Consider the following 72,089-nt stretch of genomic DNA (forward strand, 5'->3'; position numbering starts at 1 on the left):
AGAGCCTGGTTCTCCTCCTCAGTGAATGCTGAGGCCCTCTCCAGAGTGCGTGCCATAGCAGTATCCAGGGGATGCAGAGACAGCAGCAGTGGTAGCAGGGATATGGTCCAGTAGCATGTAGGTCCTACACGGTTGCATTCTATGAATCTGGCCAATCCATGGAAATGTACGACTCGTACACATCTTCCACATCGTTCAAATCTTCACCTTCATAAAACCCTAGTAATTGCAACATTGTTGTAGGCATCCAACTGAATTTCCAGTGCACAATTCGTACAAGTTTTGAATCTGCATCCATCTCCATGACAGTCCAGAGCCAATGGGTGTGCCCGGCTCGGTCAACTGACTCTACAACGCGTAGTTTGAAAATACACATGCACCCGTCTCCATACGATTCAATGGCCAAGGCGTACGCCGGTCTCGGACCATGCCTGCCCGACGCGTATGCATGATAGTCACCCGCGTCGGACCTAATTGTAGTCAATGGCTAAGCGTATGCACGGCTCGGTCCTAAACTGTGCAATGCGTACACATAGTCACCCGCGTCAGACCTCATTGCAGTCAATGGCTAAGCATACGCACGGCTTGGTACTGAACTGTGCAATGCGTACGCATTGTCACCCGTGTAGGGCCTCATTGGTGTGACTATTTGATGACTTCAACACACAATTACTTGCCAGGGACTCAGGTGCACACCTACCACACTACAGCATTGGCCACACAGTGTCCCATGGCATGTAAGGCTGCATTCCCTGTGTGTTTGGGGGGCAACATTTGGTTTGTTGTGTGGCACTTTTGTGCAGCCACTCCCAGGCTGTACACGTGTTCATGGGGACAGAATCCTTTGTGTGTTCTGCACATTACCACTGTGATGTGCAACTGTACAGTTATGGGCATGAGTCATGGTCACAGTTTCATGTTGGGTATGTTTAGGACATGTCACATACACCGAGTCCTGGGGGTGATGGCATGTACATCACAGTGAGACCTGTAGCCACAACTCTGATGTACACCCACAGTCTATGTGCATGTTGTGTCTCAGATGTGACTAATCAAATGTAGCCAGTGGGGGACAGTCTCCACATCCATGTGGTTTGTGCATCAACATTGATGTTGTGTGTGTGTCTACGAGACGTACATGTAGGGCCTGCAGAGACAACAGTGGCGACTACCTGTGCGACTCACGGTTGCCTTGTGGCGTGTACATGATACGCCATGTCATGCCAGTGTCCATGTGGCAATACAGGGACGATGGGTATCTGTATGGCAAAGATCTGTGATGCCTGGGAGATATCAGGCCTCACTTGTCACTGTGGTGTGAGTTTGTAATGTCACAGCAGTACATAGGTAGGGTGACACAGCCAATGATTGGCCGTTGCACTACATGGGACTTATGTGGACATGTGGACTTGACATGTGAGGTGATGGCCATGTAGGTGACATATGTGTCCATGCCCAACAGCACACACCTCAGTACATTGGGTATTGTCATGATGTATCATGTGGTATTTTGCTCGGTCATAGCCACATGGGTGGATGAACCGACAATCTTTCTTCGTGCATCTCTGTTCTGCAATGCACCGGCTGTCCATAGACCGTTCCTAGACCTTGAAACCATGTAGGAACGTGACTGCATCCGACGGTACCGCTCACCAGGCCACTAATTGAGGAGTTGGCAGAGCACTTGATGCCACATCTGCTACCTGGCCGGACATACCCTACAGCACTGACCCCAGAGGTGAAGGTGATGGCAGCCCTGCACTTCTTTGCTACTGGTACCTTCCAGTACACTGTGGCTACTGCTGGTGGTATGTCGCAAACTATGTTTAGTCTTGTGCTACGCGATGTCTTGGAGGGGATGTTGCATTTCCTTGACCTGTACATCAAGTTTCATAGCCCAGGTTAACTCGCTGAAATAAAGGTTGCCTTTTATACACTGGGGAGGATGCCGAACGTCATCGGATCTATTGATGGTACACATGTGGCCCTGATACCACCACAGGCACATGAGCAGGCATACCGTAACAGGAAACATTTCCACTCCATCAGTGCTCTGGTGGTATGTCTTGCAGACATGTGTATCACACATGTGAGTGCACATTTCCCCGGTTCTGTGCACGATGCCTACATCATGAGGAGTAGTTGCATTGCAACGCTGATGTCACAGATGCCAGACCAGCGTGCCTGGCTTGTCGGTGTGTACTGACTGTTTACCATTGTTTGTGTTTGGCAATGTTGTATTCCACCCTCCTTCAAAACTCTGCTAATTGTTCAATTGTTTGTGTATAGGTGACTCCGGATACCCCAACATGCCGTGGTTGCTTTCACCCCTCAGGAACCCTGTGACACCAGCCGAGATGTGCTACAATGAGGCACATAGTCGGAGCAGGAGGGTGATTGAGCAGGCATTTGGTCTCCTGAAAAGCCGCTTCCGCTGCCTGGACAAGACCGGAGGGGCCCTCCCATATGAGCCTGCAAAGTTGTGCAAAATTATCCTTGTATGCTGCATGCTACACAACATGGCAGTGTGGAAGAAGTTGCCTCTCATCCAGGATGACGATTACCTACTTCCACCACGTGTGGCGGATCCAGGCCTGGGACACGATGCCAGTGATTATGATGATGAGGGTGACGTCCGCACACAGCTCATCAACAACTTCTTCACGTGAATGCGAGTTTACATGGTTGTTATGTCAATGTTTGGAGTTAGCCTGAAATGTGTTGTGGCTGCTCTGTTGCTGTTTGAGTGTGTCTGTGTGCCACTTGACTGGATGCGTGCAGTGATGTGTCCATTCAGGTGGTCTGTACTCCACAATAGTGTAGAACTGCTAACTTGTTTTCTGTGTAGGTTTCTTGTGACATGTTTTGTGCATGTGTATTGCATTTCTCTCCTGTTCTGCTATGCTTTTGACTGTGTCTTGTGTCTGTCCTTCCCAGGGCACTTTGCCTGTTGTTTGGTCAACACTGACCACCAACACCCAGAATCCAACACCAGTGTGGGAGTTGTCAAATCCCATCAAGTGATGTGCTACACACCCCTGGACTTCAATTCTCCGACACTTTGTGACCGTGTGTCCACTGTAACGTACAATTACCTTGCAACTATTGTGGAATAAACATGTTGCTGATGTGTAATGAACCTGTGCTATGCTTTGTTAGGTGCATTGTCTGTCTTCCCACATCTGACTGACATTTGCTTACCTCACCTGTGGACTTGTTACCACTGACTGTGGATAGGTGTTGTGTCTGTACATACCAATGTAATTCAGGTCAACATCATTGTGTGGGATGAGTTACATGGACATGGTGAGTATGTGTTGTGGTGCCATAGTGGTGTGTCTCCCTCACATGTGTCACATCACCATGACTCACATAACAGTGGTCACATTGTTGTAGTATTTGGCATGCACTGTGTTGTTTAGCAGATCAACATCTCCTTACATCACATTACAAGCTGGAATCACAACAGAGGCAAATATGGTGTACTGGTGAGTTTATTTACAAACATGTGTGAGGATAGTGCACAGGATGGTGGGTGCTGTACATTGGGTTTTGAATCCAAAGTTCACAGTAGAGTTGGAAGTGTTGGTAGCTGAAATGTCCAGAGTAAAGTCCACAGTCATCTGCTACAGTGGACCAACATGAACCCTCCATGTCATGTAGGCGAGTTGTGTCAGATACGACAAGGTGAACGGGTTGCGCACAAAGAACATTGTCCAGAACAGGTTTAGAGGCCCTGGGGGATGTGCAGGGACATCTGCGTCTCACTTGTCCTTCTTCGGACAACCCCTCTACTTCTTGGGGGGGGATCCTCAGGTGCAGGAGTCTGCGGTGCAAGGGACTCTCCGCCAGAGTCATCCTCCCTCCCTGTGGTACTGGCAGATGGTGTGGCAACAGATGTTGTGGCCACACAGGGAGGTGTGGACATGTTTGTGCTGATCTGGCGGAGGCATAGGAGTATGGCCCGATGCACCGCAGTAAGTGCATCCCACTTTGCCTCCATGCGGGCATGGTGGGCAGCCTGCTCCTGTTGAATGTCCTTGAGGATCCCCACTACCTGGCCAAATCCTCCGGTGCTATCCTGGTACGCATCTATGATGCGTGCCAGTTGGGGGTCATCATGCAGTCCAGACCCCTCTGCAAGGTGTGCCCTCATCCTCCCACCCCTCCCAGCACCCCTATCCACATGGGCAGGACCTGTGGCGGCACGCACAGGTGACACTGGGACCCCTTGGGTGTTGTTGCTGGTGGTGTTGTCTGTAGCTTCCTGGGGGTCCTGTGTCCCTGTGCTGTTGGTGTTCTGTGGCCTTGGTCTGTCCGTGTTGGCGGGGATGCCCTGTCTGTTTCCAGATGCTGGAGGTGTGGGTACAGGGGGTGCAGATGTTGGTGCTGCTGCATGATGACTCACACCGGAGGTGCCAGGTTGTTCGTCGTCATCCGAAGAGGACAGAGACGGATCCACACCAGAGAGCTGAGGGACCACCAGAGTCTGGGACAGGTACTCCTCTTCATTTGGTGCTGTGTCCCCAGCACCACCTGTGTTTGGAAGAGACACACAATGTAAGTTAGGTTTCTACAGGCATCAATGGTTCACATACATGACATTTTCTACTGTACGTCCGGATGCCTGCCTGTACACTGCTTTGTCCAGGGTTGTCACGGACAGGGATTGATATTGTTGTTGCACATAGTCCAGCCAAAATGAAATATTTCAATGTGCATGTCGAAGTGTGTGCATGCCCAGTTCATGTATAGATTTGTCTGTACATGACCATTACTACTCAAGGGCCATGACGTTCCTGACACAGGTGTGTCATCCCTGTACACATGTGAGCTTTAACAAGGACATACGTGCTATTCCACTGAGGATATGTTGTAAGATTGGGACACGTGTGGTAGCAGATTTTGCTAGTCTTTGCGTGCCACATTGGTGTATTGGTACGACATTGTCACAGTCCGGTATGCCTGTGATCTCTTTGGAGGAAGTGTTTTTTTGCAGTGTTCCTAGTTCCCATCTCATTTCATACAAGTGATGATGTCACCATTGTTAATGAGTCTGGTGCTGAGTTTTGTACGTGCATATGTGATTTGACTTGTAAATGTTCTCCATGGTGAACTGGATTGGGCAAGGTAGCACTCTGGCTTTTCAATGCTCATGACAGTGAGGGCCGGTGGTGTGTGTGTTGCAGTTTGGATGCTGTGAGTAGCATGTCTCCCCCAATGCAGTCCAGGTTAGACCTTGTGTGTGTGTCTACAGTGTCTATGTCAGTGAGTGGTGTGTTGTGTGAAGGATGCATATGTTTCAGCACGATGTAGGAGTGGAATGCAGCTCACAACAGCACTGAGTGTGAATGAGACCATGCTATGGTGTCGGCTATATTGGTGTGTCCATTCCATTCACTGTCAGATGTCCCCTGTCAATGATGTATAAGTGAGTTCCTGTGTGTTTTGTGCAATGTACCATATATGGCTCTCCACACTAGTCGTCTGCAAGACACACCTCCCCAGCCAGGCCAGAGGGCACCCATGGACACTGCATCCCCAGACAATGAGTTTGAACATATGATTGCAATGGCTGTGTGTGCGACCGTGTGCACCAACTTTGCGCACAAAGGACGATATCCAGAACAGGTGGTATGATGTGCGCAGAAGGGTCAAGAAACTCATCGAAAAAGATCACGCCTTGAGTCAGCGCACCGGCGGTGGCCCTCCTGCCAAACCAGTCTACTTCAGGACCTGTGAGGAGAAGGTGCAGGACATCCTACCACCAGAGAGCGTCCATGGCCTAACAGACATCCCAGAGACTGGTGAGTACACAAACAACATACCCAAGATTGTGTGGCAAGGGGGCAGTGATACCATGCACCCCAAGCAAAGCTACACTAACCAATAGATAATCAACCCAAGATGTGTATGCCAGTCACACATACACAATACCTGCCATCTCATAGTGACTGGGGACTGTGTCATGACATGCACCAACCTACAAATAAATAGAGCAAGCCAGTGGCACTAAGCCAAATACACCCAGCCAGACAGTTTGACACCACAAACACAGCACCTCACAGTGCAGCTGACTGTCAGGAAGGAATATTGGGGATGCAGGTGAAGTGAATGTATCCAAAAGGATGATGGTGTTTATAGTCACAGATAATGCTCCCCCTCCTGATTGGCCCATCAAGACCTCTCTGAAACATGCCCACATCACAGGGAGTGGAAAATGACTGACAAGATGGCTGACACTGGGTCCTACTGTGGGGAGCACAAGGCCTTGCTAGGGCATGTGCGCAAATCAGAAGCAGGACACCACTGACTGACATCCTGAAAGACAACTTGAACGCCCTACAATGGAAGCACGTGTCATGATGGGAAGGAGGACTGAAAGCCCCGACCATACTAATCAGCATGGGGAGACACCACCCCCAACACAAACTCCACACAACCTACCGGGTACAATGCATTGACACACACCTCATTGAAATATCAGCAAAAGATACCCCGTACTGGGTGCTGCTGTGTGAAGCACAGGGGCTCACTTGGGACTTGTAGCCAAACAAACACCAGGATTTCACAGTCAGCCATCTTGTCATTGCTGTCACACCCCCTCAGAGGGAAGCAGAGTCAAGAGGAAGGAAGGATGGGCATGCTGGGAAGGGGGGTGTAGCCAAGAGTATGATGGGACTCGCAGTCACAGACAACCTACACCCACCCACATGGCCCAGCAAGATCAACCTGAAACATGCTCGCCTCACAGGTAGTGGGAAGGGACCGACAAGATGTCTGACACTGGGCTCTGTTGTGGGAAGCACAAGGCCATGCTGGGACTGGTGGCCAAACAAACACAAGGATTTCAAAGTCAGCCATCTTGCCATTGCTGTCACACCCCCTCACAGGGAAGCAGAGTCAAGAGGGAGGAAGCATGGGCATGCTGGGAAGGGGGGTGTAGCCAAGAGTATGATGGGACTCACAGTCACAGACAACCTACACCCACCCACATGGCCCAGCATGATCAACCTGAAACATACTCGCCTCACAGGGAGTGGGAAGGGACCGACAAGATATCTGACACTGGGCTCTGTTGTGGGGAGCACAAGGCCATGCTGGCAAATGGCCAACAACAAGATCAAACTCTGTCTGTGACAAGCTGGGAAAAAGCAGTGTACAGGCAGGCATCAGTTTGAAAAGTAGAAAATGTAATGTTTGTGAACCAACGATGAATGTAGAAACATAAATCACATTGTGTGTCTCTTCCAAACACAGGTCGTGCTGGGCACCCAGTGCCAAATGACGAGGATACCCAGTCCCAGACTCTGTTGGACACTGAGCTCTCTGATCTGACTCTCTCACTGTCATCTTCGGATGACGACGACCAACCTGGCCCCTCCGGTGTGAGCCATCATGCAGCAGCAGCAACATCTGCCCCCCTGTACCCATGCCTCCAGCATCTGGACACTGACCGGGCACCCCTGCCAACACGGACAGACCAAGGACAATCAACACCCACAGCACAAGGACACAGGACCCCCCGGAAGCTACAGCCAACACTACCAGCAACACCACCCAAGGGGTCCCATGGTCACCTGTGCGTACCGCCGCTGGTCCTGCCCCTGTGGAGAGGGGTGCTGGGAGGGGTGGGAGGCACAGGGTACACCTTACAGAGGGGTCTGGACTGCATGATGACCCCCAACTGGCACGCATCATAGATGTGTACCAGGACAGCAACGGAGGATTTGGCCAGGTAGTGGAGATCCTCAAGGACATGCAACAGGAGCGGGTCGCCCACCATGCCTGCATGGAGGCAAAGTGGGATGCCCTTACTGCGGTACATCGAGACATACTCCAATGCCTCCGCCAGATCAACACCAACCTGTCCCATCCCCCCTGTGTACTCACAACATCTGTCGCAACACCATCTGCCAGCACCACAGGGAGGGAGGAGGACTCTGGCGGAGAGTCCCCTGCACCGCAGAGGCCTGCACATGAGGATCCCCCCCCGGAAGAAGAGGGGTCGCCCGAAGAAGGACATGTGAGAGGCGGATGTCCCAGCACATCCCCCAGGGCCTCTAAACTTGTTCTGTACAATGTTCTTTGTGTGTAACCCGTTCACCTTGTCCAATCGCACACAACTCGCCCACATGACATGGAGGGTTCATGTTGGGCCAATGTAGCAGACGTCTGTGGACTTTACTCTGGACATTTCACCTACCAGCACTTCCAACTCCAATGTGAACTTTGGATTCCGAAACCACTGTACAGCACCCACCATCCTGTGCACCTCACTCACACATGTTTGTAAATAAACTCACCAGTACACCATACTTACCTCTGTTGTGATTCAAACTTGTCATGTTCAGGGCGAAGTCGATCTGCTACACAACACAGTGCATGCCAAATACTGCAATAATGTGACCAACGTAAGGTCAGTCATGGGGATGTGACACATGTGAGGGAGACACACCACTATGGCAACACAAAACATACTCACATGGCCATGTTACTCATCACACACAATGATGTTGACCTGAAACACATTGGCATGCACAGACACAACACCAAGCACAGTCAGTGGTAACAAGTCCACAGGTGAGGTAAGCAGATGTCACTCAGATGTGGGAAGACAGACAACGCACATAACAAAGCGTAGCACAGGTTCATTACACATCAGCAACACGTTTATTCCACAATAGTTGCACGGTAATTCTACGTAACAGTGGACACATGCTCACAATGTGTTGGAGAATGGAAGTCCAGGGATGTGGGGTACATCAGTTGATGAGAATTGTCAACTTCCACACTGGTGTTGGCTTCTGGGTGTTGGGGGTCAGTGTTGACCACACAACAGCCAAAGGACCCTGGGAAGGACAGACAAGATACAGTCAAAAGCACAGACGAACAGGAGAGAAATGCAATATATATGCACAAAACATGTTGCAAAACACCTACACAAACACTAGGTACCAGTACTACCCTATTGTGGAGTACACACCCGCTGAATGGACACATCACAGCACCCTGGGAAGGACAGGCAAGATACAGTCAAAAGCACAGACGAACAGGAGAGAAATGCAATACACATGCACAAAACATGTTGCAAAACACCTACACAAACACTAGGTAGCAGTACTACCCAATTGTGGAGTACATACCCGCTGAATGGACACATCACAGCACGCATCCAGTCAAGTGGCACACAGACACACTCAGACAGCAACAGAGCTGGCTCAACACATTCCTGGCAGCGAAAGCGGCTTTTCAGGAGGCCCAATGTCCGCTCAATCACCCTCCTGCTCCGACCATGTGCCTCATTGTAGCGCAGCTCGGCTGGTGTCACAGGTTCCTGAGGGGTGTCAGCAACCACGGCATGTTGGGGTACCCGGAGTCACCTACACTCACAAAAATGAACAAGTAGATGAGTTTTGTAGGAGTGCAGAATACAACACTGACAAACACACACAATGAGAAACAGTCAGTACACACCGACAAGCCAGGCACGCTGAGCTGGCATCTGTGACATCAGCATTGCAATGTGACTACTCCTCATAATTTAGGCATCGTGCGCCGAACCAGGGAACCGTGCACACACATGTGTGATCAACATGTCAGCAAGACAGACCACCAGAGCATTGATCGAATGGTAGTGCTTCCTGTTACGGTATGCCTGCTCATGTGCCTGTGGTGGTATCAGTGCACCATGTGTCCCATCAATGGATCCAATGACGTTCGGCATCCTCCCCAGTGTATAAAAGGCATCCTTAATTTCAGGGAGTTCATCTTGGCTTGGGAACTTGATATACAGGTCGAGGAATTGCAACATCCCCTCCAAGACATCGCGTAGCACCCGACTAAACATCATTTGCGACATACCACCAGCAGTAGCCACAGTGTACTGGAAGGTACCAGTAGCAAAGAAGTGCAGGGCTGCCATCACCTTTACCTCTGGGGTCAGTGCTGTAGGGTATGTCTGGCCAGGTAGCAGATGTTGCGCCAACTGCTTCGCCAACTCCTCAATCAGTGACCTGGTAAAGCGGTACCATCTGATGCTGTCGCATTCCTGCATAGTTGCAAGGTCTGGGAACGGACGATGGACAGCTGGTGCCCTGCAGTACAGAGATGCACAAAGGAAGATTGTCAGTATATCCCCCCATGTGGCCATGACCACAATCACTATCACATGCTAGTTCATGACATTACACAATGTGCTGAGGTGTGTGCTGTTGGGCATGGACACATATGTCACCTACAAGACCACCACCTCACATCTCAATTCCACATGTCCACATGAGTGCCATGTAGTGCAATGGGCTAATCATCTGGCTGTGTCGCCCAACCTATGTGCTGCTGCAACGTTCAAAAAACCCACCCCAGTGACTAATGAGGACTCATGTCTCCCAGGCATCACAGATCTTTGCCATGCAGAAACCCAGGTTCCCTGTATTGCCACATCAATACAGCAATGGACATGGCGTAGCACGTACACACCACAAGGCAAGCGTAAGTCCCACAGGTAGTGGCCACTGTTTTTCATGCCAGCCCTACATGTACGTCTCTTAGACACACACCCCATCAAGGGTCGATACATATACCACATGGATGTGGAGACTCTCACCCATTGGTAACATGTGATCAGACACATCTGAGACCCAACATGCACACAGACTGTGGGTGCACATCAGTATTGGGTCCACAGGTCTCACTGTGACGTACATGTCATCACCCCCAGGACTCAGGGTGTATGTGACATGCCCCAAACATATCCAACCTGACACTGTAGCCTACACTCATGCCAATTACTGTCCAATTGCAAATCACAGTGCTAATGTGCACAACACACAAAGAACTCTCCCCCCATGTACAAGATAACAGCCTGAGAGTGGCTGCACAAAGTGCCAGACAAAAAAACTGCTGTGGCCCCCCTCAAACACCCAGGGAATGCAGCCTCACATGCCATGGGACACTGTGTGGCCAATGCTATAGTGTAGCAGGTGGTATGTGCAGGTGTCCATGGCCGGTATATGTGTGTTGCATGCATCTAATAGTCACACTAATGCGGTCCGACGCAGGTGACAATGCATACGCATTGCACGGGTCATGTCCGAGCCGTGCGTACGCCTTGTCATTGAATGCAATGAGGTCTGACATGGGTGACAATGTGTACGCATTTCACAAGTCATGTCCGAGCCGTGCGTACGCCTTGTCATTGAATGCAATGAGGTCCGACATGGGTGACAATGCATACGCATTGCACGGGTCTTGTCCGAGCCGTGCGTACGCCTTGTCATTGAATGCAATGAGGTTGACGTGGGTGACAATGCGTACGCATTACACGGGTCATGACCAAGCCATGTGTACGCCTTGTCATTGAACCCAATGAGATCCGAGGCGGGGGACAATGCGTACGCATTGCACGGGTCATGACCGAGCCGTGCGTACGCTTTGTCATTGAATCCAATAAGGTCCGACGCGGGTGACAATGCGTACACATTGCACGGGTCATGTCCAAGCCGTGCGTATGGCTTGTCATTGAATGCAATGAGGTCCGACGCGGGTGACAATGCGTACGCATTGGACGGGTCATGTCCGAGCCGTGCGTACGCCTTGTCATTGAATCCAATGAGGTCCGACGTGGGTGACAATGCGTACGAATTGCACAGGTCATGTCCAAGCCATGCGTATGCCTTGTCATTGAATCCAATGAGGTCCGACGCGGGTGACTATCACGCATACGCGTCGGACGGACATGGTCCGAGACAGGCGTACGCCTTGGCCATTGAATCGTATGGAGACGGGTGCATGTGTACATTCAAAGTACGCGTTGTACAGTCAGTTGAACGAGCCGGGCGCACCCATTGGCTCAGGACTGTCATGGAGACGGATGCGGATTCACAACTTGTTGTGCACTGGAAATTCAGTTGGATGCCTACAACAATGTTGCAATTTCAAGTGTTCCATGAAGGTGAAGATTTGAACGATGCGGAAGGCGTGCACGAGTCGTACTTTTGAATGGATTGGCCAGATTCATAGAATGCAACCGTGTTGGACCTATCACTTTGGACACATGGCACAGAGTCTGCCTCTGCAGCACAGATATAAGGCAGGCTGGACCCCAGGGATCTCACTTGCCTGCACTACATGCTACTGGACCACATCCCTGCTACCACTGCTGCTGTCTATGCATCCTTTGGCTCCTGTTATGGCACGTACACTGGAGAGGGCCCCAGCCTTCACTGAGGAGGAGAACCAGGCCCTGCTGGACGGGCTCCTTCCAGAGTACAGAAAGCTCTATGGGACACCAGGAGAGCAGGTGAGTGTGCTGTCCACTGCCTTCCTAATTATGCATGTTGTCTGACTAGCAGTACTAGCAGTGTGTACAGCAGTGGCAAGTATTCTCACTGACTACTTTCATCCCCCAAAGTGTGTAGGTACATGTACTGAATAGTTTTCCTGCTGCTAAAGTGAATTTTTGCCAGCGTAAACTATCCAGGCATTGTTAACCCCTTCGACGCTCATGACGGAACGGTTCCGTCATGAGCGTCGGTTGAGCTGTGCTCATGACGGAACCGTTCCGTCATGACCACGCCCGCGCAAGCAGCAGTCAGCACCGCGGGGGAATCAGCCCCGCATGGAAGGGGTTAACATGTCAGACATGCATGTGAGTTTTCATTCCCCAGGGTTGCACTACCTGTGTAATTAATTTCCCTTTGTGATGATGACATGTATATCTAATTGTGTGCTGCTCAAATCTGGGGCATGTGTGTTAATGTACTTTTCACTTTGTCCTCCTCACAGGTTGATGCCCACCAGAAGCAGGAGATCTGGCTGACCATCGCCCGGGCTGTTCGTTCTGTGGGGGTTTACAAGCGTCGCATCCGCAACTGCCAGAAGAGGTGGCAGGACCTTCGGGGCTGGACCTGGAGGATAGCTAGAGTCCAGCTGAAGCTTTCACCTCCACGCAGGAGGGGAGGACACCGGACCCTGACTCCCCACATGCTCCAGATACTGGCTGTGGTCTTCCCGGACCTGGATAGGCCAGACAGCAGCAGGAAGGGGGTAAGTCCATGCCTGATCTGTGTACTATGTCTGACATGCAAATAGCAGTCTTTTGTCCGGGTCATACTTCCACATTACGTCGGTCTTGTAGTCCCAAAATCAGGTACATCTGTGTGATGCACCCTCTTCATCTGTTCCACGGGTGTGGCCCCTACAGTCTTTTGCTTGTGTCACTAGGGCACTGTGTGCCTGCAATCAGCTATGTATCAGGTACCAGTCAGCATCAGTTCCCGTGACTCTGTTGTGTGTTTCATGGGGGGTCAATTGTTTACACAATGCCTGAGATCTGACATGTGAACTGTGTGTGCCCTTGAGATGTGTACCAATTGCTGGTCTGACTCGCAACATGTTTCTGGGGTATTATTCAATACAAATCCATGCAGCAGGGTACTCCAATTTTTGGGCATCAGGAGTAGGTATAGCAAGTATGCCACAATTGCTTAGCCACCTGACTACTGTCCGGGGCAAAACACTGGTTCACTTAGTCCTGCCCAGTCCTGCCCCCTCAAGGTCATTCAGAAACAATTTGTAATCCCACTCCTGTGTGTGATGTTGCAGGTTGTGACTTGTGACATGTGCCCTCAGGTGTGTGCCTCTGTGTCATTAGGGTGTGACTTGTTGCTACGTACAACTGGGGTGTCCATGATTCAGAGGGTCAGCGTGACATCTGCAATGTGACTGTGGGAGACTGTGGGAGACAAGACCTGTGTGACATATAGGTGTGTGATCATCTGACAGCGCACAATGGTATATGCAACTCTGTCCCTCATGCAGCTGGGTTATATGCATGGCAGACTGTGATGTGTTAATGTACATGCATTTGTGTTTTCTGAGACTCATATGTCTGATTTTCATGATGTGGGTTCTTCTGCGTCCTGGATATGTTGTTTGCATGGGATGGGCAAGTGCGCCGGTCATCTGCAGAGTCAGATTTTCCCCTGAGCTAGGATTGTGAGTCAGTGCATATTGTTGTTGTCTGGATGCCCTGCCCCTGTGACAGGAGACAGTGTTGACTGACTTTCAGGGCATACCAGTGCCATGGCAATGAACTTGCTATGAGTGAGCCTGCGTTGTGTTCAAGTGTGCACCATGCACCCCATTGTGGCCTTGCCCATCAGGACATGAGTACATTATAGTGTGAGTTGCTGGCATGCATCCCAAGCATGTGAAATGAGTCTCTGCCCATCCCTTCATCCGGACACCTGTGCTGAGTCAGTAGCAAGAGATGTGCTGTGGGTCTAGTGACATACTCCTACATGTTCACTTGCATGTACAACTAATGTGTGGGTGGTGCATGTTGGCACATTGGGGTATTAGCATCCAACATGCAACAGACATATGTGTGCAAGTCAAGGAGGGATATGTGTGCCATGGTTGATGTTGAAAATGACAATTGGCTTATTCTAAACAGTGTTGGCACTTTGAGCTGTGTTCAGCTGATGATGCCAGGGCTTGCTCTGTGATGTGATGTACTCACTGTGGTGTGTGCAGTCGGTGCAGGTGACTGATGTTGTTCTCTTACTTCCTATTCCTATCCAGATACATCCACGGCCACAGGAGGGCACAGCTCCATGGACCCGAGCCTTACAGGGACAGAAGGAGAGGAGTCAGGTGGACCCAGTGGCACAGAGGGCAATTTGAGCCACACAGAGGAGTCGTCAGCACCATCCCCCCCAGCTGAAGGCCACAGCAGCTCTGAGGATGACTCCCCTGTGGAGGCGAGTGTCAGCAGCCACCAAACCCCAGCTAGTGAGTCTGTCTCCGCCATCGCCACCACCACCACCACCACCACCCCCCTCCTATTGGCTCCCATCCCAGAGGTCCCGGTGGGCTCCCGTGTTCGTGAGCATGTCTCCTTTGTGCCAGGCACCACACCCCCTGCCCCTGTGTCCCCTGCTGCCCTGAGGGAGGAGTCTGTGGACTTACTTAGACAGAAGCATGTAGGGCAGACGTCGATGCTGAAGGTCCTCCATGCACACACAGGTCTGTTTACACAACTGGTGTCATTCATGGAGGGCATTTCCTCGGGCATATCTGCCCTACAGAGGACCAACCAGTCCATGGCCTCCTCCCTGACGGAAGCAGTGTCCCTCCTCCAACAGTCCCACACCCCTCCTACCCCTGCAGCACCCACAATTCCTAGCACACTACCTGTCCAAAGCACAGAAACCCCCAAACCAAGGGCTAGACGTGCACACAAGCAAGCGCAGGGGACTGATTCCACACTCACAGGGGCTGGTTTGCTGACACACACACAGTCATCCACAACCACTCCACAGTCCTCCGAGACCTCTCCCTCCCAGCCCCCTTCCCTTGCCTCACCTGCAACCCCATCCCCCCAGAAGCTCTTCTTCTGTGACCTTGGCCTCTTCCCCACTGACCCAGCAGATCCTGATTACAAGGGGAAGAGGAAGTCCCCACACGCAGAAGGGAGTGCCCCTCACACCCAGACACCCTCCCCAGGTGCAGTCAGACCGAGACGCCCACCCGCAAGTCCCCCCGGCGCAAGAAGAGCAAGACCCCCCTGCCAGCACGCAGCTCCAAGGCAAAGTCTCTGTCCTCCATCCCCCAGGCCACCACTCCAGAGGTTCCCCCGCCACTCCCTGCCCCGGGTTCCCCCACACACAGATACACCATCCCCAAAATGCTAAGGCCACCCCCCCTAGCACCTGCTCCTCCACACCAGGTCAGACACTTGGTGCCACTGATGTGGGGACCGTGTCCCCACCCCCTGCCCTGCAGACCTCACCTGCCCCCCATTCCGCTCCCATGGATGTAGGCACTGCTTTGGAGTCCACGCCCACCCTGTCTGACTTGGGCACTGCAGTGGTGAGCCGAACCACTCCATCTGACCTGCCCACTGGAGTTGTGCCGGCACCCACCCCATCTGACTTGTGCCCCACAGTTGTGACTGCACCCACTACTTCAGTCAGCTCCACTGCAGTTGCCAGTGACTCTCCTGCATCCACCACCCCTTCACTGCCTCTTTCTGCTGCGCCCTGATCCTGTCCCTGCGGTGCCTGGCCTGCCCCCATGTATGCCCCTCCGAGGGGATGACCCCGGTCCTTAGCAGTGCAGGCAAGCAAGGTGTGACAGTTGTCACTCTAGTTCACTCCTTGGCAATTTGACATGGACTGGCCATTGGCCTTTTGGTTGCACAGACGTTTCAAATTTCATATACTGAATTTGTCACTCTAGTTCACTGGCCATTGGCCTTTTGTTGGAACAGACGTTTCACTTTTCATATGCTGAATAAAGCTTTTTACTTTGTCCCTGTGAACTTGATTTAGCTGTGCATCATGTTGAGGTTGTTTTAGATGCCCTTGCACCTGTAATGCTTGGTTTACAATGTTGCATACTGATGTGTTGATGTGAGGTACTCCCTGTGGTCCATGAGATATGTATCCTATTCTGGTGGGTATCCATGTCATCCTTTGCAGCTACCTGGGTGTGTCTGGATCAACTATTTGTGTACATCTCTCTGTGAGCATTTAATTGCCATGGTCACATCTGTGGCTTGCACCCCTGCACATATGATGTGCTTCCCATTGTCCAAATTGTCACTTCCACATACTTCATGCTCATCACTACTGGCCCTACAGGTGTGGGCATCATTGTAATAGGAGAAACTGGGTCCTCTGTGCAACTTGATAGACATATGTTTGGGGTATGTGCAGCTGACTTAGGGGTGACTCATGTACCCAGGCTGTTGTGACCAGTGCCCTCATTGTGTTGTAACCGATGGCTGACTGACCAAGTGTTCTGCAGACATGAGTAGGACTTTCGGTGAATATGTTTGGCACAGCTGGGCTCCCACCGGAGTTGTGTCCCCTCAAGTTAGTGTGTTGTACAGTGACATGGCCTGGGCCCATGGTGTGTGTTGTATGTGCATGTGTGTGTGTCCACATCCCTGTTCATACACAGACAGTGTTCCCTTGATATGTTGCTGTTGTTGATGCTTACTGAGTGGTACTGGGTTAATCCCACTACTTTTCCAATGGGCTACCAGATGTGTGGGTGCATGACTCACTACTGTTAATTGGTATATCATCATTGTGATTTGTCAGTTCTGAGTGTTGATGATGTTGTCAGACACAGATGGGACACCGTGAGGGTTCCTCAAGGCACTTGTTTGTTCGCAATATCATGTAGTTGTCCCTAGGTGGTAGTTTTCAGTGATTGAGACATTTGTATGTGTGTGTGACTGCTCCCACTTGTCGGGTTCATGGCAGCGATGCTGGCAGGTGTCTGCATGGGTGCCTTGTGTTCCTCCTTGGCATCTGCATAGTGCTGGGACTGTGGCAGGGATTGTGAAGGTCACATGAGCTTTGAGGTCATGGCCATGTACCGCTTACTGTGCAGTGTGTCTGTCATTCCCCAGGGTTGTAAACAGTCCTTGTGTGATGTGTGTGTGCACCTTAGTTCCTGCCAACATTCCTGTGTTTTTCATGGGGGCATGTGCAATGTCACCTGTCCATGTGGGCTTCACAGATACACATTGTTGCAGTTCAGGTGTGTGGTGTTGAAGGTGGACAGATGTGAATGTTTGCATGGATGGTCCCCTAGCTCCCCTTTGTCCATGGATGAGGGGCCATGCTGAGTGATTTGTGTTTGTGTAAGTGTGACGTACGTTTGTGGCACAGGACACATGTCTGGGTTTCCCAGTTTGTACGACATCTGCCTTTGTCATCACAGTGGAGGTGTCATACATGCTTGTGTCACACCAATGTCTTGTCCCTGGGGATTGTGCTGTTGTGTGTCAGTCTCTTGCTGTGTTAGTTGGTGTCCATTCCAGCTAGTGTCACATGTGTCTGTTGTGCTTCCTCTCATCTCCCAACGCCTGATTGCCCACTGAGGATGTCCCAATGATGGTTTACTTTTGTATGGCACTGTGTCCACATCTGTGTCACTGTGGTTCAGCCCCTCTCATGTGTTGTGTAGTTGCCTGGGGATACTGTGACACACACACACACATGTTGTGTCCGATGTGCAGTGTGAGTTTGCCTGTTTTTGTTTGTGCATCTGCACTAGTGCATTGGTATTGCTGTTGTGGGCCTTTGTCTGGATGCTGTTTCTGTGATTTTGCATGCTGTCCCTGTGAGTCATTTCACATCTTTGTGCACATTCATCCTGGTTGTTGGGTGCCATTGCTGGCATGGAATGTGAGTTAGTGAGCTGACACCGACAGTCTACACATGTTGTTTTGATTAGTGTGTCTATTTTCGAGATGTGTGCATGCTTGGTGATGGTCACTTCTGCTGTTGTGTCATTGTACGCTGTGTGCATTGTCAGCCCCCATGTGTGGTGCTTGTCTGCACATGGCCGAGAGTGTTATGTTTTCACAGCACTGTTTGCCTCACTACATCTCTGTGTGTATGGGACACAACCACTAGTTTGCCCCAGAAGTGTTTGATGTGTTGGGATCAGGGATCATACATGCTGTTTGATATTTGCAGCTTTGATCATGATGACACTTACCTTTTGGTCACTGTGTTGAGGGGGGTTTGGTCCCCATCACCACAATGCTCCACATCTGCTGCATTTTGTGAGCCCCCACTTGACTTCTGTTCTACACAGTGAGGGGGTGTTCTTTTTACATTGCCACAGTGCTATGGTGATGCTTGCCTTGTGTATGTCACACTCATGTGTTGGTCACACATGTGCTGTTACTTACATTGTATGCTTGTAGCCATATTCACTGTTGTGGGCATTTGTCACAGACTACACACTGTTGTCATGTTGTCATGGGGGATGTATTTTGCGGACATACCTGATGTTTGCGTATGCTGGATGTGTTGCGCATCACCCATCCTATGGCTGGGGGTGGCAGGGGTGATGTGCAACAGGTCCCCTGTGAGTGGGGGTGGCAGAGGTGATGGGCAACAGGTCCCCTGTGAGTGGGGGTGGCAGTGGTGATGGGAAACATAAGCCCCGTGAGTGGGGGTGGCAGGGGTGATGGGCAACAGGTACACTATGGGTGTGGGTGGCAGGGGTGATGGGAAACATAAGCCCTGTGAGTGGGGGTGGCAAGGGTGATGGGCAACATGAGCCCTGTGAGTGGGGGTGGCAGGGGTGATGGGCAACAGGTCCCCTGTGAGTGGGGGTGGCAGTGGTGATGGGAAACATAAGCCCTGTGAGTGGGGGTGGCTGGGGTAATGGGCAACAGGTCCCCTGTGAGTGGGGGTGGCAGGGGTGATGGGCAACAGGTCCACTATGGGTGTGGGTGGCAGTGGTAATGGGAAACATAAGCCCTGCGAGTGGGGGTGGCAGGGGTGATGGGCAACATAAGCCCTGTGAGTGGGGGTGGCAGGGGTGATGGGCAACATGAGCCCTGTGAGTGGGGGTGGCAGGGGTGATGGGAAACATAAGCCCTGTGAGTGGGGGTGGCGGGGGTGATGGGCAACAGGTCCACTAAGTGTGTGTGTGTGGCAGGGGTGATGGGCAACATGAGCCCTGTGAGTGGGGGTGTCAGGGGTGATGGGCAACAGGTCCCCTGTGAGTGGGGGTGGCAGGGGTGATTGGCAACATAAGCCCTGTGAGTGGGGGTGGCAAGGGTGATGGGAAACAGGTCCACTATGGGTGGGGGTGGCAGGGGTGATGGGCAACATAATCCCTGTGAGTGGGGGTGGCAGGGGTAATGGGCAACAGGTCCCCTGTGAGTGGGGGCGGCAGGGGTGATGGGCAACAGGTCCACTATGGGTGTGGGTGGCAGGGGTAATGAGAATCATAAGCCCTGTGAGTGGGGGTGGCAGGGGTGATGGGCAACATATGCCCTGTGAGTGGGGGTGGCAGGGGTGATGGGCAACATAAGCCCTGTGAGTGGGGGTGGCAGGGGTGATGGGAAACATAAACCCTATGAGTGGGGGTGGCAGGGGTGATGGGCAACAGGTCCACTATGGGTGTGGGTGGCAGGGGTGATGGGCAACATAAGCCCTGTGAGTGGGGGTGGCTAGGGTGATGGGCAACAGGTCCCCTGTGAGTGGGGGTGTCAGGGATGATTGCCAACAGGCCCTCTATGAGTGGGGGTGTTAGTGGTGCTGGCCATGCAACCCCTATGGTGGGCTGTTGTTAGTGGCCAGGATATATATCCCCTGTGTGTGTGTGCCATTTTGTGGGTATGTGTCGTTTGTTTATGTGGTTGGTGTCTGACTTACCACCTGCTCCGTCGTCGTCGGTTCCTGAGCCGGTCATAGATGTAGAGTACTGGTATGACCTGCGCGATGGGATTCATGATGTGTTTGTTTCGTACACACTGCTTGTTACTCCGTTTCGTACCCGCTGAAAGCTGTTCCGTCTCGTAGCCGTGTATTGATTTGTGGCGAGAATCGTAGCTGCTATGCTTGTTTTCCGGATGCTGTGACGTGCCGTACATGACGACCCGTCTGGCGCGTAGGAAGTACGCATCATACTTGTCATGCCGGAAACTGCTATGAATACTGCTTCCGGGAGACACGGTTCCTCTTTGGGTGTTACGGCTCGGACGGAGAATGGGGCTTGATTCACAGCCTACGTGTCGGTCGTGTTTTTGCCAGTTATGCGCATCGTACTTACTCTACAGGACGGACCGGCTCCGGGTACGTGTCGGTCTCAGGGTAAGGATACGGACAGCTAAATGTAGCCTGAGTATTAAAATAACCAATAACAACCCTTTTTAAACACATTTAAAATATTTTAAACATATATTAAAATTACTTTAGTATTAAATATAATACCTTAATATTAAAATAATCAATTACAATTTTTTTAACACATTAAATATTGTAAACACATATAAACTTTATAAAACAATATACATAAAAATAATAACAGATTATTAATTAAAAATTAATACAACTACCAAACAAATACTAACCATCCTATATTTAACAATGCGTTGTAATAGTATGTGCTGTAATAGTATGAATTTTAATGGCTTGTGTTGTAATGGTAAATGCGTTGTAATGGCATGCAATGTAATGGTGTCTGCGTTGTAATGGTTGCGTTGTAAAGGCATTGCGTTGTAATACCTGCATTCTAATGGATGTCTCCCGGTGCATTCAGAGCGTTTGATCTATTCAGTCAAAGGGATCAGCACAGGGTTTTGAAAGGTGGTGCTAACAGTTTTAAATATCTCTCATATTTGTACCCATGTGATAGAGGAAAGATGTATGAGAGTATAGTGTATGGCCAAAAGAGAATCACTGTGGTTTTGGGGTGGCGAAATAGTTATCAATGGAGTTCCAGATAGATGTGTTGCATTTAATCCATGGGGAGTTTTGTAATTAGAGGTTATCTGCTCCTCTCAGAAAGGCTATCCAGTTTAGCCAAGGGCGGAAGGAGGTGGTGACTGTATTTTTCCAATTTGTTAGAATAGATTTGCAGGCAGCCGTAAGAAGAATATCAATTATTAGGCTGTCTAGAAATCCCTTGAGTAGTGTTAAGAAGATCACTCCAGAGGGACTCGCAGATAGAGTGAATAAAGCTAAACACTGAGTCCCAAAATGGGCCAACCGCCCTACAGTAAAAGAGATGGTGAGGGTGAACTCCTATGGGGCCATTACAGTTCCAGCAACTTGGAGTCACTCTTAGGGCGAATTTGTGGAGGCATGCCGGAGTCCAGAAGGTCCTGTGTAATAACCAGAATTTCATCTATGCAAGGGTGGGGGATATTTTAAATGAGACCACTGATCTCCAAATCTGATGCCAATATTGTGGCGTAATCGTTTTGTTAGGATCCCATTTAGTTTGGAGTTTATAGGATGTGGTGGAGGACTTTGGTTGTAAAAGATGTTAGAGCCTGGAGGTCTGGTGGCCGGATTTATTAAAGGATAGGATGATCCTGAAGAGGGAAGGGTCGTTGTTATAGAGCTTTAGTTTAGATAGAGAAACCTTAAGCTTCAAGAAATCGTAGAAATCTATGTTTTGCAGGTTGAAGCGCTTTTTCATTTCTCTAAAGGATAGCGGATTTTGGGAACTTCCTGGGTCTTTCAGGAAATGAATCCCCTTAGAAGCCCAGTGAGACCAGCGGGCTGGGGAGCCCTGGATTCAAATTTTAGTTGTTCCAAAGAGAAGTCGTATTTGAGTTAGAGATCGGGAATTCTTGGGGTTTATCTATCTTTAAGAGGGCCCTTTTTGTGTTGTAGAGGATGTATTTACCCGAGGACGGAGTTTTGGGGTTACTGGATAGGAGAGAGATCGGGTGGAATTCGCCTAGGATCTCTTTTTCTACCTCTAGCCACGTGGGAGAATAGTCCGGGGATTGAGTGAACCAAAGTGAGACCTGTCTTGCCAAGAAGGCTGTTTGATAATTCTTGAGGTCCACAAGATTAACACCGTCGAGGTGAACAGGGAGACATAATTTTTTTAACGAGATTCTAGGTTTTTTATTTTGCCAAAGAAATGTATTTAATAGTTTGTCAATCTTTTGTATAAATTCCTCTGATAAGGTCAAAGGAAGCATATTTGCAAGATAGTTGACTATTGGGGTGATCATCATCTTGATGGTCTCAACACGGCCCGCCACGTCAGGAATTTAGGGTTTCAGCCCTCAAGAAAAGATTCTACCATTCTTAAAGTAAGTTTCTCGTTATGTTTCAGGGATTCCAATATATCGGAGTTGAATTCTAAACCCAAATATTTTGCAAATTTCGGCTTCCAGGTGAGACCTGTGTTGGCGAACAAGGCCCAAGAGCAGAGACTATTCAGAGCAAGGATTTCAGATTTTTCTTTGTTAGGTTTGTAGTTAGAGACTTAGGCATATTCTTCAATGGTTTGGAGGAGGGCAGGGATAGACTTTGTAGCCAATTCATACATTATTCAGATATCGTCAGCATATGCTGCAACTTTCACATTGAGGTTGTTGAAAGCGATACCATGAATGAGGAGATTAGATTTGATCTTGTGTAGTAGGACTCGAGTTTTTGAATAAATAATGAGGGGGACAGAGGGCAGCCTTGCCTCGTTCCTCCTTGTAGATTAAATGCAGAGGAAAGTAAACCCACAGACCTTACTTTAGCTGATGGACCACTATACAGAGCCATGATCATTTAGGTGAAGGTATCTCCTAAATTAAATTTCTTAAGATTTTCACAGAGAAAAGTCCAAGAGACCCTATTGAATGCTTTTTCAGCATCGAGGGTAACTGCTATCGTTTCAGAGGGGGCCAATTTAGCTTTTTTAATAATATGGCAAAGGAGCCGGGTGTTATCACTGGAGAGTCTATGTTTCATGAAGCCCACTTGTGAATTCCTAATTAGTCGAGGAAGAAGAGGTTCCAGTCTCTCACAGAGAATTTTAGCGTAAAGCTTTGCATTCAGATTAATTAGGGAGATTGGTCTGTAATTTTTTCACTGGTGGTGCCGGATTTGGTACCAGAGTCTGCAAAATGTTTAAAAAGGGACAAGAGGGTTGGGTTAAGTACATGGGCAAAGGTTTTTAAAAGAATTGGTCGTGTAGCCATCTGGGCCAGGGGAGTTGTTAATTTATAGCAATCGATTTGCTAGGTCTACATCCTCCGGAGAAAAAAGGGAGCTTAGGCTAGCTTTTTCTTGGTCCGTGATGGACGGAAGTCTGATGTCTCTCAGATTATCTGCATAGGTGGCAGCGTTTTTCTCAGAGTCGTCTGTGTAAAGAGACAGGTAAAAATCTTTTAGTATTTCTAGTATTTTCTGGGGACTGGTGTGTGTGATGTTAGATTTATCCATGAGGGAATCAATTCTCTTGCGGTTTGGTTTATGCTTTAGGTAGGAGGCCAGAATTTTCTCAGCTCTGTTTACATCACACAAACTTAAGGCTTGGCTTGGATGGCTAGGTGAATTGTGGCGTAGCTGCGCTGCGCATGGCATCGTTGGCCGACAAACGGCAGACTTTACCCTGGATGATGGGGGCGGTCCTCCTAAACACCGGATTCGGAGATCGGAAGGCTATGGGCGCATCTTTAAACTGAAATTGCCCCGAAAGGATCCCTCATCACGTCTTTATTATGTGAAGTCTGCAGGCACCTCTCTGCAGGAATGCAATATGTTCTAAATTTGATGCTATGAAATCTTTTAACATTTGTTCTATGCTATGCATCATTGAAAACTGTTGCATTATCTTGCACGATATTCGTTAAATTGCCCCGAAATTGCAATAATGTACATGGTTGCAATTGCATGCACTCTATAGGAAATTATAAAATATAATTTTAATTCTCTTTTACCACACCTACTAACTCATACATTTTCATAAAAATTAGCACAATTTGCACAAATTAATTGCGAGCAGGAAAATATTCAGAAATTAATTGAACCTATATCATTAGCTGACGGCATGAGGCGTTTGCAGTTTACAATACCATTACCTTACCGCAAGCCATATAAATACGAGGTGTACTGACAAGTTTTAAAATCGGACTGTCAAGTATGGATTAAACATTGACCGTGGACAAGCACTCAAACACAGAGGTCAATCCAATAATTATATACAACTCTGTATCCTTGATCGAAAAACGTCTTCATTTCAAGAAAGCTTAGTGACTGAATAAATTACGGATTTCACTACCATTCTCATATGATAATTTATAATCTTAGATGTTATGACACTTTTATGTGAATGGTTTGGGAAAAAAATATTCTCCGATACACAGAGGAAGGTTCTAATATTGCTGAGCCTTCTTTGCCTGTGAAGGGCTTTTGATTCGTTAGGAAGCATCTGATGAGAGAGATGTTATGCTACATTGTCAAATTGGAAATTCAAACATAAATTGTACGCATGTGAATTTTGAAGACATTTCCAACAGTACGTGTTTGTTTGTTGTATTTATTTGTACGTTTTGTAAAGCGCTCCGTGCAGTTTTTCAGTCGCTTAAAAGTGATACAGGCGGAGCTAAGCGCGAGGCAAGTTTAAGAATAGCTGTGGATTCCCTTCGGGCAGGATGTCACCAAAGTTCACTGAAATCATTTCGAATGTGGGTAGCCAATATTGCAGATGTCCATGTGCAAGTTACTGTTGATATTGGTAGTAGATAGAGAAGTAACACATTCGTCTATGCAAATGCTTAGTACGTTTTTAAGTTGCATAAGGCCCATGTTAGGCATCTGCATTGCCTGTGCCCAGGGCAAATACTGCACAAAGGCTTTAGGACCGATTGCGAGTTTTCAAGGTCAGAATGAGAGACAAAATGAGGCTTTGGTTTTATCAGTCTATAACGCATTCCCCATTTCCAATTGCTTATCTATGTAAATTCTTAGCTGGCGAAATGTGCTTAGTGAAAAATGCCCATTTGTCTCTACTGTTATCATTAGCTTGAACATGTGACCTCACGTTCAGTGTCTGGTGGAGGTGAATCTTGAGTACAGTCAAGGAGGCCATGAATGCAATGACATGCAAGTGAAACAAGCATTGGTAAAGCCAATAAATCTTGGTTTGGTTGCCAGACTTTTGGCTTTGTCAGTGCTTGTTTTGCAAATTATTTTGTTGGGGAGGCTTATGGGACCTTGTCAACCTAAAAAATATATATTAGTTAAAAACAACAATATTTTTTTGGTCTCCAAAAACATACATTACCATAACTGTACCTGACACTGAAGGGAGCTATTTTGTCTGTATGTGCTTGTTGTGAAAGTGCAGAATGCCATAATTCACAGTAAAATTAGCTATTGGCTGAAATGGACTGACTCACTGTCCCATGGTGTATGAGAAGAATACGTTGAAAAATGTGAGTGAAGCAATACCAGACGTGGGTACTGTGTTCACTGTGCCACTGGAACCACTCTACACCCGAATGACGATCCACAATCAGGGCGAAACCAGTCTTGGGTTGCTTATTTTCTGGTTTAGGGAGGACCTGGCTTGGGCAGTTCAGGCTGGACTGTTCCTATTGGAGCAGGGCCAAAACAGATATGCATATGGCTGTGCCGAAACTGGGGAGGCTGGGTGGGCAAAAGAACAGCAGGTTTGAATCAGTGGCGTAATGAAACTTGAGGCCCCCCCCCTGCAGGGTACGTGGATGGGCCCCCTCCTGACTCAATCTGGAGCTCTCCAGCCAAAGTGCTGTGCTAGGGGGGCTCCTTGGAGGTTAGGGGCCCCTGCACCGTGGGGGCTACGGGGGCCTGTGTTACGCCCCTGGTTGGAATGCTAACACGAGCAGTTGTAGGTGGCTAGACTTTTTACAGCCATCACCAATTGTGTGTTCGATGCTACAAGTGAGCGTCTCCCACTTCAAGATTATCAAGCATTAATGCATACTTTAAAACACACTGGGGCAGATTTATGAGCTCCTTGCGCCACTTTTGCGTCACTTTTTCCATGTTAAAAGTGACGCAAAAGTGGCACAAGGGGCTCATAAATCTGCCCCACTAAGCGAAACTTAAACTCTTGTGCTTCATCCCATGAATGCAAAGCAGTAGGAGCGCACTGCAGCAGAAGATGTATCAAGAAGCGTTGTTTAACTTCAGGCTTTATTTCCTTTTTTCTACAAATACCATCACAATACCTGAAGCTTCACTCCACTCAGAGGCATACATCCGAACAGCTATTTCTAAATTGCATATCCAGATTGCTAGAACTGCCTACAAAAACCTGCGACGTTTCAACACATTTTGGTTGGAAGATTGTGAAATATTGTGTACAGTTTGGATTTAATTTCTCAAAATCATCCTGGTGGGGGCTGAGAGTCTCCACCCAGACTGCATCCATTTTTATTCACCACTCAGTCACACGAAAGCAATCATGCAGAGAAGAACAGCTGAAATATATTAAAAAAAACACTGAATGCCAATGTAAATTTCTTCAGTGGATGGAGAGGAGAAACGTGTGTGGAACACGAAGGAGAGAAAAGCTGGAGCGTGAAAGCAGAAAAGCAATTAGTCTAAGCAAATAAGCGCTTCTTCGAGCACGGAGCAAAGTACACATCAGAATCATAACAAGTGCAGAAGTGCAGTGAGAAAACAAACTAAGAGCAAAGACAGGTGGAAATTGCATTTTCGAGTAAGATTCAAAACTGTGGGGCAGATTTATGTTGCACTTGCGCCACTTTTGCGCCGCCGTTGCGTCACTTTTGTGACGCAGCAGCGGCGCAAATCCTGCGCCATGGTGCGGGGTATTTACAACGTGACGCATTTGGGAGATGCGTCACGTTGTAAAGCCCTGCGCCACATGTAGGCGTTCCAGGGCAGGTGGGGACGTTCCGGCGCAGGAACGCCTCCTAAAAGTGGCTGAGTGAAATCTACAAGATTTCACTCAGTCACTTTTAGGCCCATGCTGCGTCAAAACCCTGCGCCTGCTTGAAGCAGGCGTAAGGATTGACGCAGCATTGTAAAGATAGTGCCCCCCAGAGCATTGCTGGAGCTGCGTCGCGCTTGCGACGCAACTCCAGCAATGCGCCACTTTTACGGCACAGATGCGTCACGCATCTGTTCGGTTTTTGCCCCATGGTGCGCCGCATTATAAATGCGGCGCATCCATGGTGGCGCAGCTGTAGCGCATAATAACATGCCGCATCCCTGCTGATATGCAGGGATGCGCCACTTATTATAAATCTGCCCCTGTATAAGAAGTGACGGATTGTCCTCTTTGAAACCGGGGCATAGCAGAAGATGTCTTTTAGCGAGACAGAGGGCGAAAAGAGGGCATCATTGTGCATTTTGCATGAGTGGATCAGCATGATTGAACTGAAGTGACTGATAAGTGGCAGATAGGATGAGATGATTATTGTGGGTTTTGTTTAATGTACTGTTCACTTGCCTCAACAGTGTGCAGTAGAATACAAGTACAGTTATATTGAAAACATCAAATACATGGAATAGATTGCATAAACTGTAAAAGCGAAGATGTTTTTCCTCAAAAATTATGGGATCACCTCTATCTCACTGATATTTTTAGCAATTTCTGCTCAATATTTTTAGAGATGATGGGACGAATTAATCAGTGCAAAATGTTGTACTGGTAAGATGTTTTACTTTGCAATTGTTGCTCTTCAACTGTACAAAAACCATGTAAATCATGTTACCCAAAATTTATAGGCCTTCATTAAGAATGAATGAGTGAACAGCCCGGATCTTCTCCACCCTTGGAGTTAATGATACCGGGTGTATGAGTGAGTCTGGGACAAACCCTGTCACCAAACAAGTTGGATCCTGAGGGTCCACTGAGAACTGAGCTGGGGATCTGTAATTTTGGGTTGGATTCCTCCAGGTAATTACTCAGTTTACTCTGTATTATTCCCATGGAGATTTCAGCAGCCAAAATCTCTTGGCCAAAGTGATCCGCGGTGCTGCAGCTGATCTCATAATTCAGATGTGGCTATAACCAGCGGCAAGCGTGGTGGGGCAGCGGGGCGGGGGCAGGGTTGCAGGGGGGAAGTCGACAGACGACTGAATAGGTATAGTTAAATAAATAAATAATAACTATTCCGTCGTCTGTCGACTTCCCCCCTCCGTGCCCCGCCACACAGCACCACACGTACCTGTGCCAGACGCAGCTAGCTATAATAGCTGTTTTTTATGCAATCTATGGCCCTTTTGTAGTGCATACTGTGAATTAAGTCACCTCCAAGTGTATGAGTGAGTTCAAGTTCTGTGTGGGTGTATGTGTGTGGTGCAAGATTGAAAGATCTGAAGCTGAGGCACAAAGCAGTGTGAGTATCTCATCATGTCTGTTGCGTCATAAAACTGTAAAAACTACATGTACATCCAATCCTTGACTGCACTCAGGCAGTTGAATGAAAGTGTGAGATATGCAGATAGAGGATTTCAGAACGATGTGGGGAGAAAATGTGCATAATAGTCTAACAGAGTAAAAGACTGCAGAAGAAAGTGTGTGAAAGGGAGAACAGGATTGCTGTGAGTGAGACATTCCAAAGTCCACTACCCCTTCTAAAGACCTTGGTAAAGTTTAATTCACAGTCTCTCCTTTTCAAAATTGAACAAAATATTTTCAATTTTCAATTCTAATCGTTCACAACAAAATAATTATTGTTATTTGATACAGCTGAAAAGGAATAGCAAAGCCAATAGTCCGGACTTACTTAAGTATACGTGTTGGTTGTTTTATAATCTCTGGATGCAATACCAGAAAACTCACAGAGGGACTCAAATACTAGTTGGGTGGCACACTATGATGTATAACACAGGATTATACTCTGCATGTGTTAAAGCGGGAAACAGCCATCACATTGCATGCGTAACAACGCATGAGATTACAATGCGGTCGTTACAAGGACCGCGTTGTTACATCGCAGTACCATTACAACACAAGTCGTTACAACGACTTGTTGTAGGGGCGCTCTAAACTAAGGAATATTATAATTTTCTATTCCAACACCTTCCCTACTGTTGCACACACTGGAGTTTGAATAGTAAATTATACTATTCCTAAATCCAGCGTGCCCCCTACAGCAAGTCGTTGTAACGACTTGCATTGTAATGGCACTGCGATGTAGCAACACAGTCGTTGTGATCGCATGTGTTGTAAATGCATGCAATGTAAAGGTATATAATCGCAACTAAATACTTGACCCCTCTTGGAAAGCATTCCTAGTTGTCATTTTTTGGTAATGTCTCTTTTATAGACCCCCAACTACTTTTTCATTATACTTAAAACACTGTTCAAAGTATTACTTTTACAAGCAGTTATGAAGTGGAAGGCATGAATAGTTTCATTTGTATGGTGTGTTAAGCAGGAAGATACATTTTACCTCATGTGCTTTGTGGGAGAGGGATGGTTTCCATAAAATAAACTTATGGGGCCTCATGTAGGTAGCTAAATACCGGTCGGTGACGGCCGATTTTCGGTAATTATACCGTTACCGACCGGTATTTTGGCTTTTGAGATGTAGGGGGCTCATTTCTGTATTCGGTAATTTACCGAATCGGTAAAATTACCGAATCGGTAATTTTACCGATTCGGTAAATTCCGAATACAGAAATGAGATGTAGGGGGAGTGTGTGGGTGTTGTTTGGAGTCGGTATTTACCACCAACTAATAGTTGGTGGTAAATAATGAATGGATGTGTTTAAGCATTTTAAAGCGCTTAGAAGTGTGCAATGTGGCAGACATACATGCCCTTAGGGCATGTATGTGTGCCACATGTGCACACATGGCCGAATCAGGGGTGCAACAGGGTGTCAATGCGACACCCTGCCACCCTTGCATGTGTTCCCCCCATTACCGAATCGGTATTTACCGATTCGGTAATGAGGCATACCTTCCCATCAATGGGAAGGTATACCTCATTACCGAATCGGTAAATACCGATTCGGTAATTACCGAATTTTACCGAATCGGTAACATTTACCGACTCATTACCTACATAGCATTTACCACTTCATAAATACCGAATCGGTATGATTCGGTATTTATGAAGTGGTAAATGCAAGCCCACCTACATGAGGCCCCTGGTCACTAATGAGGTTTTAAAGTGGTGGGACATACATAGCAAAGCAAAGTCTTATGATCTCAGTCAGTCAATAGCATAAGTGAGATCTCACTGACTGAAACGCAAGGGGTATATTTACTAAGATTTTGCACCGTATTTTTGTCATGCATCAGTGCAAAATGGGTTTTTTCCAACTTGTTTTGTGCTGGAAATTCACCTGAAAGTAATGCAGATAAGTGCCTAATGCTTCTTTACATTACTTTGCATCAAGGGGGTGCTCCATGGGTGGCGCTTGGGTGTTAACTTGTTTTTAAACATTTTTATTATTTTAAAGTCTCTCACCCCCACCTGTCCCTATCCTGCGCTCCCCAGCCTCCTTCTCCCCGCCCACTACTTTTTATATGTGAGGGCTGCCACTGATGTCACCTGAGGCTGGTTGGCCCTGCAATCCTCTATGTCTAGGTCCCTACGTTTTTATAGCATCTGATTGCCAGTTTTACATTCTAAAAAAAACAAACTAATAAGAAAGAGGCGAGAGAGGCTATGCTGGATTCCGCTTCCACGTAGCCCCAGGTGACCATCGCTCTGCCCCGTACCTGAAACTACCGACCATTGGTGTGGGCTAATGGCTGTGAGGCTCTGAAACACAGAGTTTTGGCAAGGACTGATTCTTGATAGCTGTCGCCCTCTATACTGGGGAGTGAGGAAGCGGTGAAGAAGGGAGAAGTGCTTTTTTGGCCTCGACGGCTTTGTACCTTCCCAGCTCCGTTCTGCCTCAACTTTGGGTGCGGTACGGCATGCTTTTTTACATCACGGCAGGAAGTGGGAGAGCCGTCTGAGCCACTCGAGAGATGCTGCTGCTGCTGCTGCAGAAGAGAACGTGAGGCTTCAAACTAGGCTGTTTGATAGAGGGGGGTTTTGAGTCAACAGGATTCAACAGGAGGATTTATTGAGATGCAACTTGTGCAACTTGTGCCTGGTCTGACTCCGTTGTTAATGCTGGGAGCAGCTGTGGCAACAACAGGAACCAGAGGCTGCCGAGGAGTGTGTGGAGTAAGCAGGAGCTGAGTGATATCCAGTGACGGGGTGCAAGGCTCAGGATTTTCAAAGAGAGCAGACGCTTATCGTCCAGGCCTGCCACGGGTAAGCGTGCTGGGAGTGCTAGGAGTGAGAGGGAGTAGTTGGCTGTAATAAGACTTTCATTTTCTCCCTTTATCTTGTGAGCATTACCAGTCAAAGACTCTGCTTTTAAAGATAAGGGGAAAAAGAGGGAAGGAAAGAAACAGAAGAAAAAAATAAATCAGAGGAGAAATGGGAAAAACTTTAAAAGCCACTAACGCAGTGGCTCAATTAGAGTCAAATATGGCGCCAAAGTCAAAAAATCGTATCACACAGCTTAAGATAACTTCTGCAATAGCTGCAGAGAGAGCTGAGCGCAATCCAAAAGCTCGCCGAGGATCCGCCCCTACAACCATTCCCATCAGCTGTGAAGATGAAGTCCTGGAGCATGGTGAGGGGGGCCAAGAGGTTGCCAGACAAGATAGGCCTGAAAGCTCAAGCCAGAGACGAATAAATCTAACCCCAGAGGTACTAGAACAAGACAGCGTGCCATCTAGTTTGGTCATGCTGGGAGAAAACATGATTAATAACTCTCCAGTGGTGATTCAGGCTGGGATATTGAACCAGGAGATGCAAGAGAGCATTCAGGAAATTCCCTCCAACTCGCCTCTGGGCAAAGACAAGGAATATCCATTGTTTAACAACACAAAAGCACCTCTGCTTCCTCTACAGACTACACTTCCTCTACAGCCCAAACTCTCAGGCTTCAAATCAGGCTTCAAAACAGCCTATACAGAGCACTCAGGATGCACAGGCCGCTCAATCTTGCCCCGAGTCGACAGCTCAGCAACCTCCTCTACTTTTTCGACCATTGGCGAATCCTCCATCTTCAGTATCATCGACTGCTGAGGTTGACAGAATTGTGGACACAGGGACTAGTTTTCAGTGCGATATTAAAAGCATGCTCAACCTCATTCACGATGAGATTCGCGAAATGAAAGCCTCCCAAGCAATGGAGATAGCAGCACTTCATGCACGTCTGACCAGAAATTTGAAGAGATAATGGGATCTTACCCAGAAAGATTACAAGAGGCTCTAACAAAAACCTCTCGATTGGAAGATCAGGTCGCCTTAATGCAGCAGCAAGTCATGACAGATAAAAAACAGAAAAACTTGTTGGAAATCAAGCTAGAAGAATTGGAGAATCATTCTCGCCGTTCAAAATTTGTGCATATTCGGGGTTCCAGAAGGCTGTGAAGGATCACAAACAATACAATAGGTGGAATCCTTCATGAAAGAAACTGTTCTTCCTGAGTTTTCCGGTGGCTTTACGATCACTCGTGCCCATAGAGTTCCTGCGCAGCCATTTTCCAGTTCAAAACTGCCTAGAACTATCTTAGTGAACTTTGCGGATTATCGATTTAAGGAGCAGGTTTTGACCAGAGTGATTCGGAAGAGGCAATTCTCTTCACGGGATATTCCAAACTGTCGCATTTTTTCGGATATGAGTACACCGGCAGGACGTCGCCGGAAGGAGTTCGTCAAGCTCCTGTATCTGTTCAAAGCACAGGGAGCTCAAGCGGCCATCGCTCAACAATCAAAACTACAAGTCTTGGTTCAAGGCAAATTTAATATGTTTACAAGCCTCGACGAGGCTCAGGAACTATTGCAGAGGATTACAGAAGACAAGTAAAGTGATCGGACTGCTAGATATGACAGACACTGGCTCTATGCTTCCATTTTCTTTTCTTGTCTCTTTTCCCTTTAGTATTTCTTGGCTTCTCATCTTTTTTCTTCCTTTTTTTTTTTTGCTGGGCGTTGCGGGGCTGTGGATCACAGCAGGGTGCAACACCATGGCACCCATTCTAGGGGTCCCAACTAGGGGCCAGGCAGGGGGTAAGGCGGGTAATCTCCCATCTGCCAGGAGTAGGAAGGGTCACGGGGCTCCGGGGAGGGATCGGGTGGGGGTAGGGAACAGAGGGAGTGTGGTGGAGAGAAACAAAATGAGCAGAGGTATTCAATGCAATATATTAAAGAAAATGAACAGAGGTATTTTATGCAATATGTTAGAAGGAAATCCATCCCTATTACACTTAGGATTTAAGTAATAATGGTAGTGATGGGTCATAGAGTCCTTATTATCTCCATTAATGTTAATGGTGTTTCAAATAAGCGAAAATCTGGGGGATTGGTAAAATGGCTGGCATCATTCTCACCACAAATCTTATTTTTACAGGAAACCCACCTTAAGACGAATGTACCAAAACTTTTGATAGATTTAGAACGGCTGTGGGCCCAATAATTCTAGGTGGTGATTTTAATTTTGTATAGGATCTGCAAATGGATACAGCAAATAAAGCAAAAAAGCATATGAAGCCAGGGACTAAAAAGGTGATAGATGTAATGAAACAGGATTACCAACTAGTTGATCATTGGCGTAGAGATCATAGTGTTTCTAAACAATATAATTATTACTCTCGTCAATATCAGTCTGCTTCGCATTTTGATTTTTTTTAATATCACGCTCTTTGAATTGTGCGAACACTTAGATCTGGGCTTACTCCTTTTCAGACCATTCTCTGGTTAAAACTGAAGTTGATTTAAAGCTGGGAAGAGTGGGAAAATCCAGGTGGCAGATGGATAGACTCCTCTTAGCCAATCAACAATGGATCGGTAATATGCGAGAGTGGTTTAAGGAGTTCTTCCAGATTAACAGGGGTACTGCAAGGCCTTTTTTAGTCTGGGGAGCTTTTAAGGCCTCGATACGAGGGCAAATGATTGCTTATATGTCAGAGCAAGTTAGGGTTCGTAAGAGACGAATAGCAAAACTTCAGAAGGCAGTTGATGTTGCCTTGGCAAAAAAGAATGGTTCTTTTTGGGGAGGACAACAAGAAGGAGAACAATTAACTAAGGCAAAACAGGAATTGAGGGAGTTCTTCATTTTGGAAGAAATAAGCAGCTCGCAATCTTACTAGCAGAGAGTCTATGAGGAAAGCCAGATGGTAGGAAAATTGTTGGCATGGTCCACTAGAGTAAAACAAGAAGCAGCGGTAATTCATAAAGTGGTGGTACCTGGGACGTAGATTTTAGTAACTGACAAAGAAAAGATTTCTAAAATATTTTTAGATCATTATGAGGAACTTTACTCAACTGACTACCTAGTTTCAAAACAAGCTATTCAGTCCCATTTTCATGATTTAGAACTTCCCCAGATTTCTAGAAGGCAGAAAGAAGTATTATTGGCAGATATTTCAGCAGGTGAAATTTCTAGGGCCCTGGCCTTAATGCTAGGTGGCAAGGCCTGTGGAAATGATGGCCTTCCGATTGAATTTTATAAGACATTCTCGGGGGAGCTAGTACCATTTCTGTTGGAGCTCTTAATCATTTTAAAGCTGGAGGTGATGTTCCAGCAGCCTTTAAAGAATCCTCAATAGTTCGTTTTGTAAAGAAGGGCAAAAACTCCAGGGAAGTCAGTTCATACAGGCCAATCAGTCTCTTAAACTCAGACTTTAAAATCTTTATGAAAATCTGGGCTAACCGGTTTACTTCAGTGGCCCAGGATGTGATACATTCAGATCAAACCGGTTTTATTGCAGGCAGGTCAATGTCTTCGAACACTGGTTATTTAATCCAAGCAATTGACTATTTTAATACTAACCAAATACCTGCCTTGATACTGATGGTCGATGCCGAGAAGGCGTTCGACCTGGTCAACTGGGGTGCTCTATTTTATGGACTTGAAAGGTTTGGTTTTCCGCAGCAGATTATTGGTATGCTCCAGATTTATATCAAGGGGCTCCGGCACAGATAAGGGTCAACTCTAAACTGGCAGGTACAATAGATATAAGACGGGGAACCTGTCAGGGGTGCCCCTTGTCTCCAGTATTGTTTGCATTTTTTATCGAACCTTTGGCTGCTAGGATCCAGGACAATATGAAGATTAAAACTTCAATAGAGGGAATGACGACATTAAAGCTATTCGCAAACGATGTTATTCTGTACCTTAAGCCTGCAAGACCAAACATCCAAATAATTTTGATGGAATTTTCTGAGTTTGAGGCGATTGGTGGCTATAAAATTAATCACAAAAAAACTGATGTCCTGGCCCTAAATGTGTGTTGTAATTTCCTCCCAGATAATCTAAAAAACAAGCTTATTCTCTTGAGCCAATACGCTATGTGGGAATCTAGGTCTCAAACCAATATGTGGATTTATTCAAGATAAATTATGAAGCTTTTCTCAACCATTCCAATCAAAATTAATGCAGCATATTTTAAAGAATTGGAAAAAATCTTTTGCCAGTTTATATGGAATAAAAAAGTGTCAAGGCTAAAATTATCAATCCTCCAACTGGATTCTAGTTGGGGTGGATTGACATTTCCTCATATTCGCACTTATTATGAGGCAGCATTTTTGGATGCAATTGTTCAGTTAATTGATGATAAGGGATCTCTGGATAACTTCTTTCTGAATAAAATGGTCTATGAAGCCGAATCGCAGCTTCCGGTTTTTATAAAAACTTCAACATTTCCCAAGAAAACAAGATACAAGAGCCTCCAAGCTTTGACTAGTAGACTTCAGAAATTCTATTCTTTAAAGGCCCAGTGTTCAGGATTCGAATATCTGGGTTTGACAGAATGTAAAAGTTTGGGTCTCCATATTTGGAATAGCCATGTTAAACTCTGGATTTACGGAACTGAGCCACCTCTTAGTGGGAGGTAGTTTTATCAATTGGGAGGAGGTACAGGCTAGATGTGGCAATCAGAGCAGGCTACTCTTTTTTAGTTACCTCCAGGTCAGAACATTGTTAAATAAATGTATACCTCCAGGAAGTACAGGAACCCCTCCGGTTTTAGCTGCTCTGTTCAGAGCTAAATTGCGCGGTATAGGGAATTGGTATCGAATCAACCAATTTTTTTGAGAAAGTAAAACTAGAAGTATCCTGCAACCTGACAAATGGAGAGTGGCAAACTATTTCACAACATGGCACTAAGGCATTGAGAGCTGCAAACTTTAAAAGAATGTCATTTTTGCCTCAATAGATGGCTTATTACACCCCAAAGGCACTTCATAAAATCTCTCCCGAGGTGGAGAATAAATGCTTTGGGTGCCAACAGCTTGGAGAGGGTGATTGGCTGCATGATGTTTTACATGCCCAAGGTTGAGCCAGTTCTCGGAGGAAATCTGTGAGGCGCTTAGCCTTGCTCTTTTGAGTAGGATACAACTCAAGCCTGAGCTAGCACTTTTTGGTTAACTAAAACAGAGTCAAACCTAGCTATTAACCAAAGGGGGTGAAATGTTTTTATCAATTGCTTCTTTGGTGGCACGCTCACTGATCCTCGAGAACAGGAGAACTACCAAAGTTTCGTCTGTTCTAGAATGGTATATTAAAATGAGGCGAGTAAAAACCTTTGAAGAAGCTTACGCGAAAAGGGTTGGTGCTACCCAAAAATTTACTTTAATATGGAAGTATCTAGATCAGATGGAAAGAGCTCCTCAGGAGTAGTTTTGGGCGACTTTTTGTCACTCTAGCAATAGCAATTTATTATATATGGAATAACGTTTTTTAATGTTATAATGTTTGCTGCAAACTTATCTTCTTTAACGAACATGATTATATACCATGAGTTTTAGTATCAATACCAGTACCTCTTTTTAATACTTTTTGTATCCATGCAAAAAAATAAATAATTTTATTCAAACTACCCTTGGACCACGAGGTAGCTGTCAGTTTCACTGATCCTCCATGACCAGAGTATTTGGCAAGCAAAGGATTTCATGGCAGATGTCAGCTCCCTGGCATGTTTTTTTTCCATTGATGTGGTGCATTCGTCTAGTTTCACTGTTCTACTTGTTTTTAGGCATCAGAATGGACAACAAAATCTTCGCTATGTCTACACTACCTTTTTAGAATGATCCCTCTCCTCTTCCACCTTCAAAATGAACTTCTGCCTGTCCTTCACAGGAGTAAATTTCCTACCATCTTCAGGGAGTCCAACTACCAGTAAAAGGTTTGTGAACATCCACCAATTTTCAAGTTTGTGAGTTTTCAAACTCTGTAGTTACTTTTGGATCAGTTACTCAATAAAACATTTTTGTGGTAATAGACATTTAAATACAATACCATAGGAAACAAAACAAGCATTTGCAATGCAATAGGTCTCGCATTTGCGAGAGTTTAAGCTATTGGCATTGTAAATGATGATGCCTTTTATTAATCTGTTTTGAAAACCAACACATAAATAAAAGCCATTGTCATTTACAATACCAATAGCTCAAACTCTTGCAAGTGCGAGACCTATTGCTTTGCAAATTTTTTTTTTTTTTTATGCGGCTGAGTGATATTTGAACATTGCTACTGCCATTTGTATGGGCAAGCTGACAAAAAAGAATGCTACTATGTGTAATGAAACCAGAGCTTATGTACTGTATTTTATTGTAATTGATTTTATGTAGCGCTTACTACCCCTTTTGAGGTGTTAAAGGGCTTTTTTGGCGAGTAGCATTCTATTCCCGAACCCAAATGGATTAGTGGTGAATTAGTATAGTGAAATATGACATTAATTTGAGCTGTGGATATGTTAGTCAGTTATTTTGCTTGAGGAGGATAGTGGAGGGATAGAAGAGGGAAAGGTTTTAGTTCATATAGTGCCTGCTACCCCTGATGAGGCGTTGAAGTGTATTTCGGCAAGTTGCATGCTACTCCGTAACCAAGGAAGGATAAGTGGTAAATTAGTGAGGGAAATATGAAATTCAAATGAGCAGTGGACAAGTTAGTCTTTTATTTGGATTGAAAAGAATAGAGGAGGTATGAAAGAGGGAAAGGTGTGCATTTATATAGTGCTTGCTACCCCAAATGAGGTATCAAAGCGCTTTTTGGCGAGTAGCACGCTACCCTGGAACCCAAGAAGGATTAGTGATGAATTAGTGCAGGGAAATGAAATTAATTTGATTTGAGCTGTGGGAAGGTTAGTCTGTTATTTGGATTGTAAACGAATCGGGATAGAGGACGGAAGGGTTTGCATTTTTATAGTGCTTGCTACCCCTCATACACACACACATAGGCATAAACATGCATATACATACATACATATAAATATATACACATACACACACACATATATATATATACATATATATATACACTAGAGTTTGTAGGCCACTTTAGTAGGGTTACTATAGACTTTTTAGATATTCGGGTCAAACCTGTAGGGGACAAACTGGAGACTTCAGTGTTCCGCAAGGCCACTGCCGGAAATACAGTACTCCATGCAGGGAGTGCCCATCCACTAGCATTGATTAGGAGCATCCCCTTTGGAGAGTTCTTCAGAGCTAGGAGAGCTTGTAGCAACCAGGATGAATATGTCAGAATAGAGAAAGAGATGACTGACCGATTCATACAGAGAGGGTATTCCCCGACTGTAATCAAGGGGGCGTCTTCTAAAGCAAGGAATTTAGATAGACAGAAAATCTTATTCGAACCATCTAGAACCAAACAGAGGAAATTAGACAGAGAGAAAGATGTAAATAAAAACTGCATCAACTCTAGATTTATAACAACGTTCAGTGAGAAACATAAAGAAGTAAGATCTATCCTTAATAAACACTGGCATTTGGTAAGAAACGACCCTGTTTTAGGTTCCAAGGTAAAGAAACACCCTGAGATCACTTATAAAAAATCAAAATCACTGAAAGATCTAGTTGTAAAAAGTGAGTATCAGGAGGTAAAGAGACAAGCTCCTACCTGGTTACACCAGAAAGCGGGCTTCAAGAAATGCCCGAAGTGCAAAGCGTGCCAACATGGCGTAAATTGCACTACTCTAAAAACATTCTTTAACAAAACGATTACAATTAGGAGTTTTTTGACCTGCAAGTCTAGTTTTGTTGTTTATTTATTACGATGCCCTTGCCCAAAAATATATATAGGGAGTGCAACTCTCCCTGTATTTAAACGTATTTTACAACATAGAAGGGCGATCGTAAATCGAGACAGAACGTACCCCATAGCACGTCATTTTGAGACCCACCACCAAAGTAACCCGTTGTTTCTCCAATACTCCTGTATAGCTGAAGTCCCGAGGAGAAAGAGGGGAGGAGACAGGGAGAAGGAATTGAGAAAATTGGAAACATACTTTATTTTAGAATTCAATTGCAAAGAGCCACAAGGGTTGAACGTGGATGAGGATCTCTATACGTGTCTGTCTTGAGAAATCTGATAAAGAAAAATGAGTAACAGAGAACTGCACACATGATTAACCGTTAAGGATATGGTTTTTCCCCCTTTTTTTGCCCCTTTGTTGTTTTTAATGGTAAAAATTGGTCAACATAGTAGCAACTATGACACAAAATAACTGCTCTACAGGAATATGTTTGTTTACTTTGTCGCCGGTCCTAATGTTTGCAAATATATGTGGATATGTAATATTGTTCTATCTAGATGTATTGGATGGAAGGGAACAAATATGCACTTTGTCCGAACAACTGTGTAGGTTTATAGAAGCACTTGCACTTTAAATTTTAATTATCAGATTAAGTTACATATAGTAATTATTTATTTGTAAATAGAATTTGGACCGTGGGCGGAATTTGCACAATAAGCACTAGCACTTTGAATGACAATGTTTTTAAGGCACTTGCCGGATAAAACTTCTTGTCTGCACTTGCACTTTATATTTCTTCCTATTCATTCCCTCTATAAATACTTGGAGGAATAATATTCTCTAATATAAATCCCTGGGAATTGGTAAAAAGGAAGAAAGAGGTAACGAATTAGCTGTGCAATACAGGTTAACACAAGGTTGTTAACATGTTAAGAAATGGCCGCCAGAGTGTACTGAGCAAATAGTGGGATACAATGTGTCAAGTCCCTTGTTGATGTTACCTATGAATTGTCGGGTATTTTATTGTCAAAAAAAAAAAAAAAAAAAAAAATGGGCACAAACATCGTGAACAAGGCAGCGTGAGTCTGCTGAAACGCGTAGATGTTTTTCCTCGTGTGTAAGGAATAAAAAGACCGAGTGCCAAAAACTTTGACTTGGAGTGCTGGATGTCTATTTCGAGAAAGAATGGAGTATTCCCATAATTGAATATATATACACATATATATAAACACACATACATATACACATATAACATGAATGGTGCAGTGTAAGTAGAAATAGGATTATTTCTCAGATAGTTAGACGAGCATCAGAGTAGCCTTCCAGTATGGCCGATAGTAAGTTGGTCACCAAGTGTGGTCTGCAACAGTCCAGTGCACAGCAAAGTAGGCATTGTAGATTGGCATAGTAAATGTTCGCTATGCAAGGGAGAATAAGATAATGAGCATTTCGAAAGCCAAAAATGTATATTTTTACCAGCAGAAAAGCAATTACAAATGGAGAGAAAAAAAACAGAATGCTTTCCCAATTACGTTTCCAAATGTTATTTATTTGTAATACTGTTATGTTCACCAAAAGATCATTGCACTGGCCTACCTGGGAGACGTGAAAGGGACGGTTTTATGTGGCTAAATGGGTCAGAACATTTGCCCTCCCCACTCAGCGCAGCTTGGCATAGTCTGTAGTCTAGGGCCCTGCAACCCCGAATTTTACAAGTAGCCGTGCAGTCTTTTGTTTCCGGAAGCCTGCGGCAAGCGGGCCTGAAGTCTGTATACGTGTGGGTGGGAGAATTAAATCCAGGTCCGAGGCAGAGAGTGAGGAAGGAGTAGGAAGGGGGAGGCCTTTTCCAACGAGCAGAGAGGGCGAAAGAATGAAATAAAGCAGTGGAATTTGCTTTGACATAGCTGGAACAACTAGCCCTTCTCCAAGGGGCTAGACATTATTGTCATTACTCTGGGACCTCCTGGATTACTGCTGGTGATTTCTGAAGTGCACAGGGAACGATGTGGATCACATTTTTAACTAGCTGGATAGTTCTTTCCAGTCACTTGCAGAGCAAAACAATCTAAAAACTTAATGTTCAGATAAGGACTGTTAGCAGCCTGGCGTGCACAATAAACTGTTTGGGGAACAATTCAGAGGCCACAAAAGAAAGGACAACAGCGAGACCTAAAAATGGATGTGCAGAAAACCGGTGGCCAATGGCTCAGCAAAGAGCTAATCCAGTTCAACAGTGGCCCTTACTCTCCTAGCATCACTAGCCGCCCAATCAGAACGGATTGGTTGACCATTTCAAATGCAGCAGATGGTGACGAGTACCAGAACTGTCCATTACCAGAGTCTAGAACCAAGCACAGGCAAGGACAGCAATTAGCACCAACTTCATAACACTAGCCATACTAAAGGCAGCGCAATGTGGTCACGCAGCCAGCTGGATATGACGTTTTAGCCAGTTTGTGGCAGAGATAGGCCAAGGTAACTTAAGAAACCAAACTAAGATTTTTCAAAGGAGTGATTATCATTCTTTTCCATACCTGTGAGGCCATTTCTGAAGATAAGGAGGGATCCGAGTATTTTTGAATAAATGAACGCAAGTGGAAGCGTGCCTCAAGAAGAGAAATGAGGCAGGGACTGAGTGTCGGGAGAACGGGTTTCAAAAAAGGGCAGATGGGCCTCCTCAGGAATGGTGATGCAGAGAAGTACTGTGATGATTGGAAGAGCAGCAGGTTATAAACCACGAGCAGGCCTAAACAAATAAACCAGAACGCTTTCTTAGATTTTAATAATGTTTCCTGTTGCATTTCAGGCAATATTGTCACCGAGCGATTGGAAAGGTTTGATTTTGAAAGTTTCGGACTTTGCCGAGTTCATGTTCCTTGATGATCAAGAATAGCTCCCTTTTACATTTAAAAGCAGAGATACGCTTCATGATGCAGACGGCAGCTTTCTCTTGGGATAAGATACTCACAAAGGAGCTGACATTTGTAGGACTTCATGGGATTTCTTCTTGTAGGTGCCCCTACATCAAACTTCAAACAGACAGCTAAGCGAAAGTGATCGCGATCGCGATCAAACATCAAAGCAGCCGTGCGGCCGCGAAAGTGAAAGTAATCCGGGTAAAAGCGGCGCGCGCGCCCGCGCACATGCACTGTAGGTCTAGGCTGACTTGGTTGCACTTTTAAAAGCCCACTACAAAATGTCTCAAAGAGACAGCTTTCGCTGTCTCAGCGAGACCTAAAAACGGCAAGGGTACAGGGAGGTATTGGAGTGAGGATAACTAATAGCTAGTAATTAACGTGGTGATAGAGTAAAATCGGGGAGTCTAAAGACTAATGTTAAAGACAGCGAGATCAAATGATGGGTCTCACCAATAAAATAAATTTAAAAAACTTGTACAGAACAATCGTATTGTGCATTGGAAAGCTCTGCAAAAGATATAGATTTCTTTTCAAACATGTTTTTATTGGCAGTAATTTCAATATCCATCATGAGCTATAACTCTCGATGGTAATTAATATATCACATTACAGCACTTCTATAGCATCTATAGACATGTCCTATATGATCTCTGGTTACAATTCAAAAAGGCCACGAAAGAAGTTGTCGATAAGCATATATACATTTGGTTCATATTATCATATGGCATATTATTATTTTGCCTGTTGTATTTTTAGGGAAAGACTAATCCTGTTCTGTATGACATCATGTATATTGTATAGTTTGCCATCGTATACGTATCTCGCAGTTTACAAAACATTATGTAACTTGTATAACATACTAAGTGACTAACTATGCAGTGGGGTTAAGGACTTGCGTGTATAGCAGTGATTTAGATGGATTGTATGGGGTAAGCTGGCTGTCTCTTGTTGGGCCACAGACTCTCACTGCCCTCAGGCTATATATTATAAGCGCTACAAAAGAATGTGTAGTGGGAGGGGGCGGTACCAAAATCTGATCATTACCTTGAAGCATGTCAAAGTCTGTGTGTGGTGGTGGTTTTTATTAAGGTCATCTCAGTGGTTGTCATTTAGGTGCTTTTCCCCTTGGTCCTCCTCGTCACTCGTCTGTGTATTGTCGTCACGACCCCCTCTTTTGCTCCCGTCTCTGTCTGGACTTTCCCATACCTCCAGTATCTCTCTCCATGGGGCGTTGTCTCAGTCCTCTCGTCTCCTCCCTTGCCAACACCCTACCCTCTACCATGGCCCAATGAGTCACGTCTCGTTTCCAGATTTCAACAGCCAATGCACTTACGGATTTCCAGGCCATTTCTATTCGTCTCATGGCTAGGACCAAAGCTAGATCAAGGAACCTGTTACCCACCTCTGTTTCGATGGGTGGGGGAAGAGCTCCAACAAGCACACCTCGACCTTACGTAGTGGGGCACAGTCCCAAGTCATGTGTACAAAGTCTGCATCCACACAGTCGCATCTCTGGCATTTGCGCATATTGCCTCTGTAAGCAATCTGCCGTTTATGAGGTGTCATGTAAGTCATGTATGTGTAGTTGAATTGTATGTATTTGTAGAGGTGTTCAGGCCATCTCCAGTTGTTAGGCATAGAACCACTTTACCTGATACCTTGCAGTGCCTAATGTAAAAATTTAGTGGAATAACGCATGTGGCTTAGGCTCTTCCAGGCTCCCTCCCCACAGCTCCCTGAAGGTGCACAGCATGATTTCACAAGTTAAAAATTGGCCCGGTTGTAGGCCATAGCTCTCAAGTAGGTCCTCAAATGGAGCTAGGGCTGCGTGCTGGTAGCAGTCTCCCACCGTCTCTAGTCCGTCTTCAGTCCAGGGTTCCATCAGTGCTGGGGTTAATGTCGTCTTAGCATTTCCAACGGGGAGGCCCACAAGGGGCAGAACCGAGGTATACAAAGGAGAATTCCCTGCTTTAAATAGACAGCATTTCCGGCAGCTTAGAGCTGTGGTTTGTAGTAGCGATAAATGAGGAATGGCAACTTCAGGGTCAAGCATTTTGGCCAATATCAAATCTGTACGGGTCCCTGGGTCGGTTTGGTCAGTTCCTTCTGGGCCGTACCTGGCAACCACTGCGCCCGGCATATTAGCTAATATGCTCAGAAATAAAGCTCGAAGTTTGGCACTCCAAGTCCTCCCTCCACCGATATGTGTTGTAAAATCATCAAGGCCACTCGCTGACTCCCCTTTTCCCATATCAGGTCTTGCAGTACGGGATCTAGTTGTTTATACCAAGAAGCAGGGACTTGATTTTAGTGAGGGAAATCCAGGCCATAATCGGTAGTTGCAACGAGCACCAAAAGGAGACATTCGATCTCAGGGATCTAAGAGTCCTTCTGAGGTTGCCTTCGTGTAAATCATCCAGCGAGTGGAAGACTTGGATCCTCAGGTATCGGAAAGTTGTGAGAGCCCATTTAATGCCCTCCACAAGGCCCGATGGGTGGGTCATACTGGCTAAGATGGGAAAGAGATACGTTTTGTTGTGGTTAACTTTAAGGCCGGACAATAACTCAAACTGCCCCATCAAACGTAGGGCAGTCCTGGTTTCCACCGTTGCGTCCCTAAGATAGAGCAATAAATCATCTGCATATAGGGAAATAATATGTGTGTTCCCCCTTAATGTTATACCCAGCCCCTCGCCGCTTTGTCTAAATAGTGCTGCCAGTGGTTCCAACGCCAGTGCGAACAGCAGGGACGACAATGGGCAGCCCTGTTGTGTACCTCGGAAGATTCCATATTGTGCGGACACTGTTTTACCTGTTCTTATTCTGGCTGTAGGGTGTTCGTAGAGTAGCATTATCCATTTTACCCAGCCCTCTCCCAGGCCCATGTGCTTCATAGGTTCGAACAGGTAGTCCCATCGCACAGTGTCGAAGGCCTTTTCAAGGTCTATTGGCAGGAGGGCTGCTTGTGGCAGTTGTTGAGCGTCTGCATGGTACAGCACTGAGTACATCCTTTGCAAGTTGTACATAGTGCTCCGGGCTGGAATAAATCCATTCTGATCTGTGTGGACCAGGTTTGCATGAGGGGCACCCGCCAGGGCACTAGGACCTTACTTAGGATTTTAAAATCCATATTTAACATGGAGAGTGGTCGGAAATCTGTGACCTTCGCCTCTTGTGTAGGTTTCTTGGGGAAGGGGATAACTAGTGCGTTGTTGCATTGTCTCGGGTAGGTACCTCAATTTCAGGGATTCTGCATAGAGCTCCTCCATTTGTGGCACAAGCTTTGAAATATTAGTGAGGTAAGAGTAATCCGGGAGACCGTCAGGTCCTGGAGTCTTCCCTGTAGCCATACTTTTAATTACAGTTCAATCTCATGGATTGTCACTGGCCCGCCCAGCATGTCTACTATCTGTTTGTCAAGGATCCAGGGGCACAGCACTTTCAAGAGTTCCCTTTGAGTTTCTGAGGATATCGGGGAGGGGGCCTTATACAGTGATGTATAGTAATCACAAAATAAGACATTGATGTCCTTAGGGCCATAAATTGGGTCACCCACAGCAGGTGTGACTTGAGTGATTGGGGACCCACACGTCTCCGGCTTAATTAGCCATGCCAGCAATCTACCCAGCCTCCCCTCTTCTTCCTGCACTTTAGTAATGTAGCTTCTAAAGTCATGACATCGCAGCCAACCAAGGGCTTGATAGTATAGTGTGCATGTTTGCCTCGGGCATCTGGTGCATCTGGTCTGGTTCTCTGCTCATTATCCAGCCTATGCAGGTCACACTGTAAGGTTTCCAATTCCCGGTGGAATTCCCTCTGGGCTCCCAGTTATTCCCCCATGCATTTTCTTCTCAGAACCACCTTGAACGCCTCCCACTTTATCAGTGCATTGGAAGTCGTCCATGCGTTGCTGTCAAAGTAAGTGCCTATGGTCTCTCTAAAGCAGGTATCTTCAAGAGCCATTTTACCCAGCCACCACAATGGTATTGGTGGGCGATTTCCCACAGGCTGGAGTATCAACAAGAGGGGACTAAGATCAGAAAGTGTGCGCCCTAGATATTCTGTATGTGTAACTAAGCAACCCAGGCCTGGTGTGTTAAAAAATAAATCCAAACTCGTGTGAAATTGGTGTAAGGGTGAATAGTAGGAGTAATCTCGGTCTCTTGTATGTAGCATCCTCCAGGTGTCCTCCAGCCTCCACGCCCCCTCCAGTTTTGGAACCCCACTGTTGTACGGTGTTCTTGAGCAGCCAGCGCCAGCCCATATGTTCAGTGTCTCCAGTTGTGTCTTCCATGGCCATAACTGGACATTTTGGAGCGGCTCACTGTATGATTCCCTACCGACTAGAGGTCATCTGCCAATCTGGGGGTAACAACCGGCATTGTAACACTATCTATTTGTGAGCTGTCCAAGTCTGAACCCCAAGTTCCCATAGTTGATCTAGATCCAGGCTCTAAGGCAGTATTGGTAGGTTTTATGAGTTCAGCCACCACTTGTATGGCTGCATCTCTCTCCCTCACCGTCTGGGAACGACTAGGTCTTTTAGGCGGCTTCCATTTCAGCCGGGTCCGTGTTCTTTTTCCCGACTTCACTGTACAATGTAGGTGCTCAGCACTGGTATTCCCAGGGTCTTAACCAGCTTTATAAGATTTGAGCCATTCTCAAGCTGCTTCCGGATGTTCACAAAAGTGTGTTTTCCCATCTAGCATTATACGAAGTCTGAAAGGGAGCATCAGGGAGTATTGCAAGTTTTCTTCCCTTAGTGCTTTCTTAATCTCCAAATATGATGCATGTCTTCTCTTCAAATTTCAAACGTATAGTCAGCGAAAATGGAGACCCCAGAGTTGCCCTGGTGAATGGGATATCTGTACGTGCTTTTTGCAGAAGGATGTCCCTGTCCTTGTAATGGAGAAGTTTCGCTACCACTGGATGTGGTGGACGATCTGGACTCGGGGGTGAGCAGGAACTCTGTGTGCCCTTTCCAATGTGTAGAAAGCAGAGAGTCCTTCAGAGGTTCTAGGAAGGTATTCATGTCGCCGCCCTCTGTTCCCTCCGGCAGGCCTACTATCCTCACATTATTTCTCCTATTGCAGCCTTCCACATCCTCTGCCCTAGATTCCAGCATGCCGACTTTAGGTATGCTCATTTACTTGGTGAGTTAACTTATGTTGCATGGGGTGTAGTTCCGTGATCGAGACCTCGGGCATTTTTACTCTTTCTGCGAGTTTATGATGTTTGGCTCAGAGTAGGCCCAACCCCACTGACACCGTGCTGATGTTGTGGTGTAAGGTGGCTTTGGTATCTGCTATTGCATCCAGAATCTTAGTTAGATGTTGTTGCACTGGGTCGGTCATTGTTGGGGAGTCAATGGAGTCTGCTGAGGGTCCATTGTATCTTCTCCTCTGTCTAAAGGGGTCCCTGCCATCTTCATTATGGGTTTCTCCATGGTTAGTTTGTTTAGTTCACCCTGGGTGCAGAACAACAGGGTGCCAGAGGAATTATCCTGAGTAGCACCTTCCTGAGCCAGGGATGGGGACCAGTCTCTAATCCTCAAGGTGGCGGTTGACCGCTGGGAAGAGTTACTGCCCACAAAGGAGTATGTGGGCAGGCCACAGGCTGCCCCCAATGATCCAATCTGCTCCTCCTGGCCAGTGTTCTGCAGAATGCAAATGCTGTTCCACCTTCCGGGCTGCCCCATCTCCCAGCCGATATGGAGTTCACCTTGCTGTGCTAGGTCCAACCGGGTGACCACAGCTGTCTGGGGTACTCAATGCAGCTTACCTCCCTCTTCTCCACCTGGGCCTCTACAACTCTGTCTCCCCCGGGGGGGGGGAGGTAGTAATGCAGACGTCTCCAGGCCACTATCCGACGGTCACCAGAGGTGGTTATCAGCGGGCTCTGGGAAAGGGTTTTTGGGGGTAGCTCCAGCTCTCATCTCTGCCTACTGCTGCAGCTCCGAATGTCACATGGGGAGTGTTATAGAGTCCAGGCAGAGCTCCTCGGGCAGCACAGACCCACCACTCTGGGCAATGTGGGTAGCCAGGCCAGTGCTCACCCGCACTAGCTCCCAGCTCTGTTAAGGCACGTCTCAGCGGTTTTGCCGCTGTAGCCAGTGCCGTCTGAGAGCACGCTCGGTCCGCAGGTTCCAGCTCTGTATTCTGCTTGGAATTCACAGTGGACACTGAGGCCCCGCACATCCCACCACAGACCGAGTCACCAATGGAGTGGGTAAGTCTTAGACCTGCAGTATGTGGCCCACCCGCCTCTGCAGGCCCTTGGCATGTCCATTTATCCTCACTTTCTACTGCCCTAGGCCTGAGGTATTTGCGTGCCACGGGCTTCAGAGCTCCATGGGAGCCCAGGTGGGGGCCCCAGACCAGTGCAGGCCCCTCACATCGGTCTACGTGAGCAGGCCAGCCCGATGCCTTCTCGCTCTATCTCTCAGCTCTCCCAGGGTGTGATACCGCAGTGTATTCAAACTTTAATTTGAACTTCTTGGAGACCTCCTTAAAGATCTAGGTACATTTAATAGTAGAACACTCATGACACCCAAATTAATTTCAAGGTAGATTATTCTAAATTATGTCAGTCAATGACATTTTTTAATGCTGTTCTTTTACTTCCACTTCTGTGCTTGTAAGAACATTCTACGTAATGATTTTATTTGTATTCAGTCCATATTGCTCTTTATATGCATTTTTAGAATTGGGGTTCTGGTTTGCTAGGGTATACACCTATGCCAGGCAGAACCCACCACTCTAATCAGGGTATGGGAGTTACACACCTAAGATAGCCCCTGCTCACTCCCCTTGGTAGCTTGGCAGAGCAGTCAGCTTAACCCAGAGGCAATGTGTAAAGTATTTGCGCCCCACACACACACACACACACCAGTGACACACTAGGTACACCACAAATGAGACTCCACAGAAGGTTATGTAAAAATATCCTTTGTATTCATACATACAAACACAACAGATCATAAATCATTGTGTAGCATGTTAAGCACATTAGATCCCATCACATAAATCACTGTGCCACAAGGCTCTTGTCATAAAGATGCACATAAGCCACCTAAGACCACAATTACATGAATTACTGTGCCACTAGGCACTGGTCATAACAGTGTAGGTAGTGCACATAAGTAAATACTCCTAACTTGTACCTGTCATATATCACTTGGCCATAACCCAATTGTCATAAACCCAACCATTAGTGCATAACAGCTGAGATATCATAGCAAATACTCTTGTGCTGCCTAAGTCATAAATATATAGGGAAAGGCACATCACAACATTACTGTCCATGGTCTGCTGCTCCTGCAGTAGGACCGATTTTTACATGGCATACACCAATCCCTCAGGGCACAACCTGTGAGTGAATGGCCCAAGACACAGGTTGAAACACCTGCATCAACATAGTGGGGCTCATAAAACGATACTGAGGAAGGCACAGGAAGTAACTGAAACACGAGAACCCCAGTGCATTTGCATTTCTATCATTGGTTATACGGTGGTTGCCAGTCAGCCCGTGGGGTGCAGGGACACCTGCCCACCTAGTATAGGCTTTATGGCACTTGCAGGAAAGGGTATATATCAGGATGGAGGTGGAGGGGTAGGCAAGCACAACCCCCAGCAGCGGGGAGGACATGCGGTGTCCCCTGCGGGTAACAGTGGCTGCCCTGTGGCTGCCCGCGAGATTGCAGTGCAGTGGGGAGCAAAGACAGGAGGCCTGACCCTGGGTGCAGGCCGTTCGCTGGTCCTGAGCCCTCGCATGGCTCAGGTCTCACCTCGTTGCTGGTGGCCTCCTTTCCTGCTACCAGTAGGATGTCTTTGATGCTGCAGGTCGGGGGAAAGGGCGCGGTCTGCAGCAGGGTAAAAAGCTGAACTCCTGACAATCTATGGACGGATTAATCTGATAAAAATGGTTATCGTTCCCAAATTAACTTATCTTTTCAACTCTATCCCTCTAGGATTCCCCAAAAAAGAAATCAATAAAATCCAGAGTATGGTGTCGAGTTTTATTTGGGCCCAGAAAGGGTCCAGGATGCCTTGGAAAAAGCTTAGACGTAAACTGTATAAAGGGGGATTGGCCTTACCTGATTTTAATTGGTACTGTCTTGCCTTTCAGTTTAAAAATATTCAAATGCTTTCGGGTAAGACAGATGATTCTACTTGGGGGAACCTTTTGGGGGAAATGATAAGGCATGCAAGTTCAGAGGGTTTCTTGTGTAAATTTGGTGCTCTTAAGTTTTTTCAGAATGTCCGGATAAAGGTTCTGAGATCTGCTATGGATCTTTGGTATGGCGTCAGGAGAAGGTGGGGTATTGGATATTTGTCAGATTTTTCTCCAGTTTGGGACTCCTCCGGAAGGATGTATGTCGTTACAACACACACTTTTACAACGCATGCACTTACAACGCATTTTTTACAACGCAACATCCACTACAACGCATTCCATTACATAGCATGACACTACAACGCATGTTTAAAAACTACCTTTACAACGCATTCCATTACATCGCATACTACCTTTACAACGCATACCATTACAACGCATAATATTAAATTGCATTTAAGGTAAGTATTGGATAGTATAGGGGTAAAAATTACTATTCTAACTCCAGGGGGTGCAACAGTAGGGTAAGTGTTGGATTGCGTTGTAATGGTATGCGTTGTAAAGGTAGTATGCGATGTAATGGAATGCGTTGTAAAGGTAGTTTTTAAACATGCGTTGTAGTGCCATGCGATGTAATGGAATGCGTTGTAGTGGATGTTGCGTTGTAAAAATTTTGTTGTAAGTGTAGTGCGTTGTAATAGTTGCGTTGTAAAGGTTGTTCACCCCTCCGGAACACCAGAATGTCTAAAAGATGCACCCCTGGGAAGTACTGAGTATTAAAACTAAACATGAGCTGTCCAGATTTAAGTTCATCCAACTATCTTCTTGGTTTGTAGCATCAAAAAGGGATATTGGTGGTAACTTTAAATTGGAATTGCTCTTTCAAGATGTTAGACCTAAGAACAAGGAAGTCGCAAGGTGGTACAATGGACTCTCAGTAGCAGAAGAGAGGAAGTTATTACCCCTGCATGCGGTCTGGAGAGGAAGCCTCCCAGAGGAGGGCTTTGAATTAATTTGGGATAGCTCTCTGAATACTCTTTACTCAATGGTTAAACCTGCCAATTTGAAGTTTAACCATTTTTTTTACCATTAATCGTCTTTATTGGACCCCATATAAAATATCCAAGTTTGCACCGCAACCTCCCCCTAAGTGTGTAAAATGTGGCTGCATAGGGGCCAACGATGTTCAGATTTTTGCGGAATGTCCATGCTTGAAGATCTTTTGGGACACTGTAGAACTATCGCTTAAGAGAATCTTTGATCACGAGATCAAACTTAATACAACTCTGATTCTTGTGGGGTTGATGGCGCATCAACTTTGTTGTTAAGGAGGTCCTATAGAGGGTTGCTTTTTTATTTAAGTCTTCTAGGAGGGAAATTTGTTTGAAATGGAAGGATCCTCTGCTCCGATAGCAGGGGACTGGGTCAGGGCTGCGGTCAGAGTTTGTGGCCTCAACCAGAGAACAAATAAGAGTCCCGGCCTATCTATCTGGTCTCCTTTTTTGATTTGGTCTCGATCTTTGGGTGTTGTTCGCCTGTCCCTATGATTACACTGATTCACTGACAGAAGGTGAGGGTCCAGATGGTATGGACCAGGGTGAGTACAGTGACCGCTGGGCAGACAGATAAACAATCGGTTTTTGTCATTGCTTTGTAGACGTTTCTCGGTGAGATGAGGGAATAAAAAAATAAATTTAAAAAAAGCTGAACTCCGACGTGTCACGGTCCCGCCTGCCAAAGTTACAAAGGTGGGCCGCTTAATTCTCAACTTGTGGTGCGGCCGGACAGTGGAGCCCCCCGAGGGAAGGTTCTTTCAGTGCGGCTGTTGATTTTCCTGCAAGGAGGGAGAGGGCCGAGCGCCCTAAGAGTAGAACACTGGCAGATTCCCGCAGCCCCAAAATCACAGCACTCACCGTGCGCTTCTTTTTGTCCAGGGTGAATGAAGGGGAGACTGCTTTCCTGACAAAAATCAGCACTCACCCCTCAATTTGGAGCCAAAGCAAAATTAAAGCGTTCTTCATGTACTTAAAGTAGCATCCACGGCGAAGAACAATCCAGTCCTTTTTAAGTCTTTTCTCTCCCTGAGACTTCGAACAGGAGGCAAGCACACACAAGCCCTTGGAGATTCTTCACAAGCAGGATACTCCAGCAGGGCAAAATGAGTCAGTCATTTTCCTCCACCATAGACAGAAGCAGCAGCTGCAGGCCAACCCACTCCTCACTCAGAAAAGGTAGCGCTCCTCACACAGTCCCTCTGAGGTTCTGGACTTTTAAGAGTCCAGAGGTGTCAGGGAAACAACACCCAAAGACCCCTGAGTTCCTCCTGTCTCGGTGCACAAATAAACAGAGACACGGGCTTCTCGATGGTGGCGTCAAAGACCAAGGTTTATTTACTGCAGGGACACAGAAGTCATAGGAACCACACAGAGGCAGAATCTACGAGACTGTTCGAATTGTATTAAGTGGGTTGTTCCTTAAATACACGGAAAATGTCTTTAGGCAACATTACACGAATATTTCTCATGCCCAACCCGGTATTCCAAATAAACAGTAAATAGACATCAAACAATAATTAGTCGTAGGTTTTCGGTATTCGATCAGATCCCCTTGTCAGTTTTCCATTCTTTACCCGATCCTCCCCATCATAAAAATCGTAACCTCCCCATTGTAAAAGCCCAGAAGGAGAGGAGCAGAGCCAGGTGCAAAGGATTGAAAAGTAGGATAAGTGGTGTTTATGGATCATAAACGGGCATGGCTACCGTCTTCGGCCTTTCAGTCAGGACAATGGACACGAGAACCAGTATAGCAGGACTGGCCTCAGGCAAGGGAGGCAGCTTGATTCTGCCTAGTCATGCAGCGTCAGCCTTTCTCGGGGCTTGAGCTTACGTGTCCTTAACAAGGTGACTCTGTCGGGGTCATTGCCCGTTCATTGGCTATATGAGGGCAAGAAACAAAATGGATGCCGTAACTAAAATGGATGCCATGACTTTACAACAGAATGCCCTATTTCTCAGTGAATTCATGCTAGTTGCGTAGCGAAAACACTGTCATGTATGTAATGGATCATTTGCGGTTCATTGGTACCAAAATCGTGTCAGTACTACGATACTGATTTCACGGGTTCGGATCGCTACAGAACCTCAGACCGTCCTTTTGCCCTTACATAGGCAATAACTTACTCTATGTCAGAGTCCATTTCTATGTTCATCAGGTCACTGATATGTTGTTGAAGCATTACTCTATCCCGTGGCGTATCTCTAAAAACAGGGGGTCTTCTTACGCATGTTGAAATGCAGAGATTACATAAGGCAGGACCACACTGAACAATGAGACAGCACGAAAATAAAAATACCAACGCAACACCAGTGACTATCAGAACCTTCCATCCCCACGCAGACAACAGGCTCCAGAACCATCCCATTAATGACCAGTCACCTTCCTCTACATGAATAGAGTCAGAGATTTTGTGTAACTTAGAGATGGCCTTGTATACCGTTGGCGCATTATCTGGGATAAAAACACAACAACTCGATTGGATCATTTTACATACTCCACCTCGATCTGCAAGTAACACATCAAGAACCATACGGTTCTGTAACGTCATGAGACGATCCGCTTGAAGCTCAGCTGTCAGGTTACTAAGGGCACCCGCAGTTTCGGTGATAGTGGATTCAACTACCCGTGTTAGTTGACGTAAGTTTCTACTGTTAACCATAGGCCCCCAAAACGGAAGGAAACCTTTGAAGAAGTCTCCTGCTTCTTGGCCAGCAGTATCCTCTTTACTGAAAACACCTCTCACAACTTTGGTTTTGTGATAGTCCGGTGCAGCAGTGTATGTCGGAGGTAGCAGTTGAGCGATATAACATGAGCCTGATAAGTCAGCAGGCAGCCATGTGTATGCTCTGTCTTGGCAAACAAAATAGGTACCCTTAGCAGCTAAGAATGCAGGGGAAGACTGTGACGGGAAAACATATGTTTCGATACAGTCACTCTTTCCTAGTCGAGCTTTCGGATTCCTCCCATTTCCTTGCAAACAGACCTGACCTTGGTGGGGTACGACCCAGATCGGAGTCGAGCTTTTACGTTTGTTCTCACCCAGAGTAATGCCATATTCCGTAACATTCCAACCCATGTAAACTCGCAATTCATCCTTGGGAATGAACGGAGTGTTATTGACATCTCTAACCATGTCAGTGATTCCTTTTACCAAGGCTCTATTAGCAGAGTTATACCGAGTGGAACGCGAAGGTCGTGGAGGATAGGTCTCTAGGGCATAAGCGAACATGGTCTGAAATGCCCAGAATGATCCATTATAACTAAAGGGCAGAACCAGATAAGGGATGCCCTTGTCCATGGTATGTGGTATCAAGCCACACACCCAGCAGTTTGTTGTGTTAACTACTAGTTGATGTTGGTGCAAGAGCTGAATGAAAGTGTTATTTATAAACTCAGAGCGTCGAGCTTGCTCGTGGGCAGGAAAAGGATGGAAAGAATGAAGAGAAACAACAGTCGGAGAAACAGGAACATGGGGAGATACTGTAGATGTAACAGGTGTAAAGATCAACTGAATACTACAAATAATTCCGCCTACCAAAGTTATTAAAACAATTAGAAGTGTCAAAGTACATTGCATTAGAAAGCATTTGCTATATAATATATCATATAGCTTTGTCTTGTGCACATTTATGACATTAACCCGTCGCAGTTCAGGAAGCTCCATCTTCTACAACCGTTCGCAACGGATGGTTTGCACCTGTTAAAAACTTGCCTCTGTTTACCCTGGGAGTTCCCAAGATAGACAGAAGAAACCGACCTTATGTCTGATTCCCTGCAAATTAAAACAAGGCACACGTTACGACCCTACGGTAACCCAGATGGCAAGGTGAGAGAAACAATAAAAACAAAAAGATAAAAATTTAGAGCAAACTTCCTGACTGAATGGAATGCAGTAAGATCAAAACAGTTTTCAAACAGAAAGGTAATTATGCAATGTCATTAGTTCATAACATGAGAACGTAGATTATATCTGTGCTTTCCGGGTCTTGTCTGATCTTGAAATAGCCGGTCTACAGGTGCGGAAATGTTCGACTCCACAGGTGACAAATGTTCACTTTGTACAATACTCGGTCCAAGATTCAAAGGAGCGGTTCCTGCTGAGGTGTCAGAGTTCTGTGTTTTAGTTCGTGGGTGGTCCGTTATATACTCTGCATCACTGAAAGGGATGTGCCTAGGTGTCAAGAATTCCTGTCATGCGAGGGGAGGAAAACGGTAACCAGCGAAAACGGACTACATCTCCCAGGATGCTTAGCGGTTGAGAGGTTATGTAAACAGGAGAGCTGTTACATAACTCAAGGAAAACACGCCCTTATGTAAACAGGAGAGCTGTTACATAACTCAAGGAAAACACGCTCTTATGTAAACAGGAGAGCTGTGACTGTCTCGGCCTGGAAGGAACATATGGATTGGTGCATGTTTCGGGAAAAGGTGGTGTATGTTGCGAGAGGTAAGCCTGGTACATGGGTGAAAGTCTGGGGCCCCTGGAACGCCTACCGCGGGGGAATCTGTACTCCGCCGTTATTGCCTGATCCGTCGCCTGCCCCATCCCCGTAGCCGACCCATCTTCCCTGTTCCGGGCATTGAGTTTTACCCAGCCCTAATCCTGATCTCTTCCCCTTCTTGATACTCCTATGGATTGGTAGGGTCCCCCTCTCAGGGGAGCACATGCTGCTATTTCTGATTGTAGATTGCCTTGTGGTTTTGTTTTTTCTGGTTGTTATTTCAGTTTAAAATGAAACCGTACAGTGGGGTCCGGATGGTGTGGCTATCAACGCTGCTAACTCCTGTGCATCTTCCTCAGCCGCAACGCGCGCTCTACAATGTGTATCATATGCTCCTTTTGTTTGCTAGCGGCCGGCCGGAAGGTTGTAGGCCCATCTTTGTATATTTTTTGTTTTTGTAATAAACGGTTTCAAAAAAAAAAAAAAAAAAACATTGGGTATTCAATCTGTTTGAATTCCTTTGGCCTAGGGACTCCCCAAACATTAGCAGGACGACCGAACACAATCTCATATGGGCTAAGCCCTACTCGAGAGTGTACAGTCGCATAGAGCTAAAGGCAGTGCATCTGGCCAAGGTAGACCAGTGGAAGCTTGAATTTTAGCAAGTTTCAGTTTCAGGGTGCCATTGTACCCTTCAACCAAACCCGCTGACTGTGGGTGATTTGCACTGTGAAATTTTTGGGTAATACCCAAACCCGTACACACACTCTTCATAACTTTCCCTACAAACTCACTTCCATTGTCCGACCAAACAATCCGTGGCATACCATACCTGGGGAAGTACTCTTTAAGGAGGATTTTGGCAGTGGACATAGCAGTGTTATCCTTTAACGGATATGCCTCAATCCATCTTGAAAAGGCACAGACCACCACTAGGACATATTTAAGATTATTACACCTATCCATGTGGATGAAATCCAACTGAATCACTTCAAAGGGACAAGAAGGGGGAGCAAAATGACCAGCTGGGGTTGGGGTTCCCTTGCCAGGATTATGCATCAGGCATATCATGCAGTTCTTCACCACTCTTTCCACACACTTAGTAATTCCATCGTTCTTCCATACTGGAGCTAACATTTTACAGATCCCTTTTGAACTGATGTGCGCTGCTCCATGCGCCATCGTGACTACTGCGAGCACATACGCATCAGGCAACATCCAACGCTGCTGTTCAGACAAATCAACCCAACATCCACTTGAATCCATTTTACCCGTTTTCTCCTTCCATTCATTCTTCTCATTTTCAGTTGCTTCATTCTGGATTGCCTTCACACTTTCAATCGTATTCTCACACATTCCTGATTCAGCAATCCATCTTGCAGACGTTGCAACGTACATTCGGCTCGTCATGTTCTTGGCCGTTTCTCTAGCGACCTCATCAGCAAACGCATTCCCACGGCCAACATCATCCGTAATCTTTCGATGTGCACTGCACTTTACAATCGCAACTTCATTCGGTAGGGTCAGGGATTCCAATAGATCGCTGACTAACTGTCCATGTTGGATCTTAGTTCCATGGGACGTGAGAAAACCTCTTTCTCTCCAGAGACGTCCGAAACTATGTGCTACGCCAAAGGCGTATTGGCTATCAGTAAACACATTCACTCTCTTTCCCTCAGCTAAAACACACGCTCTTGTTAATGCAATTAATTCTGCAGCTTGGGCAGAATTCTGACTTACTCTTGCAGTCTCAACAATCGTACTCAAAGTCGTAACTGCATACGCGGCCGTCACATCACCATTCTGTAGTTTAAAACACGACCCATCGACATATAAAGTGCCGTCTGGATCTAGTAACGGAGTATCTTTCAAATCAATCCGACCTTTTGTCTCTTCCTCAGTTCTAAAACAGCAATCATGGGGCTCTGAATCACTCGACTCTAGAGTAGTCGGCAACAGCGTTGCTGGATTCAATCTGTTGCATCGCTTAATCTGAATGTGGTTTGCCAAAAGCGTCAGCTCATAGCCTGAAAGTCTAGCACTGGTGAGGTGCTGAGTTTTCGTTCGATTCACGAGTGTATCCACAGCATGTGGAACCATAACTACTAACATGTTGTTCATGACTAGTCCAGCAGACTGTCGAATAGACACTGCAGCTGCTGCTGTAGCTCTCAAACAACTTGGCAATGCTCTGGCTACCGGATCTAATGTAGATGAGAAATATGCACAAGGCCGCTGTTTGTCACCAAATTGTTGCGTTAAAACACTCAAAGCACAACCTTCTCTTTCATGGACATATAGTGTAAACGGCTTACTGTAGTCAGGAGTACCCAACACAGGAGCTGAACACAGCGCATCACGTAAGTTAGAGAAGCTCTGTTGACATTCGTCAGACCATGGCAAAGGGCTCGGAACACCTTTTCCAGTCAGGGCTACCAATGGTTTTGCCATGAGAGAAAAAAATTTGGGATCCATTGCCTACAGTATGACGTAATACCCAAAAACGCGCGCACTTCTCTCTGTGTGCTTGGTACAGTCATCTGCGAAATTGCTTTGATTCTCTCTGGGGTCAACCTTCTTCCCTCCTTTGACAAAAGATGACCTAAGTAGGTCACTTCTTGGCAACAATATTGCAGTTTAGAAGGTGAAACCTTGTGATGTAAGTCTGACAAATGACGTAATAGAGAAATTGTAGCTGCTTTGCAAGTTTCCTTGTCATCAGCAGCCAGTAAAAGATCATCTACGTATTGGATCAGAGCAACACCAGGAGGAAGTACAAGAGTATCTAATTGACTCTTCAATGCTTGGCTGTAAATTGAAGGGCTCTCACAATAACCTTGTGGAGCGCATTTGAATCTGAAACTGCGACCTCCTAAGGAGAAACCAAAGATGTCTCTACTTTCCTCGGCTATTGGAATGCTGAAAAATGCATTTTTCAAATCGATCACTGTAAACCACGAGGCTGAGGCAGGAATCAACGTTAATAATGCAGTGATATCTGGTACCACAGGAAACTGTGAAATCACTATTTTGTTAACTTCTCTGAGGTCAATCACAAACCGGTAGATTGGAGGTTTGGAAGGGTCAGTACGTTTCAAAATCGGTAGAACAGGACTATTGCAGACATTTCCTCTAGTTTCCTCAATCACATCTTTCTGTATCAAGTCTTTCACAATCAGCAAGAGTGCACGTTCCCCTTCATTCGAAATCCGATACTGTGGGATTCGTGGGAATTTAACATTCGCTTTTAGACTTACCACATAAGGGGGAATTTCCAAGAGGCCTACATCGTTAGGACCAGTTGCCCAAAGAGTATCAGGGAGAGAACGCAGCTCCGGTGGGAGCTTATCCATCGACATATACATTGGAGAGATTACTCTTTTGCCTAATGTGAGCTGTACTCCCGAAGGAGAACAGTACAGTGTCGCATGTAGGCGTTTCAACAGATCTAAACCAAGCAAATTCTCATTACAACCGGTTGTTAGAATAAGGGGTGCTTCTAGTTCACATGGCCCAACAGATATTGATAAAGGACTAGAAACAGGATTGTGAACAGGGGCGCCTGAGAAACCTACTGAAATGTTCGTTAAGCCAGACAAAGGTGCGCCAGGGAGTTTCGCATGCATAATTGAACTTTTTGCCATACCAGTATCCAACAGAAACGGTTCGACCACGCCTGATGTAACTACTGCGACATAAGGTCCACTCTGATCAACAGGAACTGATACTACTCCCTCTCTTTGCCTGTGGCTGTCCTAGTACTCGCTTCTCTGAATCTCTTCATTATGATCATAATAATCTTCAACATGAGACTGTGGAGATCTACCTGCTTGCGCAGATTGTGTATTTCGCTGATCAAAATAATTCGATTGGCGATCAGCCTGTGGTGTCATTGTACCACGTCCTCTACCCCTAGGGGTTTGCATATTTCCAACATTACCTCTCTGAGCTGGGACACCACTAGTCTGTGCGTGCAGTACCGGACACTCATTCTTATAATGACCCTCCTTTTTACAATAGGCACACTGATTCCATGCTAACTGTTGTCGGGAAAAACCATAATTAAATCTTTGGGGCGTCCCTTGCTGGAATTGTGGCTGCTGCTGAAACTGGGGTCTCTGCTGTGAATCAGACTGATTCGAGCGAGGCGGATACGCCTGTTGCAAAAGGACTTTAGTCTTTAAATCTTTTGTTTTCTTTTCTGACTTTTCCTTCTCTTCTTTCTCTCTATTCTCGTAATACTGAGCAGTTGCAAGTATCTGTGCTGTTGTCGACACTGCCCATGTACTTTCAGAATCCTTTAACTTGTTACTAAGTTCAGGTAATAAATTAAACACAAACTTGTCGACAAACAATCTCTGGCCTCCCTCAGTACTCATATCTTGTCCACTGTGGTCTACGAAGGTCTCTTCAAATCTAGTGAAAAAGTCAGAGACGCTTTCGTCCTTCTTTTGCTTGCATGCCGATAGTTTATCCCAATTAACTCGTAACGCTGGCATCAGCGTTTTCATCAGATTAATTATTCTGCCAGGTAGGGCAGCAATCAGAGGTTCAGGTTTAGCACCGCCAACTTGTTGCGCATCTGCTGCTACAATAGCTGGCCAATCACCTCCTAAGGCGACTGGGTGGTTCTCTTGCCGAATCTTGGCCCATATAGACTGTGGCACTACATTACCAAATAACATTTCAATGTCTGCCAAATTCATGACGCACGCCTGAACTGTCTGCGTTAACTCTTTGTAATAACCAGCAGGATTTTTACGTGGGTCTGGCAACGCTTGTTTTACTGCTAATACTTCAGCCCGTTTCCAAGGGATGTGTATCCACACTCTCTGGAATTGAGCCGGGGCAGCTGTAATACCATTAGCCCCATCAGCTTGAACTGCATCACGCCATATCGGTCGAACTTCCTTCATCGGATATTGACCTCGTTTTTTCCTAATAGTAATCGGTGAGCCATCAGGGTCCCTTGTCGCTCGAATAGGGGAATCATCCCTATAAGCTAAAATCAGTTCTATCGCTCCCCTTACTTCTGAACCTATCACCATTCCTGCGGCGAATTTCTGTTGAATATTTATCAGATCAGAGGGGACAGAATCTAAGTCATCATCTTCCCATTCTTCACGCACAAGAGAACACATTACATCAAAAACATAACGTTGAGTTGGTTCATTCCATTGCATAAAGGTATCTAACACTCTTTGCGCATCATACTTCACAGCTTTCGACATCCACCTAAGAGCTGTCGAATCTAACATGTCTCGTTCCTGAGGACCAGGAAGCTGGCTACGTCTCTGTATAGAGTCAGAAACGGGGGTCCCAATTAAAGACCTGTAGAGAGGAGTTAAGATATTAGTTACAGAGTCGGTTATTTTCCGACGAACGGAAAGCGGAGTCAGAATGTTCATAGGGTTCGGGGATAGGGCAGCTGGAGCAGATGAAATAGTAAGGGTGGGAGTAGCAGGTAAAGCAGTTTGCGTAACGACAGGCAAAGGTGGAGCAGGCGACCCAGGAAGAGGGGGTGCCAAAGGAACATTAACTACGGGAAGGACAGGAGCTGGAATCAAAGGAAGTGGAGCAACTATTCCAGGCTGACCAGCAGCTGGTTGTACAACAGGTAGTAACTGTGGTACTGTAATACCCTGTGCATACGGTGGAGGTGAATTCAACAGGTAAGACAACAGAGGATCCTTTTCATGATCCTCCATCGGCTTAGTAGGACAAGATGGCAATACAGGGTAACATTTATCAATTGCCAAATTATATTTTCTATTTGCCATCTCCATTGCTTTCTCAGTCTCGTTGACATGCAGCTGCCTAGCAGACTCCATTAAAGTCAACCCTTTCTCTTTCTGTTCTTTCTTCGTCTTCCTAATTTCTCTCTGATTGGCTTCTTTGCGCCATATGCGAAAAGAATCAAACATTGCCGGCCGGGCTTTTCTCTTAAACAACTTCATTTCTAGATTGTCTAGTATTTCAGTTTCGAAGCTACCATGCGGTGGCCAACTAAGGACACCATATTTTCTGGTGTAACGGACCCATACTTCATTATACGTAATAGGACCCACACCATGTTTACAATAGAGCTCATATGTAGGAGTTCCAATCGGAGGAACCGAACACGAATCCTCCAACCGGGAATCCCCGTTGCAACGTAACCAGGACAGGAAACAATTACTACTGGTAGTCATGACAAACAAAGACAAATTCCAACAAAAATGCGCAAAGAACTTAGGCCTACCAAAATGAACCAATACCAAAACAAAGATTATCTTAACAAGAGCAACCAATGATAATCTACGAATTAAACCAGAGCAACAAAGAACAACCAAACTAAGCGTAACCCACTTAATACTTAACTGAAATGTGGAAGACGTCACCAAGGAGAACCCGTCTACGTCTCGCCGTACTAAGGTCTGCACCTTGGGTCCAAGACAGGGCGACAGTCAGGGCAACGGTCCTCTGTAGCCGTCTGGGAACGGGAACCCTCGTGGATGAGATCGTCGGGCCACTTTTACGACATGCAGGGATCGATGAAGCGGGGTACCTCCCTCCGGAATCTTCACACGAAACTTCTCGAACTTTTCAGGCTTTGGACCGGTACCGGATGACGTCGCCCCACGTTGGGCGCCAATTTGAGGTTCTGGACTTTTAAGAGTCCAGAGGTGTCAGGGAAACAACACCCAAAGACCCCTGAGTTCCTCCTGTCTCGGTGCACAAATAAACAGAGACACGGGCTTCTCGATGGTGGCGTCAAAGACCAAGGTTTATTTACTGCAGGGACACAGAAGTCATAGGAACCACACAGAGGCAGAATCTACGAGACTGTTTGAATTGTATTAAGTGGGTTGTTCCTTAAATACACGGAAAATGTCTTTAGGCAACATTACACGAATATTTCTCATGCCCAACCCGGTATCCCAAATAAACAGTAAATACACATCAAACAATAATTAGTCGTAGGTTTTCGGTATTCGATCAGATCCCCTTGTCAGTTTTCCATTCTTTACCCGATCCTCCCCATCATAAAAATCGTAACCTCCCCATTGTAAAAGCCCAGAAGGAGAGGAGCAGAGCCAGGTGCAAACGATTGAAAAGTAGGATAAGAGGTGTTTATGGATCATAAACGGGCATGGCTACCGTCTTCGGCCTTTCAGTCAGGACAATGGACACGAGAACCAGTATAGCAGGACTGGCCTCAGGCAAGGGAGGCAGCTTGATTCTGCCTAGTCATGCAGCGTCAGCCTTTCTCGGGGCTTGAGCTTACGTGTCCTTAACAAGGTGACTCTGTCGGGGTCATTGCCCGTTCATTGGCTATGTGAGGGCAAGAAACAAAATGGATGCCGTAACTAAAATGGATGCCATGACTTTACAACAGAATGCCCTATTTCTCAGTGAATTCATGCTAGTTGCGTAGCGAAAACACTGTCATGTATGTAATGGATCATTTGCGGTTCATTGGTACCAAAATCGTGTCAGTACTACGATACTGATTTCACGGGTTCGGATCGCTACAGAACCTCACCTCCGCTCTTCTTCTTGGCAGGGTTCTCTTGTTCCCTGAAGCAATCTAAAGTCCTGGGGTTATAGGTGTAATACCTATACCCCAAAATGGCATTGTTCTCTTTGTGGCAAGGGTCTCTGATCCCAGTCCAAACCAGTTCTGCCCTCACTGGTGCAGCATGACCACAGGGGGTGGAGACAGTATTGAGCAAAAGGAGACACAGCCTATTTAGGTGTAATCACAACTCCTCCCACCATTCTAAATGCAGACCAGCTCTATTCAGCCCTGCTATGATTCACCTAGGCAAGGCAGGGCACACCTCAACCTCCCTCAGTGACTGTTTATAGTGAATGCACATCTCAGTTCCTGTCACTCACTCCAGATGCTGAATACACAAACAGCCAGAGGCACACAGAATAGTGAAGTAAGAAAATGCTCACTGTCTAAAAGATTTTTCTTGAGAAAATGGGCCTGACCTGCTGATTTGACAATGCTGTTTCAATTAATAAACAGACTTAGAGCTTTATCTTTTTCGAATGGTATGAGTAATTTAATTACCAAGTCTTGAAACATATGTTTAACAAGTTGTTGCAATTTTTACGACATGCCTTGGTAATTAAATTACTCAGATCATTCGAATAAGATAAAGGTCTAAGTCTGTTTATTAATTGAAACAGCATTGTCAAAACAGCAGGTCATGCCCATTTTCTCAGGAAAAAGTTTACAAGGTCCAGCCTGACCTCAGTAGGACCCAACCCCCCTTTCTTAAAAAAATAAACGAGCAGGTATTTACCCGCGAGGGTTCCACAAAATTGGTTCCTTTAAGTAAAGAGTAGAGTCACACATAGGTTTTACACTTTGTAATTAAATTACTCAGACCATTCGAAAAAGGTAAAGGTCTAAGTCTGTTTATTAATTGAAACAGCATTGTCAAAACAGCAGGTCAGGCCCATTTTCTCAAGAAAAAGATTACAACGTCCCTCCTGACCTCAGTAGGGCCCAACCCCCCTTTCATTTAAAACACTTTCGAAAAGTGGCATTTTCAAACAGAGGATTTAAAAACCACATTTACCAAAAAGTGTGTTAATAAATTCTGAGTTCAGAGAGTCCAAACTTCATTTTCCTATCTTTTCCCTATGGGAAGTTACACATGTAAATATGGTACAGATCAACCCCAATGATAAGCCTATGGGACAGATAGCATTTCAACGGTGAAACATGAAATACACAGTATTTCAGTATCAGGACCTGTCACACACACTAGTACATGTCCTGCCTTTCACATGCACTGCATCCTGCCCAAGGGGGTACATTGGGCCTACCGTAGGGGTGCCTTACATGTAAGGAAAGGGATGATTTGGGCCAGGCAGGTGGGTGCTCTTGCCAGGACAACACAGCAGATAACAACTGCCCGTGCAGACACTACAGTGGTAGGTCTGAGACACATTTACAGGGCTACTCATGTGGGTGGTACAACCTGTGCTGCAAGCCCGCTAGTAGTATTTGATTTACAGGCCCTGGCACACATCATGCACTTTACTAGGGACTTACCACTAAATCAGATATGTCAATAATGGATAACCAATCATTGTCGCAATTTATACAGAGAGCATATGCACTTTAGTGCTGATCAGCAGTAATAAAGTGGCCAGAATCCTATGACAAAAAGGGTCAGGAAAATATGAGGAAGAAGCAAAAAATTTGGGAATAACCCTGCAAAAAGGGACAACCCACTTCCAGCCTAATGTCAGAGTCAACCAATCAATATCTCCATGGGCTTCCCTGCTTGGGGCGATAGAACATGCATCCTGGTCCACAATAGCAGGGGTCTATTCCCGTTCTATGCCTCCTTGAAACCAGTTGGATTCCTCTATCCATACTCTCAGGCAAACGTTTGGGGATAAACCAGTCAAAAGGGCCAGGTCTAACATGCATAATGTTACTTTAGTAATTATTGAAAGTTCAATATGTCCTCTTTTCCTGTTGTTGCAATGCCTCTGTACAGTGTTCTGGAAATATTTCGCTAAATGCCTCTTTTTACTGTTAATATTGCAAATGCAATTAAGAACATCTGAAACCTTGACAGACATTGGTCACAGACACCAAATAAATATGGGATTAGTTGGTTTTCATTAGAGTGAAAATTAAGAGGCCAAAATAATTTTACAGTGTGAAAAAAAAATTTTCACCATAGTGCAAGGGCGTCTGTGTGCAGGGTAGGATTGTTTATGTGTAAGAAGGTGTCCCTTCCTAATAGTTCCTGCTTGCAGCACAGGCCTAATAGTTCCTGCTTGCAGCACAGGCCCCCAATAAATTAATACATAAACTCTTTTGTGAGCATCTTTCTATTGATCTCAGCCCTAGAACACCCGCAGCCTCCGTGCTCCAGTAGGAAAAATCAAGCTGCTGCTTCTAAGAGCAGGGCCAATGCTTTTATTTCACATAGCAGCTATTGTGCTGAGTTACCCCTTTCATTAGAGTCAACCTTTCAGCTAAGGACGGACTGGCCATAGTGGGAACCGGGCAATTTCATGGTGGGCCGGAAGGATGGGGGACAGCTTTTGACCCGTGGGGGCTGGTTTTACAGCAGGGCTGCAATATCGGCCCCCTATATCAAAATCAGTGCTTGACATTAGCAACCCCCAGGGACGGTCGAGAAGAATTGCCTGGGCTGGTTTCTGTACCCAGTCCGGCAGTGCTTCAGCTACTGTCCTTAAGCGACAAAAGTGGTACCATACCACAATCTGCAGGGTGTGTATCAAAAAGGAAAAACACACCTATGTGGCAAGACAGGCGACATGCAAATACATAAGAGCCAGTAGCCAGCTGACAGACTCATGCTAACTAAATGCCAGTGAAGAATACCTGGGAGTGAGAGCCTCTGACAACAGACCAGAAAGCAAATTTAAATGAAAAGTTGATAGGTCAATACGAAAAAGGGCAACTCATGACATTATGAGAAAGAGCCCCATTGAGTCTACTGCATATATTACTCTAGAAAAAGTTTGTGCATACTGTTATGCTCACAGGCTTTGATATGAGTAACTCAGATTTATTATTTCAGTGTAGTCCCTACATAGAGTACTGCTGTGGTCACCTCTCCAGTACTGCAACAACTGACACCGTTGGAACACTGTCTTTTAAGGACCAGCAGTGGAATCACATCACAACATTCCATCCAAATGACATGCGTAACATAATACAACTATAACACATTATCTTCCGTTCTTCACAAAAAACAAAAATAAAGAAGCAAATTAAAATATAAAAAATACCTACAAAACAAAGAAAATATAGAAAAACGAATCTAAACAAATTAAAACAAACAGTAAATAGCAGTAGAAAGATGATATAACTATACATCTAAATACTTGCATCATAAAATGACATTAGACTAGAAATATAAGTCTAAATGCATGCATCATAAATTATCTTATCATCTCAATTTCATACGCACAAATCTTTTCCCAGACGATAAGTGTTGGAAATGGCCATTTTTGCAGAGTTACCCCAAACATTTTGCCTTCCTCCTTCTATTATTTTCTAGTCTTCTTTTTGTTGGCTTGTAGGACTCTGGGCACTTTACCACTGCTGACCACATGTTTGGCATATTTGATTTCGTATAAGTTTATTTATAAAGTTTTGTATAGCGCGAACATGACCCTAGTGGGTATCAAAGCGCTTTACATGACGAGAAATAGAGTAGCAATTGGCCTGGTAAACAAGAAACACATGCATGAGAGCCAACCATATCAGAAAGTAAAATAGGACAACAAGGCTTGGTCTTGATTAAAGTCAGTAACAGGAAAGCCAATCACCATAAGAGTTTGGTAAATATACATTTTCAATGTCGCCGTACCTTGTAAAGTGGTATGCCATATACCCAGATCTTATAAATTAACTGCTAGTAGTGGGCCGGCAGCACTTATTGTGCCACCAACAGAAGTAGTATTTCAAACCTGTCTTAGGCCTGCCGCTTTGACGGGGCATTTAAAACTACTTGCCTAACCTTAAACTCCCCTTTTTTTTACATATAAGTCACCTTTTACGTATGCAAGTAAAAGGTAGGCCATGTACCTGTATGTTTTGCATGTTATTGGATTGACAAATGGCCTATTACATTTTCACTGCTGTGAGGGCTACTCCTCTCATAGGCTAGCATTGGGAATTCTCTTATATACTTTTACATGTTAATCCTGATCAGAAATGAGTAGCTTTGTCATATTTGGTATGTTTAGAATGGTAATGATTGGATTTCATATTAATATTTTAGACATTTCTTTGTGTTTATAACTCTTGTGACTGACAGCTTGTTTCCAATACTCATCTGGGATGGGTGACAGCTACACTTTGTGCATTCCCTTCAGCCAGCCACAACACAGGAAGGCCTGTGTGTGACAGGAGATTCATCTACATATTGATAACCTTCCTGGGCAGGAAGTGGAGGAGGTGTCTCACACTTACAGCCGAATAGGTTGTGCCCTGCCCTCACACAAAGGGCTGATTTACCCCCTACTGGTAGTCTGGAACCAGTGCTGGCCTGAAAGGGAAATTTGCGCACTTCAGAGAGTTATTTGGAAGTCACCCCCTTCCTCAAAGGCATTTTCTGGTATAAGTACTGTGTCTCTGACTCCCACAAATCAGACACTTCTGGATCTGTAATGAACCTCTGTTATAACAAATGCTGAGCTGCTTAAAGGACTCAATTGGTCTACTTTCCTGGAAGGACTCTTTTTCTGCTTGTTGCCCTGATGTCTGCTCCTCCCAGTCTGCTGGAAGAAGAGCTGGACTCTGTCTTTCCTCCAAGTGATCTCCATGTGCTTGCTAGTCTCCTTTTCTTCAGACGTCTCAGGGACACAAAATACGTCCTACAATTCTACTGGTGCTGCTGGACTCTGCCTTCTGTGAGTCCTACTCTTGCCTGAGGTGCGCCCTCCAAACTCTGGGCCTCAGAAGTGGGTTCTGCAGCTCCTTTCGTAACCTACAGCTCTTGAGCCCCTGAATCACGGTTTTGGTCTCTTCATGACTGCGAACCGGCACGTGCACACTGGGACTGTGCCGATCACTGAAAGGATCAGCATGAGTCACCGTAGCTTCATGTCCTGCGATTGCGAGGCCTCTACTACTGTCCATGATGCCCCGTCAATTCTTTGCACCCGCAGGATCATCGCTAGTGAAACTCTACTTGCTCCTAGCAATCGTCCTCCCAGTGAATGAGGCATCTTGCTGAGCTTATGAAGATAAAACTTCAACAGGACCTGTTGGTATATGACCTATACTCCATCAACGTCGGCCTGAAACTTTGGATTTACACTGCTCTAACGTGACTACAAGTAACCTTTGCACTATTGACTTCTAAGCACTGTTCTTGTATTCTGCTCTGGAATATGAGGGTTTCTGTTTGAAAGGAATGGAGGAGTTGAACGGAAGGTGGTTGGTTGTATGAGCGGGGCCGGAGCTGTGTGGTGGTCTTGCTGTTAGATTTCTCTCAATAAAGGAATAATTCTATGGACCTGCTTCCTTGTAGTGGCGACGAGCGAGCAGCAGAATGGAACGCTGCGTATAGACCCTCCTCGGACTGCCGTCTTCACTGTTTGCACCACATTGCATGGCTGGGCTCCTGTTTCTGAGGTTCTGGACGGCAGTTGTTACTGAGCCTCATTTCTGGCACCTTGCAGCACACCGGAATTTAGTATAATTATCGCGCTATACAAGGTGCTATCTTTAAGTTAAATATAGATGGTGCTGCTGACAGTCAGTGGTGCTGGTGCTCCCTGTCACGAGCATAAATTTCTGGTGACAGTCGGAAGTGATTGTGCTTCCTGCCGCGAGCGGAAATTGCTGGCCTTGACGTGTGTACTCGCCCATTTGCACCGGTGTCTGCAAGCATCGCGTGAGCTCCTCGTTCACCGCATCTAGCCCGCACAACTGTAGTGGTTCAGCCTGTGAGAGCATCTTGAGTCGCAGCCCATTCAAGGCTATTTTCAGTGCCATGCACACTGAAATAGTTTAGTGCATGTCAGTGATAGGCACACTGTTCAAGTTTGGATCTTGTACAATTATGCCTGCACATACAGTGACAGGCATACTGGATTATTGAAATTCAAAGGCAGCCCTTGTTGTTTGTTACACAGTGACAGGCATACCTTTTTCAGTATTTCCAGCATATTTTACCAGTGTATACACTAGTGAAGTGAGCTTTCCAGCATATGTCACTAGTGTTCATCCCTGCACATTAGCTATTTGCTCATTGGCCTTCACCTTATTTTATTGGTATTGGTTCAGCAAATTATCATAGCTATGCAGCATTCATGAATTCTTATTCCAGGCTTTTTTCCTAGTCCAACAACTCCAGAGTTGGATTGGGAACAATGGAAGGAAGCATTTAAAGCTTATGTGAACTCTTTGGAGAGAGATTCTTTCACTCAAAAAAATAAATGTGGTATTTTTAGTGACTCTCTTGGCGCTGAAGGCCACAAGATACTAGATCATATACCTAGAGGGGTTGTTGTGTATATTGGTGGTGAAGGTGAGGGTGATGGAATCATTTGATGAGTATGTCGTGTAGTTCCTATACACCTAGATCTGTGCGTTTACAGAACATATACTGTAGGATTGGAGTCAGACTGATTCTAGACACCCCTACCGAATATGTTATCCTGTATATCAGCTAACTCACAGTGCCACTAGAAACCCCTCTTACTAAGGAGAGAATAGTTCTTGGCAACTATCAAACATGACAATCCTGTCCCATCAGGGATCGTGGAAACAGTTTACTTTTCACTCAGTCACTCGTGCTCACTGCTTCTCAAAGAGATACACAGAATAAACGGTGGGGACGTTTCTCAATAAGCATTTATTGAACCCGAGTCATTCTAGTGTAAAATAGGTGTGCTGAAACAACCATTAGACAGTAACCGATATAAATTATTATAAGCACTAACAGAGTAAAAGGATGGTAAATTTCTACCATCATGCTAAAACCATGAATACAGGCAAGTATATAAAATACATGACAGTAAAATGCGTACTCCTACGATGCGTCCCTAACTACATGAACCTGAATGTACCTAGCATGTATGTGGGTGCAAAGCCAAGAATACCTCTAGGATAAAGTCAACCCCATTACCTGAAGTGAGAGACTGTGGGACCCCATCTTGGTCTCGAGATGGACACCCCGAAAGGGATGTCAGACCACTGCGAGCTGGAGTGTCTACGTGCCGGAGCTGGGACGTCTATTGTATAGCAGAAAAAGGACAATCAGGATACCTGCTATTAGAAACACGATCAGCGGAAACCCTCCACAAATGCTTCAGAATACAGAGTGTTTAAAGTTGGGAACAACTCTGAGGATTGTCTGAAAGGTGCTTAAAAGACCAGAACCTATGGTCTTAAATAGGTGGATAATACCCATCGTATCAGACATGTTAAAGATCCATTGTACCATTTCTGTGAAATGGAAAGGGCAGTTTGTTCGTATTAGTGCCTGTATCTTAGCCGAGGTCCTTGCAACCTGGCGGTCATAAGTTTCTCGGGCGGAGCTTAAGGGCTGTTTGCTGTAAAAGCATGGCTTTCATTCGGCTCAGATTATCAGACCGTATAAACAGGAAACTTTCAACAAAGACCATAGCAGCACCTCCCTGATTGTGTGGGTCGGTGGAAACAATACTTGCATATAGTAAGTAACCCTGGAGCTTACAGTGACAAGATATGCGATTCCCGGGAGAATCTCACAACCGTGATCATTCAGAATCAAGTAACTCCCATTTGAAAGTAACTCGAATACCGGATTAATCATAGCAGCTGGGTAACTTTTCAAGTGACAGGATAAGTTAGCAACTGAACCATTCCAGGCCCCATGAAGCATGATATCCAGGCATATGAGAGAACCATTTAAGGAATTCTTGCAGTTGGTACCGCTAAGAAACAATTCCATATCCCCATTACTACATCGAAATCTGTATGGAAATTCCCTAGACTCCTTGATGAATTCCATACCCATCGCTTCATATCTGCCTGCCTGGTGTTGTTCTAGGCAATATTGAAACTGGAAAGTAGTGACCGGTAGTGCTATATGGCTGTGAATTAACCATTCTGTGGATGGTGACCGCCACAGTAAAACGTAACTTTTCAAGTTTTTCAATACGCAGCATTGTATATTTTGCGCCTTTTTGTGCCATCGTAATCTGTTTTTCAGTCAGGTTGTATGCTGAAAATAGAGACGTACTGTTGATAAATCGCCATGGCATATAACCAGCACGCAATGATTGCATCGTCCAGCTTAATGACATAATAGAACGTAGTTGAGATTGTCCGTGCTGTAATATGGACAAGTCCTGTTCTAGTATATCAATAGCAGAAGATACAATGTTGCCCAGTGAATAAATCCTGGATGTCAATATAGTCATACCATTGTCAACTACAGCTAACACCTTTTCTAGGTGCATTCTATCTATCTCACTGAGTCTCTCTGCGGCTTCTTGTTGCGAGATTTTCCAGATTTCATTATAGACAGCGTAACAGAAACATTTTTGACGTGGCTTTCGGGGACTTAGTAAAACATCCCTTAAATCTACCTCATCTGAGAGTAAGGATAAGTGCTGCTTCACCTAGGACAGTGTCGAGGTTTTTAGCCAATCAAGGTACAACTTCCCAAAACTGTATGATGTCACTACCCCGGATGTTCTCTTTGTACATATCGTGGGTCTGGCCTATGGATACTAAACCCTTCAG

The sequence above is a fragment of the Triturus cristatus genome, chromosome 3_2 (assembly GCF_964204655.1).
Source record: "Triturus cristatus chromosome 3_2, aTriCri1.1, whole genome shotgun sequence".
NCBI lineage: Eukaryota > Metazoa > Chordata > Amphibia > Caudata > Salamandridae > Triturus > Triturus cristatus.